The following is a 71,603-nucleotide window of genomic DNA, read 5'->3' as shown; positions in this document are numbered from 1 at the left end:
TTTTTATTGTATTTGTGTAAACTTTTGCTGTAATGTTACCGTATAAATGTAACACATGCTGGACCCCAGGTCTGAACTGAACTGAACTGAACTGAACTGAACTAAACTAAACTAAACTAAACTAAACTAAACTAAACTAAACTAAACTAAACTAAACTAAACTAAACTAAACTAAACTAAACTAAACTAAACTAAACTAAACTAAACTAAACTAAGCGTAATCTTTTTATGACTCAACGTTTTTTTTCTTAGTCACAATTCATTTAGTTTAATTTAGACTATTATTCCTATGGATATATTCTGTTCCCATCTTAATAGATACCACACAGGATTAATTTGCACTTTGATCCTGCGTTGGCCCACTGCAGGGTCACAGAGGACACATCAAGGCTCCTTTGTTACAGGGAAGGTCTCAGGGACTTCCCCGTGAATCTTTACATTTCTGCTTCTATTTTTGCAACATATTTTTCACCCTACATGTTCTCTTCCTAGTGTCCATCCTGACACATCATAACTTCTGAGTTACACCAAACGACTAACACCCTTTTTAGCTCCAGTGGCCGAATGCCAGTTTGCCTTATGACTCCAAGATTTTTGCTTTAATCGCTAATACTACTTCTGCATTACTCTAGATATGTTAATTGGATCCCAGTAAAGAGGTTAAGATGTGATATGTATGGTGGGAACATATTTTGGATGACTGTTGTCTAAATAGCGCTTATTTTGGGAAGGATCTTGATTTCTCTTCCATGTCGTTGGAGAATCATAGATTTTTCTATGCTGGTATGATTTGATTTATGAACTACTACTACTAATTACAGTGCAGTCTTTAAAAAACAACAACATATCATTACAATTAATCAATACTTACTTTGGCAGTTTTGCTCACTGCATTCAATTACCAGTTCAACTGTGTTGTGGTGATTTAGAGGAACCTTTTTTAGGGTTATTTCCCATCTCATGGTCAATTTTAGGCCAAATTGAAAATGGCAAAGAGCTTTTAAGTAATGCTTATATTGTAGCATTTTTGATAGGATGTCTTTATTAACAATAATGCACAGAAATCATACAGCCTCATAGAAAGACAGATTATATTTTACTATGTTAGAAAGTGAATTAATAACACATTTACCACATTGAAGGGAAGAGATCCTGATGTTTTCTTCAATAGCCGAATTAAGGAAATTTGATCACAAATAAACTGGGATGATATACAGTCTTATTAAGTGCATTCATGACAAGCTAGTTTATTTCAATATATCAATTTACCAATTAAAATACATTATATTGATTAATTAAACAAAATGTATGTCTTTGGGCCTTTTTTCCTATTGTTTGTGATGATTTTCCACTAACATCTAAAAAAGGCTAAGTTTAAGAATAGAAAAAGCTTAAAAACTAATTAAGTGATGCTCAGTAGTTGGAGGTTTGAAAAAAAAGAAACCAAACATGGCAGCAAGAAGTTGGGTGTAGCAGGCTCCCCATTTGTTGAGAATTTCACTCCTAATCTACCGTCTCTTTGCATTTCTTCCACAATGCTATCCCTTTTTTCTATAACATTGTCAATAAAATCCACTAGTTCTGCAAAAAATGAAATAAAATAAAAAAATAAACAGCATATAAATATATTGATGTTATGCAAAAACAAACAAAAAAACAACAACAACAACTCAACATGGAGATCAGTGTTGTTCCAAAGTGACTCAGGGTTTAAGTTTTGTTTTGTTTTGCTGAGTCTTGACTCACGCTATGGGAGCTAGCAGCTTTGGACAGGTGGCAGTTGGTTCCTGCAGGAATGTCACAAACCAATAAAACTATCCAAGCAGATTTTATGCCATTTCACATTACATAATCAATAAGAAAAATACTTTAACTTTTTTTTTCTACCTTCCAGCTTCATTCTAGAGAGAATCCATAAGAATCCCTCTAAAGGAAATCATTCTAACAAATAAAAAAGGAACTCAAAATTAATTACCCTCCAATAATTACTTGTAAATTAAATGAGTCATGTAAAAGTGATGTTGAAACACACGCAGACCTTCAGACAACACCTATTAAAGATTTAACTCTTCAACATCTTGATAAAGACTTTGTTTGAAGAGCAGTAATGACCTAGAAAGGATAATTCAAAGGCAATTAAAGAAGACAATTAAAGGTGTGTATGAGGTCACATGTGAAATGTTTTTGTTCACTACAGTTACATAAAACTATAGATCATCATCATTCTGTTTGCTTACATTTTCTTTGAAAACAAAGCACCCCTCTTGGCATGGTGCTCTGTTTACTTAGGTTCAATTGAAGGTGTCGACCTATTGAGAGATGGATGGAACAATACATGCTCTGCAACGTCGGACTGAATTCATACCAAAACAATTATTGAGCTGAATCACACAGTAATCTGGCTTTGCTGTGGCTCTGCTTTGTTTCCACTAATGGCGCTGGTCATTCACCTGGCAGTTATCACCTCATTTATCGTATTCGTGTTGTTCTGCAGCTCTCTATTGCTTCTCCTCATCAGTGACAGTTTCTGCGTAATTGTTTCGAATCAATGCTGCCTGGAGCAAACAGGACTTTCTGTATCCATTCTCACGCAGAAGTCATTCCACTTTACCGAACCTTTTTAATACCTCCCAACAAAAACGGAGAATCCAATACTAACGCCTTCTTGTTGCGTAACCTGCTGTACCTTGTGAGTCAGTCATGGTTGGGGGAAACACTTTGTTCTGAATTAAGGTCACCATTAGGGAGAAGAAATAACCCTCTCAGAGTACAATACAGCACTGTTGATCATTAAAAACCAAATCGGCTCTTCTTGAAAATTTAATATAAGGAGATTAAGAGAAAACCTGCTTTTAAAGTGTGCCTCTTGCACCTGTTCGCATTAGACGTCGAGAGTTTTTATTGTATGTCAAGTTCAACGTATTGTAGCCTTACAGTGTGGATGAGAATTTTTCTTTCTCTGACTTATTGACTCAGTTCCAAGTTATGCAACCACTCACATGCCACAATAAAGGATTAGATCAAGTTTGAGAAGAAAAGCTTTAAAATGATAAGAAGCAACAGCTCAGACAAGGATTTCTGCAGAATATTTCATATCTCGTTCTTCAGCTCAGCAGTTTAGTCTGGGTTAATTCTCTTATTTTATTATTTTTATCCATTTTTATCTATTTTTTTGTAAAATGATTTTTTTCATCCAGCTAAAGCCGTACCTCCAGCCCCTGAATGTCCCTGTCTTTTCCCACCACAGGCTTTTCCTCTCTACATTTCCTGTTTATATGACATACGCAGTTGTAGAACTGTTACGGAAGCAGGGACTTGTTTCTGTATACAATACAGGCTTTATTTGCGCGCGTCAAAAGGATCCGTTTTTGACAAGATTTTATAAATATTGTCACTCTTTTCCACCATTGTTGATTTTTTCTTTTTCAAATTATCTGTACAAGCTAAAACAGCCCGTTTTTTTCCATGTGCATCTCAAATGAGAGAGCATAATTTATGCACTTCTAAAAATCACATTTCTATTTATCAGTATGTACACAGCAGAAGTCGGAAAAGGGCTGGACTGAGGCGGCTGCGGAGGGAACAAGGAATGAGTCTGGAGGAAAAGGCGTAGCTGCTGCTTGTCAAGAGCTACTTCCACAGTTTTTGCCATAAGGTGCAATAAAACATATTTTGATAAAATATCTCCCTTGTGCACATAATAGGAACACATGCAACCATAGAAGAAAGCGACACCATAAAGATGAAGTGCAGAATAAAGCAATGTTAAAGAGCCCCTGCTGTTTATTTAAAACTGCTATTTATTTATTAGTTATTACCATATTTTTTGGTAGCAGACAGATAATAATTATTTTGCACAAAGAATTTGGTCATTTTCCTTTACTTCTCCTTCAATCTCACAAATAACCTTACTTAACAAAATTGAAGCAAGAGCGAAGCCTCTATTCTTAAAAAACAGCTGATAAGACATAACCTGCGCTCAGCTAAAAGTTATTATCTTTATAATTCACTTTTGTTTTCCTGCAAAGTTCAAACAAATGCAGTTTGATTTATTAGGGAGTTACTCCGATTCAAGATGATTACAGCTTTTACTTTTGCTTTCTTGTCTCCAACAGGAACCTGTCTTGCTGACACAAGGAATAAGTGAAAACCTTTATATAAAACTTATTCAGATAATTTTTTTCCCCACATTACATAGATCTATGAAGCTAATAATCTATAATTACATATCTAAACATTTCTGCACACTAATCTCTTCCCTGGAAACAGTCCTTTGAAGAAAAATTTGGCAGCTGTCTTTTTCTTTACAAATGGGTTAAGATTAAAATACCTTTTGTAGTAAAACCATAGAATATCTGACTCTTTGGCATCATCATGTTACACATAGGTAACATATTTACTAGTATGGATTTTCACTGGAATGCCAAATGTTTTTATGTTTCCTTAGAGTACTGTATAACTATCTTATAATGATACGCAGTCAGCCATCTTCTCTAGGCTGTGAAAAGTGATCCGGAAAGACATTTTGGAAAGAATTAAAATTTTTATGACTAGTCATAATGTCAGACATACATCTGCTATGGATTCTATAGCGTTGTTAATAGGCCACGTCAATGAAAAAATATAAGCTTTTAACTTAACCAAAAGCTAAACCAGCTATATGAATATGATCGCAGAGTGTATAGAAAACAACATTTTGTTTTGTACAGCTTTCAGACAGTGTATGAGCAGCAGCTCTGCAGGTGAAATTAACATTTCCATTCCAAAATGTGCAGCAGTGATCAAATGTAAACAGAGGGGGAGAAAAAATGGTGCAAAAATGCATTGATACGGAAGTTGAGAGCATTTCAAGACAAATATATATTGTGCAAATATGCATTATTTTTGGTTTGGTGGTATCAGTGTGTTGGAGAGTCGGTGACTTCATTTAGAGTTTTTTGGTTTTAAAACTTGTAGATAAAATTATTACATTTGGACGGAGATGTTAATTCTACACTAAACTTAGTTTGTATGAATTTAGCTTGTAAATAATTGCCAAAAATTTTGTCTAAAATAAAAAAATCCAGACACCTGTAATATAAATCTCACCAGTGGTTCTGATACACAGTTTGTCACCCATTGAACCAGACAGGGCGTGTAATCTGGTTGCTCCACACCGGGGATTATAGATGCCAGTTTTTATGGTCTATTTTGTGGTTGCATCCCCAGGTTCTCGTGAGACCGTGTGAAAACCCATACCAGGAGGAGAACTGAATTCAGCAACAATTAAGAAGGGAAGCACACCGACAATAGGAAATGGATATTGGCTCAGATTGAAGCATTGATTCAAACACAAGAGAGCATGTTGTTTTTCCAGATAAGAGCGAAATTGTTTTGTGCTGAAAATAAGGGAAAAAACCCACAAGCAGGTCTGAAAGATGTGGGTCATTTCAACAACTCTAAATGGAAAAAACAATATATCAGCAGCTCCATGGAAAAGATTGATAGCTGATATTTTTATCCAACTGCTTTGTCACTTTGAAGTGCTGCAATTTTCAGGCCAAAAACAGGATGGAAAGACACTTAGCACTGATAGAATGGAGAATGTGGTCGCTGTCATGTTTACTTCAGTCTGGTTCAGTGACTTTCATCTCTGGCAGTGCAGATGAACAGTGGTGATAGTGATGTTAGTGCTGAGAAACTGGCAGCCGAGAGAGGAATTTACTAATTTACTGGATGCAGAGGAAGAAAAAATATTTTTTTTATTGTGAGGCATCTGAAAAACAGCACAAAATTTAAGAATAATGATTTTAGGCATTTCAGATTCAATACGTCATCTTATCTTAAATATGACGTATTTAATAGTGTGTGTAATTACATGCTTTTTCTAACTGTAGGTTTTGTCCTTGACCCTCATGTAGCTGTGAAATTGTTACGTAGGTTTTGTTTATGTTTTTAAATGAAGAAAGGAAAAAAAAGTGAGTGACAACTAGCAATTTGGACATGCAGGCTCATTTGCAGGTTGCAGAGACCTCTATTCTTTTCTTTTACTTCTTTACCGTTGAGAAAATCTCCAATTGTGTGATACATAATACTAAAACCGGCAAACTGGTAATTAGGATTACTCTGCAAAATCCTGCCCTGTGCAGGCGGGGGGATGGGGGCCTAACATAGAATACAGAATGTATGCTTATGGATATATCACAATGTCCCTATTCATTAGTTTTGCTTATATCTTTTATTTAAAAAAATATTTAAAAAAAACAAAACACAAAAGGAGAGAAAAAGTGGCACTGCTTTCCAACCTTGTTAACAGTTTTCTCCTAATTTATTTAAGCAAACTCCAGCAGAGCAACTTATGCTCTTTAAATAGGCTCTATCGCTGTTTTCTGCTATAATAAGCACCTTTAGCTTATCTGTTATTTTTATGAGTGTACTATGTTATTATGACCGCTGGAGACCTGGCTGTGCAGCCTGCCACCCTCCCATGTTTTTACAGTCATATCAAACACCTGGTAACACACCAGCTCTGAGACAAAGAAATGCCTTTTTTTTATAAGAAAATTTTGTTTTAGCTGCAATCTGTTCCATTCCTTGAGGTCTTTTCCATTTCCTGTATTCTGATCTACCAACGCAGTGGAAGTAGGGGATAATTGCTGACGGCAACAACAGCTGCAGTAGAGAAATAAAATCAAAAGCTAGAAGTGATATGCTAGAGAACCATTCTAAATTAGATTTTCGTTCTTTCTTTAAAATTAGGCAAATATCAGACGGAATAGACAAAGAATCACCAAACATGCTCTCATTTTTGGTCCTTCGAACAAATTATTATGATTTGAGCATAATCATTTATTGTAGTTTTTGGTTCCATGTATTATCTTGACCAGCTTCCATTTTTATGAAGTTTGCATGGCAAAAAGTTCAGTTTTGACCTCACTGTCATTTTTTTCTTAAAATAAGTGCATTTGTTCTTGTATTGAGGAGGTAAAAGATACATTTTGCCAATGGAACAAGACAATTTACATTTGAAATAAGAAAACACAATTGTATTGTCTTATTTCAAGTGGATTTTATCCAAATATCTTATTTAAGAGTAAAAATACTCATTCCATTGGCAAATCATCCAATTTACCTACTCAAATTAAGGGTAAATACACTTAATTTAAGACATCTTTGCTTGATTCTAGATTGTTTTTGCAGTGAGAATACTTTTTAAAAAAATGCTTTTTCAAAACAGGCAGTCTGCCCTTTTGGAGGTTTCCCAGATGAGCTCTCTGTAACTGCTTCAAAGTTGATATTGCCCACTAGGCTCCTTCTTCAATTACTGCTCTGTTTTCATGCCTGTCTGGTTAGGTGGGCACACAGGAGTATTAAAGGAAACCATGTACAGGTAAATGGGGTTCTGTGGAAAAACTTCACAGATGTTTTCTGTCCAGTCTATTTGACATGGAGCTATATTGCCTGCTTTTACTCTCTAGAATAGAATAAAATAAAATAAATATAATTGACTGTCCCCAGTGGCCATTCTAGACCAAATATACCAGGGTGGGGCCATTTTTTTTGTTGTTGTCATGGGGGGGATTGAACAAAACAGTGAAACAATAGCAGGGCAATAGTTTTTCATTTCAAATAGTTGAGCCAAAGATCCATTTGCAGTTTTGGAAACCTTAGATATAGCAGATAAATACTGTAACCATATCTGAATATGACTGAAGCTAAAACACTGACAATTTTTAAAATCATTATTGAAATAAAACTATAAAGAACTGAAACAGAACTAATGGACCTATCATTTGAAGGTTCTGTGACAGCATATATCATAAGAAACTTATCTAGTATTACCTCTTTAGTAAAGAGGCCATCTCAGAGGTAGGGACCAATTGTGCAGGGGCACGGGCCCTGTTGGCCCCTGTCTAGAACCAATTATGATCAGTCAAAAGTGTTTCAGTGGCAAAGCAAAAAGGTGAATTGAAGTATACAGGTACACAAACAAAAAAGCAAGTTGAAATAACAAATACAAAAACAGCGTAATTTTAGAAAACACTTTGCTAAGCGTCAATCTGGCGCAGTCTGGTAGTGCGGAGGCTGCAGCACCGTGGATTGGAAGAAGATGAGAAGAGTAGGGAGAACAGCAGAGATGATCATTGGGGCTTTTCTTCCCTCCATAGAAGACATTTCATCCCAGCGCTGCGTGTCTCGAGCCCATAACATTATCAATGACCCCCATCCTGGTCTGTTCTCCCTGCTGCCCTCTGGGAAGAGGCTTCGACGCATTCGATGCAGGACCAGCAGGTTCGGAAACAGCTTCTAAATCATGTGACAGACTCTGCATCAAACTGACCAAATCATTTCCTTTTTTTTGCACCATGTTTTTTTTCCCCCCACAATGTTTACATCGAATCACTGCTGCACACACTTTAAGAAATAGAAATGTTATGAGAGCTGTGCAAAATGAAATTTTGCTTTGTGTACATTCTATATATAAAATGACAATAAATGTTGTTGTCTAAGTTTAAGTCAATCAATCAGAGAAGCTGAACCAGGAGATGTTTTGGAGTAAGACATTACATGCAAGCCTGGATCTCTGCTTCTGCAGAGCTGCCAGTATAAAACTATAGAAAATTTGATATATCTAAAGAGGATGAACTTCAGTGGTTTTACTAAAAAATCAAGAGAATAGATTCATTTATTCACAATAAAAAGAGAGTATTTTCAACCTTTTTACTCCATTCAAAATATTTCGTTACTGAACTGTGGCGAAACAGTTTATAATACCTAGACAGACTATAAATATCAAAACCTGCCAGCAAAACAACACTGGACTTTATGTTCTGGTACTTGCTATTTTTACTACAAACCTAAAAAACACTTTATAATAACTTTTTGGTTGCAGTGGGAAATTCTTGACAAAGAGCTTTCACAGTGTGGCCTGCAGGTATGCAGGGGGGTCTACTGCTCCAAACAAGGTAATTTTTTTAAGGATCATAACCCTGATGAACTGACTGCACAGTTAATGTTCTGATGTCGACTTTCTCACTTAAAAATGTGTTAAAACTTCTCTTTTTCCAGGTCATTAACACAAATAAAGACAAAACACTCTCTAGATTCCAAAAAAAAAAAAAAAAAGGACAGAGCAGCTCTGAGAGCATCGAGCATCCATAGCGTCAAACATTCAGCGTCTGGAGCGTCTGATTTCAAGTGCACTAGTTCCATGTTTAGCTTTGGGTGCCTTTTGAAGTTCAAAACACATTTGGTGTGAAAGCAATATAACAGCAGCTGGGAGGAAGAATCTGCGCTAGCCCACCTTTAATCACATAGGGTGTAAAGTCTTTCACTGTAGGAGCTCCTCAGTTCTGTAACATCAGAATCAGAATCAGGTTTATTGCCAAGAGGCTTTGCGCTTACAAGGAATTTGACTTGGTGTTGATCATCATATCCAATGCATCATGACTGTGATGCATTGGATATGAGGAATTGTCAAACGGAGATTTTATTTTTGTTAAAGGAATAGTACACCCAAAACATGATTAGCCTTCATTTTCTACTCACCCCCATGCTGAACAACACTCTGGAGTACTTTTTTGATATCTCAAATGCATCTGGAGATCTGGGAGGCTTCTTGCTGTCTGCTGACATTCAAATAATGGAGGTCTATGGTGCCCGAGGCAGAAAGGTCCATAAAAGTCCACAAAAAACGTGTCAATATTCCTCCATACTGCTCGTCCAATGTATTCCAAGTGTCCTGAGTGGGTAGCATCCATAATTTACTCGAAACGAAGTCATTTAGAATGTTTTTAGAGCATAAACAGTAGTGTATAGGATTTCCAAAAAGCGCGTTCACGAGTCTACGGAAACCGCAGCAGACCAAACCAGATGAAAGTGCGCATTCAGCGTCTGCTCTGCCGATAATGCAAGCGTAGAAGAAGAAATGTGCTGTTTACCTGTGCAAAGAAAGAAACAACGAAAGAAAAATGTCTGAGGACTTCATTGTTGAGGAAGAGCATGAGTTCTTTGCCGAGCCCATGGATATTTTTCCTTCCAATTTTAGACACAACTTTTCTGTTGCTTGATTCTAAAAATCCATATGAATTATATAGGGGTTTGCCGCTGTAACTTAGCCACAACTGTGAAACAGTTCAAGGGTCCGTTGCAAGGCGCAGTACGAGCGATATGTGTGAACATATACTATGAGAATATAAAGGATCCATTTCAACACGTTAAACAAGTTAAACAAGCCTGGAAAAAAAAGAACATCGGTGTCAATCATGATTCAAAGGGCCTTCATATGAATGACCCTCTCTGTGCCCAGATCTGTGGCCCTTGATCCTTCCAGCTCTCATGTGCCACGTCGTGCCACTTTTTCACTACTATGATGGCCTCATTGTTAATGCACCCAATGGAAGTAATCAAGCGTATTCTGTTTATGCCTGAACACGTTAAAAGCGCAAGCTATGCATTACCATTACTGTGGCTAATACGTGACTCCTCTGCGGATGGCTGGAGATGACTGAGATACACAGGATTCACTGTGGGGTCTCCTGTACTATAAGAAAAAAGGAAAATGAATGAAACAAGAAGGAACTAAGATCGTTACATAACTAAGACAAAGATAAGCAAATAAAACAAGTTGGATCTGGATTTATGCCATTTATCCTAAAGTCATCACCTCCATTCTTAGTTTCTCCTCTTCTTCCTTTTGCTTAAGTCAGAGTTGGTGGACCATTAAGAATTAAGCACACATTCTAGTACATGCGCTTGCTGAACAAGTCAGACGTTTAACACCATTGCTTTCCAAATTTACAGAAGACTGCATCTGAATAGAAGTGGGTGTATTGCAGGGTTGTTGTTTGGTTGTTTTACCTATTCAGCTTTTAAGCTGTGCAGTTTTTTTTTTCCCGTCCCATGTTATGGTTATGGTGTAATTAACTGGTTCCCCCTATTAAATGCCACAATGTACAAACTCAGCACATACTGTTGACTCTTTACACTCTGTGTGAACAACAGACAGGTGTGACCATTAACAACAGGATGACGGGGTTCAACACCGCTGTCCTCCGCTGACTTCCTCTCACACCCCTCCTCCAAATTCAGACACGCCCAGAGCAACAAGGCACACAATCATCAGACCTTCAGTTTGGCAGCACCAGTTCTTCTCTGCTCTGAAGAATGCAGTTTACCTTAAATAATCCCAGATAACCTTGGAGGCTAACATGTGGCCTCCATGTATATCTGTAAGGCTTGTTGATTTTAAGGATATCATTTCTAATGGCTTTCTATCTGTTAGTTCTCTTGATTATCCTATATTTTCTTCTCGTCTATCTTTCTGGTTTCTGTTCTGGGCCAGCCCATGATATAATTGGTCCTGACCCCTGTGATGGCCCCTGTACTAAAGACACAATACTAGATAAGTTTCTTATGATATGTGCTGGCACAGAACTTGCAACTGATAGGTCCATTGGTCCTATCAGTTTTTATGTTTACAGTTTTATTTCAATGATGATTTAAAGTTAATTGCAGTTTTAATTCTATTCAGATAGTGTTTTACTGTTTCTTTGCTATATCTGAGGTTTCCATAACTGCAAATGGCTCTTTGGATTACCTAATATTTCCTCTTTTTATGGCAGATTTAGGAGTGAATGCTTGAAGATGAGTGTCTCTTTTTACTAATTCATAGTTTTGTGATTTAGGAATGGTGGTAAAATCTAACAAAAATGATTTAAAAATTATTGCAGTTTTAGCTTCAGTTATGTTCAGATACTGTTTCAGTATTTATTTGCTATATCTGAGGTTACCATAACTCCAAATAGCTCTTTGGCTTACCTAATATTTCCTCTTTTTATGACACAGACTTAGGAGTGAATGCTTGAAGACGAGTGTCTCTTTTTACAAATTCATAGTTTTGTAATTTAGAATGGTGGTGAAATTTAACAAAACCAGCAAGGGTAAAAAAGTGCAACAACCAAAAGCCTGTGCAATAAAACCTGTTATTTTTTGTAGATTTAGAACAACTGTTATGTTTTTGATCTGAGGCTTTAAGTAAGGTAAGAATCTTACAAATATAAATATATGTCCTACAGGGATTTTTTAACACTAAGGATTAAAAAAGCAGGTGTCCTTCTTACAGTAGCCTTTAAAATATTTTAGCCTTTAAAAAAGGGGACATATTTTATAAGTATTATTCTTTGAAATGCCTTGTATATTTCCAAAAATATTTGAAGGTATAATTTCCTTACAACCAGCTTCCAGTGAAATTTCCCCACTTCTGTCCACACCATTAAGCCATTTAGATCCGTTTAAGAGGCTGAGTGGCAAATAAAGGCTCAAAATGAGTGATAATGGGTAATACTGGGCAATTGGTGGTAATCACAGTGCTTTTAAAGAGTATATGCGTGTAAGTAAACAGAGGGGTGGTTCTTTTCAATGCAGCTCAGCTGGACTACTCTCTCTTTCTCACAGGACAGCCTAGCAACGGGCTGTTTCTCCGTTTTTACTTGGGTTTGACCAAATAACTCAGCTGGCCCTCACATCTCCACATTGGTCACTCATCTCTTTGTTTGTTCTCTTTTCACCCTTTGCCAAACATGCCAGATCTCCATGTGTCACAGGGAGAGGAAGGAAGGGAGAGAGGGCCTGCACATGATTTCCAGGGAGGAGAAAGAAAAAAACAAAAAAAACATGCAGGCTTCCTATTTATCTGATTCACATTAAGTCATTTAAGTGTTATTTTGAGATCTTTGGTACAACCAAAGTATTTTTGTCTAAATCAGCGGGTAATGATAATTTTTTTACTCAAAAAGTAGCATGGTAAGTATCAAAATAGGGTACAGCACTGGCCAATATAGGAATCTAGTATAGTTTAAATTACTTAAACTATACTAAATATATATATATATATACTAAAAAAGCAAACTTTGGAAAAAAAAAATGAGTTTCCAAATATGCACAGATATCTCAGATCATTCAAGAAAACATGGATTGAGTTAATAACATTGAACGAAACATGATACCAAAAATTAACCCGTGCTTTATTAGGTACATTATTGAATCTAGGGCAAAATTTAAATTTACTTAATCCATTACTTAAGTAGGAGGGATGCATCATTGTCCACTGAAGACAGATTGGATTGTTATGGATGTACAGACTGCCTCTCTAATTCTTTTCATTTTTTAAAGAAGAAGTTAAAAGTTAATTGCAGGCTCTAGAGTGGAGTTAACCTGTCCACTATGGCAAATAAGCATCGGGAATGTTTTTTGCTTATTTCTAAGTTAGACCTTTAGCATTCCTCTTTACAGATCTTAAAGTGAACCTGGAACCATGTGCATGTAGCTTTTTTCACTCCCTTTTTTCACTTCTCATTGGTGGAGCACTCCTCTGAGACCTTCTCTTTCTCGAAACAACCTTTCATTTAATAAGAGAAATAGAATCCATTATAACTGAGATCTTAAAATTAAAATATAGTAAATCTAAGTATAGGTTTCAGTAGCACACCCTTAAATATATGTTTTCTTTTGGTGTTTTTTTTTGGCTAACTGCATTACTATAAATAATGCATTAAAAAACAACATAACAGTGGAAGATAGGGCAACATTTGTTACCTTGGAACACCTTGGAAATGTTTAGACCTTTAGAAAGGACCAAGTCCAAAATATGTCCCTTTTTATGAGTTTGCTGTTTAACACATTGGGCCAAGCCAAAGTTTCTAAGAGTATCAGATAGTTTTATTGCACTTCTGTCTTCAAAAGGTGCAACAGATAAATAACCCAAACACAAAATGCCCCGGGAAAACATGGTGGTGGCAGCATCATGCTATAATTCTTCATCTATATCACCAACTAGAAGATAACGCTGTTAGGAGTCCCATTTCCTTACACTTAACAATTATGCACAACTTTATGTTGGTCTACAACATTAAAACCCAACAGAATTTATTGAAGTTTTCCGTTGTTTCACCAGAAACTATTGGAAAGGAATTAAAAAACTTGCAAGGTAATGTATCTGTTAAATCTCCAGTAAACAACTGCCCATTTAGAAAATTTGACCATCCAAACTCCACTCCAATAAGCCCACGGCTGACGCAATTGTACAAGAACACAAGAGAAAGAAAGTGAGCAAATTTCTTATAATTTTGAACAACGTTTTCAAGCCATTTAACAGGTTTGAAGCGCTCATTAGTTAGCAGATGTGACGTCTGCCCCAAATGTCCAGTCAGTCAGGCCACAGCTACAGCATAAACAGCTTTCCCTCACAACACCACAAACTGGGCCTTGGCTCAGGGGTTCTGGGGCCCGAGGGTGCCTTGTTTTACCAACAGCTCCAGTGCTGCAGGACAAGGCACCGGGCTTTGTTATGCAACAGGCTGGTGAGAATGAACAAGCTTCAGCAAAGTCTCTGTGAATTCCAGTGGAAATGATGGGATGAGAGCAGCGGTAAGGTTAATCCCAGAGGGAGACCCCTTGGGACCTTTCTCTCATGGTACCCCCCTGTGTTTTCTTTCAGCCTTAAACGTTTATTTGAAACTCTACGGGAGACGTAAAAATAGGAGAGAGTCGACCGGGTTCAGAAGCAATACAGGTTAATCCCAACATGAGAGGCAGGCCAAAACTCTGGGGGTCTCACCGCATTTTCCTTCTTTGCAAACCTCTCAACCGCTAATCTTCTTCTAACTTCCTCCTCTTATTGTTTCTACTCTCCTCCCTGTCAGCGTGGCCACCCTCAGGCGCCGACCGGCAATCCCACTGTCTCTTGCTGGGTGACATCACTTGTTGGCACAGGAAAGCAGGCCTGGAATAATTAGGTTTGGATGGTTAAAGTAACTGTCTGTGTGTTTTTGCGCTTGGTGAATATGGGTTGATCTAGAAGGGAAGGGAGTGTTACTCCACCTAAAGCACGTAGACCATATAATCAACACTCATATTGACCCGTTGTCTTATTATTTCAAACTTTTTATAAAGAATTAGCCACATAAAATTGTTTCCAAGGGTTTACATTGAAGCAAGTAGATACATTGGGATATCAGTGGGTAGTTTGGGGTAAATATCGAAGACTGAATAAAGCCTAGTTTTATGTGGGGGTTGTTAGAGTGGGGACCCTGCTTTATTAACTTTCTATAGACTTTATACATGACCAACCCAGTGAAGTCCATCCGTTTACCACTCTTCCTGCGATATACACACAGCCTGCTTAGGGTGAAGGCCTTTGTTCGACCGACACGCTTTGTCAATCTCTATTTACTTTGCTTCTTTACAAAACCAAATCGGCCCTTTCAATAATAACCGTGTGATCCCCTAACCACACAAGATGCCGCTAAGACTTGAGAATCCTGAAATATTCTTTGGCCCTTTGTGCATAACCTCTTGCTATTATAAAGAGTATGTTATTTCAAGGATGATGGGGTGAATTTACTTTCCATTTCCTAACATGTGTTATCTTATCACACCTACTTTCAATTACATTCAGTGGTGAAAAGTAACAAAGTACATTTACTTGATTACAGTACTTAAAGGTATAGTCGAGGATTTTTTCAAATTTCGGAAAAGACCCACCCTCTCCATTTTAAAAAGAAAAATCCACATGCACGACCCTGTACCCACTCCGAGAGGGAATGCCTGTTAAAAACGTGCGTGTACGCTTTTTTTAAAAGTTGCTTTTTGCATTGCTCATACTAACTTACTTTCCAAAAGAAGATTTGCAATTTTTCCGCTATGTCAGTCTCACAACCGGTGTTATGCCGAGAAATACCTGCCTGCACAAATTACCTCATCTCTTGCACACTGATGAGAAAACAAAATCAAATATGAGCGAAAAGGGAACTTTTAAACATATTGTAAATGCTTTCATATTTCTTATGCATGGATACCCTAAAATTGAGAGGTGGACATATAAATTCCAATGAATATGACTTTGAGTTGTATGTAGACACCTTTTAGAGTGTAATGTAATTGGTGGCATGCCAGTATTTCTCGGCATAGGGTTAGGTGAGAATGGGGATGAGCATGTTGGACGGCCTTATGTTAACGTATCACCAGAATGATTGGCAATTAGCAGGACCACTACTTATTCTGATGATCCACCCGGAAAAAGAACATCCTTCACTAAACCTTGATGCACTATTTTTAAGTATATTTACTCTTTACTTGAGTAATTGTTTGGGGGAATACTTATAACTTTTACTTCGCTACATTCAAATGTCAAATATTGTGCTTTCTACTCCATTTTTATTTCTAGGAAGCATCTAGTTACTCTTTCCTTTTGGTTGAGCTCAGCTTTGTGATCCACTGTTGCTGTTTTTCTTTCTTAAAATGCAATTTCAACATTGAAGACAGCAGCCTTTAGGACTGAATCTGGACACCACTGTTTTAGAGATTTGGCAGACATTCTGCAAATGTGAGAAACTCAAGGCAGATATTATTTGTAGTTTCTACATTTTACTAACAGTTGTCACCATGTGGCCAAGCTGTTCAGTAGATTGAGTTCTCAAATCAGAATTGTAGTTTCTTTGTGGTAACAGATTCAACCTTAAACCTCTGTTACATAGTGAAGGTGTGACAAGAATCAATATTCTCAGGTTTTCCTTTTTGGTTTGTTTTTAAATAGGAAATAATAATCAAAACAGGTGTTCTTATTTCTTTGTGGCATTTTTATGGTGAAATTCTTTACAGGTGGTGTAGATTTTGTTGCAAAGTGGTTCTACAGGTCAGCACATCAGGAGGTTCTTGAAAGTTACAAGGGTCCTTAAAATTACTCTGAAAACTGTACAGAAATCTACTGATATTAGAGAATTGTATTTGTATTTTTGAATACTTAAGTACTTTTAAATACTTGTACTTTCGAATACTAAACTCAAAGCCACTAACCAGTGAAGGATCCAAGAGAGAGGGAAGAAGAAAGCCATCTTTAATGTAGCAATAAAGTCTCCTCCTAGATGCAAAGGTGCTATGTGTGGCAGAAAGCACAACATATTAATGCAAACACAACTTTCCATTATCATTGCTTCAGTTTTTACAGTTAAAGTAAATTGCTACATACAGAGATATCTAAGAAAACCTGTTACAGACTGCAAAAGCCTGTGGAAATTCTCAGTTATCTGGATCATAGCAACCACAAACAGGCTTAAATTGAAGGCAGCCGGACTTTCCCTAGTTTTACTGGAGATGGTTTGACACATATCCAGAAGTTTTTGTCAATTCTGTCAACTTGCACTAGAGTCCTGGTTGTAGGCTGCAAAAGATTGAAAAACTGTTAAGAGGCTCATCTTTCTGTAGAATGGTCACCCTAAATAAGCAGCTTAAGCAAAAATTAGATTGATTTGATTAAATAATATTGAAGTGCTAAAATGGTCCAGTCAAAATCCTGACCTAGATGTGATTTAGAATCTGTAACGAGTTTAAATGGTAATATTTCTTTCTGTAGAACACTTTGTAAACCATAAATTAGCTTTATTAAGCTTTACAATATGTTGCTGCTTTGTGTTGGTTTTTGGCATAAAATCTCAACCAAACCTAATAAACTAAACCTAAGTATATTGGTTTAAAGTAAATTAACTGTAAACAAGATAATGGGATAAGAATAATTAAGCAAGAAACTTAGAAAATGTTTTTATACCGGGTGCTGTATTGTCACTCAGACAACGGAGGCAGTATGACTGTGGTTTTCTGTAGCATGATGAGTGCAGCAGCTGAATTTGCTGAAGAGAATAGAGGGGTGGGCCAGTATGCTAGGGTGTTTTTGTGGGCCAACAATCATCTTTATTGAGTCTCAGGAAATCCAAATTGGAGTCGGAAGTGGCTCCAGTGGCCAGATGTGCAAAGACCAGCAGGGTCAACCCTTCCCTCATGCTTGACTGACCACAAGGACCTCGGCCTTTCCCCTACCATGCAGAGCTTAACTGAAGCAAATACAGCAAATTATGCAAGGTCATATCGACAGAAATTACATGCATCCTTTCTGTCTAGCCTGAGGTGATTCAACTTACCAAAAACAAAATAAAAAATGCACCAATACTACCAACAGCACCAACCCTTTCTTGGTTTAAGAAAACAAAACAAGTTTGAAATGTAAGCAATGACTTTTGTCTATAGACTCAAATAATGTGATTATGCAATAAAAAGGGTACCAAAAATTACAGATATGGTAAAAACCAATGACTGTCCAGTCTAGGTTTTCACATATGGTTGTCTGTTCACATATCCTGCTCCTCTTTAGCTGTCATTGCTTATCAGGCCCCCTGACCAGAGGCAGAGATCTTTGTCGGGCCATTCAGGACAACTGCACTTGATCTGTCTGCAGCTGGAAAACCAAGAGAGATCTGAGGAAGCTGGATTTGATTAGGGATACCACCACAGGCCTGCTGTCCCTACAGCCTGGAATCAGATCCAGTTGTGTGTTTATGTGTGTGTGTGTGTGCATACAGCTATTTTGTTGCTCAGCTACACACATGCTAACTTCATGCATGTGTTTAGTACCCCTGCAGAGCCACAGTGAATCTGACCTATTTTACTCAACCATGGAAGTGGCCTAGATTCAGAAGGCAAACCAAAGGGGGATCAACACTAAAAGTCCTCACTCATAGCATCAATACTTTCACATGGGATGGTTTCAATGGCTCTTTCACAACTGGACAACTGGACATCTGGACAAAAAAAAAAAAAAAAAATCTATTCCATTGATGTAGCCGCATCCGGATAATTTCTGCTTTGTAAAAAACAATATTAGCAAAGGTCAATGCAGAGATCTGATCACTGTATCTAAACAGAACAGGTTTCTGGCCTACTTAGAATTCTGGGATTGTTTGAGAGTATTGTAAACACTTCAGTATATCTTTAACATGTGTTTAAAGTAGGGGAAGTAGAAGCTAATAGCCTTCGCCTTTCAGCAACCCTTCTAGAACTTCAAAGCGAGATTAAGAAGGGGAGACGATGAAGGGCTAAAGCTGGCTGCCATGGCTGAAACCACCCCACTGATCTAAAAGCTGAGCTACAGGGTAGTTGGCACCGCAGTCTCGTGTTTATACCTTATGTCTCCATTAGGAAATGAAGTCAAATAGGTTTAGACATCAAAGAAAGGGCAAACATAACAGCAAAAGCTTAAAATTCTCCTCCCATTTTAAGGATAAGTGCTTGCAAATGTTACAAATGAGCACCTTCATTCATAAAAGGATGAACCAAAGGACACACAAACACTGAGATTCTCTATTCGATCCAGCTGGAGGACTGTTTGTTTCTTTCCAGTCTAACTAATTTTAGTGAAACCAGTGAGGGAAGCCAAGTTAAGCCCCTGCAATTCATTAGTCACTGTTTCAATGTCCTCACTGCATAAATGCTGGCATAATAGGTGTAATTGTGCAGGGTTGTTCAGGCCCTCTGTGGACTATAAAGCTTCTGTCTTTCAACAGTGGCATTTCCTCTTATTCTGCGAGGTGCACTGTACTCTGAGGAGAGAGCGACTGAACAGAAAGTTAAGTTTCCTGAGAGAGGTTTATTCTGGCTGGGTGCACCATAACATACCCCATGTCGCTTACACAATAAAATCCAGATATTTGGGGTCATAACCTGCTAATCACTACAGCCCAACATGTGATGAGGAAGGTCTGTCAGCGGCGCCTGTGAAAGGGGCTACCTGAGCCGGACTTGGAAAGAGCTGGTGACGTCGGCCAGGAGCGCTCCGGCACCTTAGATGAAAGGTCTGTGTCATTGGTCCGTAGCCCAACACCTGGGACATTTCAGCACCCTAAAGGGACTTCTAGACTCTTAGCTTTCACCTATGTGTCACTCTTGCTTCAGGGAGGAGATGCAGACATAATTTCCCATGTCTGATACCCATCTGCTCCTTCTCTCAGCTTCTCAATAGCATACTCCTCTAGGCAAGATCAAGGCCCTCTGCACCAATTACATATCATATACTCGATGATCAAACAGAAACAGAGACGTATCATGTTGTATGCACAGCTCCTGACAGTGTGCATATATATAGTGGCTTGCAAAAAGAATCCTACCCCTTGAGTCGTTTCATATTGTTGTCACTCTGCAGCCACAAACATTAAGCAGGATTGGCTTGCTTCAAAAACAATTAAAAGCTGCAAGTAAAATGTTGAAAGATCTTTACATCTTTCTAAAGCTGAAAATCTGGAATTGTGATTCACATTTGTATTCATCTCAGATGAGTCAATACTCTGCAGAACCGCCTTTCACTGTAATTACAGCTGCAAGTCTTTTAGGGCATGTCTTTTAGTCTACGGACTGAATGTTCTGGAGATTCTTCTTTGCTTGAAAAGCCCTGTTGGATAGCACCTATTGATACCAATATTGATGAAACTTCAGTCTATCCTTTTTTTAAAGGGCTGCTGTGTCTTATGTAACTTGTGAAAAAGGCAGTTATTTTAGTTTTTTTTTAATCGTGCTACTCTTTGATGTTGGCCAGACTTTAAAGAATGCATGACTAATAGTTATCTAATAGCTATCTGTAATTTCCCTCTGGGATTATTAAAACATGTCTGATTCTGATTCTGATTATTCTGCCAACAAATCCTCACACCTGACCTGCTACCTGTTGGTTCAGGATGGCAGCCATATCTTGGTAAGTTTTTGGTTGTGCCGTACTCCAGTTCAACTTAAATCTGATGATTTAAAGTCTGTTAATTAGGGAGCTTGCAACTCTTCCTTTCACTCACTGACCTATCTACTTACATCCATTGGCATATGCAATGCTATTTATTAACTAATGTTATTTTATAATCCTCTTGGGTTTCATAAACAGACAAGGTAAAAATTCTATTCGGGGGACTTTGTTGCATAGTTCACTTCTTAAAACAATAGATGCACCAGATATTATATAGTTTACAAGGGGCGTTCAATAAGTAATGCCCCTGACCCACTTCCAGATGTTTGATCCAGCTGAAATTTTGCATGTGAGGTTATTTAAATCTCTATAGATTAAGTAGCAAATTGCTGTTCTGAACTATTTGTGGTTTCTGACTGACAGGTGTTTGAACTGAGTAAAGTCCGAAATGGAGCCTGTAGAGTGTCCAGCAGTAATCCGGATTTTCTATTTGAAAGGACTCACACCACGGGAGACTTTTGATTAAATTAAAGTAACCTATGGTGATGATGCCCATTATATGACCTTGCAAAATGTTTTACAAGGTTATATTATAGGACATTGTTATTATAAGTTGCTTTCATTTGATCAAAAGTCTCCCGTAGTGTGCGTCCTTTCAAATGCAAAAACACAGACTCAACTTAGTTTGAACACCTGTAAATCAGAAACCACAATTAGCTAGGAGCTGTAATTTGCCATTTAATCTATAGAGATTTAAATAATTTCACATGCAAAATTACAGGTCGATCAAACATCTGGAAGTGGGTCAGGGGCATTACTTATTGAACGCCCCTCGTATCTCAGTAAAGGAGACTTAATAGAAAGTAACATCATATATTTCAGCTTTATCTTTGAAAAGCATTTTGAGAACAGTTTTTATCGATTGATTGATTGACTGACTTTATTGATCTCACAGTGGAGAAATGTATTCGTTACATCAGCTCAAATAATCAAAGGAGAAGAAGAATGTGCCAAAGGAAGAAAAAGGTGAATGGGATATATACAGTATATACAGTGTGTCCACATGACAGCTTTTTTTTTTTGTAGGAATATTATACAGGGCTATTGCACAGGGTGTTTACATGAGTATTTATATAGATGGATATTCATATTTATATACAGTTATTGCACCGGGTGTCAAAAATAGAGAAACAGGTTATTGCACAGGGTATCAAATAGTAATTGCACATTATACATCGCAAAACTATTGCCATTGTGGTGTCGCATTGTATAGTCTGGTTGCAGCAGGGATTAATGATCTTTGGCAGCGCTCCTTTTTACAAACAGGGTGTAAACGTTTTTCAGTAAAGGAGCTACTCAGCTCCTCTACAGTCTGGTGCAGAGGGTGGAAGGTGAAATCCAGCCTTTATCCATGATGGATGCAAGCTTGGACAGCACCCTCCTCTCAGCAAAGTCCAGAGTGCAGCCCAGGACAGAAACTGACTTTCTCACTAGTTTGTTTAATTTGCGTATTATTTTTACTTTATAAGTCATACATGAAGAATTATGGTTGCAAAGTGAGAAAATGTAAAAAATTTAAGGAGAGTAAAAAAAAATGACGACAATGCATGGTATTTAATAGATAAATATGTATAAAAACAAATATTATAATTAAAAGAGACTGCATGTGGTTTTAGTAGTAAGAGTAATTTTAAAATCTTATGTTGCATTGAAAACACATGCATCCCCTGGTCTCTAAACGCTCAAAGTTGATTAAAGTTGCAGACTGACCTTATACCACCTGACAACCCCTCAGTCCGCCCATGGGAAAACTGGGAGGGTGAGAGGGAGGGATGGGGCACTAATGAATGTGGGGGTGCGCGCCTGCGCGCTCGCGGTGAGCAGTGGGGAAGTTTCTCTGCAAGTGGAAGAGGAGAAGAGATTGCTGCGAGTAAAGCGCAATAACTTTTAGGAATGAAGGAAAAACTTTCAGCAAATTTGATAAAGTGAAGGTGACTGTATGGAGGAGATATCGGTGGTTTTATATTCGCTTTTAGACACTTCTCAGGACGTCAGGTAAGTGAAACAAACACACTAACTGGACTCAAACAGAAACGAAAATAATTTCAAAATATTCTCTTTTTTTTATTTGTATGAAAACTAATTTCGGACATGTTTTACTGTAGGGTGAAGCCACCTTATGCTGAGATAAACATCATTTCGTGCGATAGGGCGCTTATCTTTCATCATTTGGCAACATGAGGAACCTGGACGCATTTTTAAATTCCATGGAAATCTATTTAGCTCTTTAATTTCCCCCAAAACTTTCTATTTTTCAAGAAACAATTTCTTGCTCAAACTTATTTTCGGGAAGCAGGTCTCGTTCATGGTTTCTATTAGATCTCAGGAATTGATAATGACTTGGATTACTGGAGGTGGTTTTTGCTGCGCGCTCATGCGGATCTCAGTGGAACAGGTTGCAGGGGCGGTGCTACATGGGGGGCCAGGGGTGGCCATAACCACCCTTACCCAATTATTGGCTACCCCTACCATTTTTCCCCCCTCTAATACAGATGGTGGCAGCAGTAATACTCTCAAGTGGAATATTCAAAACATTTAAATTTTTTGTGGTTAATTATATATCACTATACTGACATCAAAGATAAGTACAGAATTCATGCTTTCAACTAGATTTTTTGTTATATGGGGTAAAGAGAAAATGATGTGTCTTTGCAAGACATCTAGGATTCTTCAGTGAAATCATAGATAAATAACAATTTTAATAAAAACTTATCAAATAATCAATTTATGTAGATATCAGTGCTTGTAAATATCAATTTTATGCAGAATGTTTATTGATAAAAGTAGGTAAGTAATGACAAGGAAAAGATTTACGCCCCAGAACTCAAAACTGAAAGACTTTTATACCTATATACCTTTTATCTAGAAAGCACAGATGTTTAAATATAAATGCGTCTATTTGTTAGCAAAGGTTGTATGAAAGTATAGTTTTCTTTATTTAGAAAATATGGATTTTTTGCTCGTTAATTTTCCTGTTGGATCAGTGTAGATTGACCCTGAGGTCCTGGCGCCTATCCGCTTTCGGCAACCCCTCAGTGTACATTGGTTATTGCCTGGCCACCCTTATAAAAATGTTCTGGCTACGCCTCTGACAGGTTGGCCATCAAGCACATCCCTGCAGTCTATCAAAGTTTATGACTCATAGCAGATAACACATGAAATGAAGAGATTGTATAGATTGATCAAATGAAGTGACAAGATTTCCACTAATGTTTATTCAAATCAATAATTTATCTTCTAAATGTATGAAGGGAAAGTAGGAATCTCCAGGGCTGTAGACCCTCAATCTAACATGGGTGTCTCTATGTTTTATAATTAGAAAGACAAATCTGTAATGGAGGAGTGTGTGTGCACATGCAATGAGGTGAATCTGAACAGGATGAGACAAGCTGCTCAAACAGCCCACATTTAAGAGCTCGTCTTGCCTTCATGTACTTTCCAGTTAAAAATACTAGCATATTTCTGGTGAATGTTGAGTCACTGACTGGACTCTTAGTTCCGGGGGTTGCTGTACACCAAAAACAGGATAATGAAATAGTAAATGGTGCCAGATGTTATGCCAGTCATAAACGTTTGAAGCGGGTTGCATGTTAAAACAGGTGTAAGTGTAATTTCTTGATCTTAAATTTAATCTGTTTTGTGTCCTTGCCTTTACAGATTGGACTTCGGCATACAGCAAACACTCTGGATTGTATAAAAGAAGCTTGGAGAGCAAGGCGGCAGAGCCTGCTCCTCTCTGGCAACTAAACTGCCTCTATGCACATTAACCTGAGCGTGGCCGTCAAGGATTCTCGTGCCTTTCATGGAACTGGGCTCTCAAGTTGCTCTGCTACCGCTGACGCTGTGGTAGAGACAACCATGGAGTCACCTCAGGTGTTGGCTCCCCCGCCAGGACCCCCACCTCCTCCCCCTCCTCCTCCTCCCCTGCCGCCACCTTTGTCTTCCTCGCCTTTTAGCCGGGCGAACGCCGCCCGTCAAAGTCGTCTGAGGAAGTTGAACTGGGAACGCATTCCCAAAGAGAAGGTGGAAGGCAGGAAGAGCGTGTGGAGCGGCGCGGCACCCGATGAGGATGAGTTCCCCATAGATCTGCATTCTCTAGATGAACTGTTTGGGCAAAAGGACAGCAAGCCAAGGGACAGAACTGTGACGTTGAGGCGACGGTCAGCACTGCTGCGGTGCAGATCCCCACAGGACAGCTCGGAAGAGGTCAGGCCAGTTAAATAGCAACAAATTGTTTTTGTTTGGCTGTTTTTCTTTCAATATTCTCCTTCTTACATGTATGTCCTCCATACAGATTTTCCTGCTGGATTCCAAACGCAGCATGAACATAGGGATATTTCTACGACAGTTCAAAATGTAAGATTCCTAGTGCCTTCCTAGAGCTCAATCTTCATACTAAACAATGCTGAGTATTTGTTGGGAGGCTCTTTCTTCATCGCTAACACTTAAGAAGCATGATATTAGGAAAATAAGTTTTAATGTCTTTCTGATTTGGGTTCATAGCAAACAGAAAACCCAGACTGTGAGAGGTTATCCAGCAACTAGAAAAAGAAAAAGATTGTTCCAATTATTCAAGTTTTTGTTGACAAAAAATGTTTGGTTTGCATCTGCTGCTTTGGCATTGAGTTTAGTTTAACCATAGAAGCCTGAATACATGCTACTAAAATCTTTAGCTAACCTACATTACAGTCTAGGAATTTCTTTGCAGTTTGGACATTACATACATTCACATTAAACTAGTTTGATTGGCTACATATTGTCCTGGTCTTGACTTGATGGTCTTTAAAACTGGGCCAGAATGATTATTTATTTGTTCTTTATGTCACACTTGAATGTTCTTGATCATTAAATAAAATTTTGGATCAAAGACAACCAGAAGGAATTCAAAACAGCCTTTTTAAACGATTGTTGTGATCCATTAAAAACTGAAAGCAGTCTAAACCAACCCTGTGTGGAAAAAGTACTTGTCTTCTAAACCCTAAACTGTTTGTGCAACAGTTGCCATAAAGTGTTTGCAGTTACCGTCAATGAACCACTGATTCTTCTTTGCAGAATTGTTCTAATATGATGGTCTTCTATTCCGTTTAAGTCCAGGCCAGAACATTTTATCCCAATAATACTTTTGTACTTTTGGCCAGACCAAAACTTTGTTTTTTACATTTTTTCAGAGGCCATTCAGAGGTGGACTTGCAGGTGTGCTTCAGATAATTAAACTGTGGCATAACCCCAGTGTGCGTGAGGTTAAAGTCATTAAGTGATGCATGGGTACTTTCTTTTAAGAAGTCCTCCAGTCCCTAAGGCCTCAAAGGACCACCAAGACAATTCAAATACTAGTCATTGTCTGACAATCAAACTAATTTAATAAAAAACATTTTCAGTGTAAATGAAAGGGACAATCATTTCTTTTACAGGCTGGTACATTTTAAGCCTTGTTTGACACAATAAAAAGCCACCTGAGTAATTTAAAAAGCTCTGGTAAGATTTGTGCTCTCAGATTTCCCCCAAATAAATCAACACCATTTAAAAAAAATCAGTAAGCTTAATAAGTACTTCACATGAAGTGCAGAAAACAGCCATTTGTCTGTTGTTAGCAGGTGTCAGAGGTGTAAAGCCACCTCGGTGAAGGGGATGTCTGCTGTATTGTTAGGGATTGAACACTCTAAGCAGCTGGGGCTTTAAGGAAGGGCTATGAGTAAGTGGCTCTGTTGGAGACAGAGGTGACACCTGCTGATATGGGTAAAGAACGGCTAATCTAAAATGTAGCTCCCTGCTGACAGAGAAGCAACTAGTGGCCTTTCTTAGTCCGCAATCCCTTAAAAGCTTCTTTTGGTATGTATGTATGGCTCAAAGCTGCACCTATTACCCTGAGAAGAGCTGTTTTATAACCATTTAGTCGTTTTAATACACTAACCTCTAGGAAACCCTGAACTATTGTGTTGGCAATTATGCAATGCTTGCTCACAGTCATGGAAAGTGCCAAGTTGCAATGCTGCTATGCCACCATAAGATTCTTGACTGGAGATGCTTTCTTTTCTAAACTAGATTTGTCAGGACTTGCAGGAAAAGCCTTCTTTTTGTGTGAAATGAGTCTCGTCTGCAGACAAGCATTTGTCTTATTGGGCGGCTGGTTGCCTTTTGTCATAAAGAGACGCACTGTAACAGTTTTTTTTAAACGCAATAACAGTTTAAACAAAATCCGGTTTTATGTTTTTCGTCGTCTGTCTTGGACTTAAATATAATTTAGTTTTCTTTCTTAACGGACGTCACTGCATTCAGTGTTTTGTTTTCAGAAGATTAACTGTAAGTGTTTCCATTGAAATAGTTCTTTAGAGAGTCATTTATTCTTAGGCAGCTTTGAATGAGTTTAACCACTGGTGTCTGTCAAATGAATAGTGAGCGCTGAATAAGATGAACTGATCTGAAGATAAGGATTAACATGTGCAGTACAGTCACGAGTGGGGGAATGTAACAAGAAGGTAGGAATAATGAGATTCATCTGGAATAGTGGACCCGGGTCTCACTCTGAGAAAGGAAGGCAGAGGTTAAACAAACATCTCTGTTTTAATCTTTTACCATGACACCCCAAGGTCTTTGGATGCCTCTTGAGCATGGCTTCCTTTTCTTTGTCCTCTGGTTGCTTTCTTCAATCACAGCAACCCTCTAGTTTTCTCTTTTTCTGAAATAAGGTTGTATATTTCTTTTCACAGGCCGCCCAAGGAGATCGTTGAAGATATAAGGCATGGTGTTGGAGATCGCTACGGAGCAGAGAAGCTTACAGAGCTCTGCAAACTGCTCCCCGACAGTGAGGAGGTAAAAAGGCTGATTTTTAGCGTACAGCTACGAGTGACAGTCTGCATCCTCTTCACCTTCCCCCCACTCTGCTCACTTTACTCATCTGGCTTTGGTTAGGAGGATCAAAAGTTTGCTATTACACTACTTTGTATGATGTGGTCTGTTCCTAGACAGAAATCCTGCTAAAAAGATATTGGAGCGGAATCTTAACAAGTTTAGTTTTCAGTTGTTTTCTTTTTTAACTACATACATTTTCTCTCTTACAGGAATGTCGCCTTAGGAGGTTCAGTGGAGAACGGAGCTGTCTTGGAGAGCCTGATCTTTTCATGTTACTTTTAGTGGAAGTTCCCAGGTAAAACACACAATACCCCCCAAAAATAAACAGCAACAAATTATTAGTCACTTACATATATGTGTGTTCATGTACAGAAATAAATCGCATGCCAATTTTTGTTATTTTTCTCCTGTGATTCGGCCTTGGCTTAGTCTTCCATGTCATGTTTTTTAAACAGAAGACTGATCTCTGGTGCCTTTATGTCTCCATCATCAGCCAAACATCCCCACTGATCAATCCATCTTACTCATTTCTCTTTCGCCAGTTTCCGGCTTCATCTGGATGCCATGATCCTGCAACAAGAGTTTGACCCTGCTCTGACCTCTCTGTGTGTGGCAGCCAGATGTCTGAGGGAGGCGGCTAGAGGTAATGTAACAGCAGGGAGTTGTGTATTCTGCCGCCATTAAGACACAAGACTGTATTGGCCTGCTAAGATACTTGTTTAGTCCAGTGGTTTTGTTAGGCGCCACAGTGGAAATGAGAAAATCTATTTATCATTCAGGCTAATCGTGTGATTTAGGAGAAACTTGCATTCACTGCTTTTATTTATTTTTTGGACAAAAGTTGCTTACTTATTCCATTGCCTTTATGTCTCCTGCATGCACGTTTAATTATCATTTAACACCAAAGGCACAAAATTGATTATCTTTACTCTCCTAGAACTGCTGAGCTGTCCTGAATTGCACTCCATTCTCCGATTGGTGCTGAAAGCGGGGAACTACATGAACGCTGTGAGTAGTCAGTCGATCACTCAATAATTGAGTGCTTCTAAAAAAAAAAAATGCTATATCAGTTCTTTTGTGGTTATGCTTCAGTTTTTAATGGATGACAGTTTTGCATTCAGGGTTTTGATCTGGTGTTTTTAAAGTTTTCTTCATTTCTTTTCAGGGTGGATATGCAGGGAATGCTGCTGGCTTTCGTATTTCATCACTTCTTAAATTAGCAGACACCAAAGCCAACAAGCCAGGAATGAATTTGCTGCATTTTGTTGCTATGGTATGTTCTGAATTATGATTTAGTTGAGGAACAAATGCTAGTTATACAAATAAATTAGTTGCACAGGGGTACAGTTGGCACTGTTGCTGCATGACGAGAATTAAAATCCAGTTTTCATGTATTTTTCTCGTACTATCATTTCACCCTCCATAAAAATCTATGTGAGGTTAATGGGTCACAACAAATGTGTCTGGGATGGGTGCCTGTCCTGCTAGTCTTTGTGAGGTGGACTAGTGACCTGTCCAGGGTTGACCTCCCTCCTGAAAGGGAGACATAAGTTTTCAGCCTTTAAAGGACTGTTTATTATAAACCTTCTTAGCACCATTTTTATCTTACTTTTTGGTCAAACTGGCCATGTACCAACTATAGCAGCAAGAAACCGATTGTGCTGTAGTGCAAACCCCTTGCTGAGCTTAAGGAAAGAGCTGCTTTTTTTAAACAATGGGGGAAGGGTTATGGAGACCACCAGCGAACCGAAAACCGTAAATAAAAGGAACATGGGTGCCGTGCATCACTGTAACAGACTCCTTTTTAAAAGCTGAAATTAGCTTTAGATTTATAGTTATTGGTTTATATTCCTCAAAACAAAAGCAAACAAATGAAAACACTGTTCTGGATTACCAAAAGTTCTCCGTCGGTTTCTTAGTCTTTATTTTAAAGGATGATCAGAGTGCAACAGCTCGTTTTATAGCTTTATTTTCTCCTGAATTAAGAAATACAGTTTGCAAACATATTTATTAACCATCAGGACATTTCTATCCAGTTTGTATAAATAGATACTGCTAAAATTAATGTTTGTAACTACCTTATAAAAAAAAAAAAGAAGATAAGAGGCCCCCAGTATTGGCAGTTTCTTTAAAGAGAACATGTTAGCTGTAGCGGTTGTTTGAAATTGCTTGGTTTAGTTTAAGGTTAATTTAATTGAGGAATCCTTTTGATGTAATGATTTGGCATTGCGGTTACTCACTAGCTGTGAAAAAGCAAGATCCAACCCTGGTGTTAAATTGAAATGTCTTCTAATGGAAATACTCTTGAGGTGAAGTGCAGTTTGTCATATTCTCAGTTTGTGGAGGACAAGTCTTTATTTGAATGCCTGAATCCTCCAATTACTGTCATGTTTATTGGAATCCACAATGCAAAATAGTCAAATATAAAAGTTTTTTCTCTCCTTGATAATCACGTAAAAAAGAGGACTAATAAAGGTTATTATAGAGAAATGTTTTATATCTTAATGCTACATCATTATATTTGCAAATCTAGATATGCATGTTTAAAAGGTGGCATATCGTTGGCTTGGTAAGATGCTTTTAGGTGATAAACCCCCCATATACAAGATGGGCTCTCCAAAGAAAGAGTTCCTTGGAGGACATTGTCATATGATTTATTTGCAAATGATGTGTCGCATCTTCTGAAACAATGGCTAGATAATAAATTGTGTTTGTCTCTGCAGGAAGCTGTGAAAAAAGACCAGAGTTTACTGTCTTTTCCCAGCCAACTAGGCCACGTTGGCTCCGCCTCCAGGTCAGTCTGTTCTCAAACCTTGGATCCTGTCGAATTCTAGATTAGGCGCCGATTAGTTCTGAGGGAATATTCGCACTCAGCCCTCTCAGAAATAACAATACCTCCTTGTGGTCTGATAAAGTTTGCTAAAACTTTAATCACATTCTAAGTTTGCAGCGAGTTACCACTTTCAAACTGGGTTACAGCAAGTCTGCTATTCTGAGCCAAAATCTGAACTACTTTGCTTCACTTTGCAATACTATATATACCCTAGAAAGATGAGAGGGTAATGTGCACCCAATTGTCATCCCTTTGGTTTCTGTTTTCTGTCTTAAGACATGTAGAAGTTACAATATTCCCCATTGTATATCTCTACAGACTGTGTGAAGAATCTGTTCTAGATGACCTGGCAAAGTTAAAAAGCAGAGTGGCTTCACTCAAGACAAAAATGGAGAGTGAGACGGAGATGAAACAACAGACACAATCTTTTCTAGAGGTAAATATCACAGTTTAGAGACCCGCTTTGAAACAAGCATCAGTTTAAGAGGAAGAATTTATTATTTGTGTTATCATAATTTTGCAGAGGGCTGAAGAGCGTCTGAAAGAAGCAGACGATGAGGTAGAAGGTATGAGGATGTCGAGTCAAGCATTGATGGAGTTTTTCTGTGAAGACGACAGCACTTTCAAACTGGAGGAGGCCTGCAGGGTCTTCGATTTGTTTTGTCATCGGTTCCAAAGAGCTGTTCAGGTAAGATGCTGCAGAGGTATATAGAAACCTTACTGTACCATTTATCACTTCTAAATGGTCAATATTTCTTTTTTGTCCCCCTTTAAAAACAAAAAATAAAGGAAAATGAAGAACGGGACCTAAAGGAGCAGAAACGTATAGAACGTCAACGTGAAATTGTGGAAAAGCGTCGCTCTCTTGCAGTTTGTACAGGACTGGACGTGGGCCTGAGTCTTGCCAGAGAACCTCACTGCCAAGAAAGCCAAGATGAATTGGAGAGACTTTTAGAGAAGAATCTGAGTTGCACTTGGAGTCGCCGTAGTCTTAGATCCTGTGATTCTCGCAGATTCACTCACCACCTTCAAAAGGATACTCATCTCAACAGCTCAGCTATTTTGAAGAGCTTCCCAGTTTTGGGTAGTAGCCCAACATCCGTTGGTTTTCACTCAAACAGCTCCTCAGACCATGAGAGCAGTGCTTTACTTTGCAGCTCACCAGAGAACGCTGGTGGATGTCCTTCCTTTAACCAAGAGTCTCTTCTTGAAACAGGAATCTTAACACCGAAACAGAGGATGGAAGCAGTTAAAGACTCCCGCATTGCAGTATTTAACTCCTCTCAACACGGAAAAAGCTTTACCCTGAAGCAATATGGGTCTGAGAGCATTTCTTACTCACTACGTGAACAGCTAAAGACGACAGAACTTTTACAAGAGACTGATTTTTCTCCTAAACACCTGGCTTTGAACACTACTAGTACAGACTCTGTTTCTTTGAGTGCCGTTGCATCAGCTCAATGGGTTAAAAAACAGACCTCCACGTACAAAAAGACTCTTACTGACAGTAATTGTCCTGCTCAGTGTAAATCTGGAAGTACTTCAGTTCCTGACTCTGTTAACAAAAGTGGAAAACTTTGTGACATAGATACAAAAAAGACTGCTAGCGAATTAAAATCATCCACAGAGGAAGTACCATCCCAGCCACAGACCAAGTACAGCCCAGGACCTAGACACTCCAACACGTCTGTACCTGATGGAGGTTTAACAAAAGATGGAGAAACTGGACTGGTTTTAACTCTGCTGAAGGAGGACTGGATGCCCTCTAGTCTACCAGACTTGGGTCATTCACAGCCGGAGGAGGCTTCTGATTTGCCAGCCCCTGATAAAGAAGCTGTCAGCTCATTCTCACGTGTGGGTGAAACACTGGAGTGCCACACTCTGGTAAAAGGTCTTAGGTCCTACGAGACGATATCTCACCCAACCTCACCTCTCCCACGACCCGTACCGAGCCTTTGTTCTAAGTGGAGGAAGGAGAGAGAGGTTGTCCTCAATGAGGGGACTACTTCAGTGCCTGCAGCATCAAAGGAGGAGGCTAGATCAACGAAGACCCCAGTGCGTAGTGGCATCGGGGCAAAGAGGGGGCTTGTGTCACGAACACTGCCTTCAAACGGCACAGGAATTCCCAGAGTGCGCTCCAAAACTGAGCCTTCAAACGGAGCGCCAACGCCTACTAACCCAACACTTCTAACACGTCCGTCCACTCCACGCAGGGCTCCTTCCATTGAAGCAGCTGGAACTCAGGTTGAGGTGAAACGAAGTACAAGTACACGGGAGAGAACTGCAAATGAGTCACAAGTTACAGAGAAGTCCACTTTGACTCGGAGGTATTCGGACAGGTATCCTCAAGAGAAGGGCCCTGGCAGAACCCAGTTGGCCTTTATCAGAGGGGCTACCACCCGTGTGTCCAAACGCGTGGCTCCAAACTCCGAGACCCAGCCACTGTCCCAATCACGGACTGCCACCAGCCCATCCTCTGCCACTGCTAAGACCATACGCACAGCTGTCATTTCAGCTGCCCGCAGTAAAACAGCCAAGACGACACCCTGCACAGATGCTTCGCCTGCTGACCCTAAAAACATGGCGTCTTCACGGATACCTGGTCTCAAAATGCCCAAGGCCACAGCAGCTCAGCCCCTGTGGAGATGACCGAAGGACCGCTTGTCAAATTCCTCATATCTACATGGATTTCTGGTATTCTTGAGTTGAAATTAAACCTCAGGTTAATATGAGTTAACCTTAAGTGTTTTTTTTTCTCCTTCATTTTAGGGCCTAGATTACATTTGGATAATTACGCACAGAGAGCTTTGGAGATACTTTATGTATTGTATTTCACAGTATAGCTGGGCAGTGCATTCTCTACAATCTACCTCTTTTTACACCCATTTGTGTCCTTTGCAGGCAGTAGGACAACAATAGAAGACTTCTTCTTGTAGAAATGCCTTAGAAAGACAAAGAACTATGGGAAGTTGTTTTAACCAATATTCTGGGTGGTAAGGTAGTTTACAAAAAAGTGATCTATGTTATGAAAACTTTGGCCCTATACCTAAATAATCAGTGTTTTCAACTGAACCTGGTACAATATACAAAAGTTAATTGTGTTGTTGATTGCCTCATCACAAAGCTGCACTTTAGAAATTGAAAGAGGCATGATTAGATGGTTACTTTGATTTTTTTTATATATATATATTTACAAATCTATAACTTTATTGAATTTAATTATTCACATTGAGATTTGTATTTGTAAAACAGAGAGTGAAAAGAAAAGAAACAAAATAAAGAGAATATTGTGAAAAAAATTGTGTCTTCAGTTCTCACCTTTCAAACGGTTCCTATATGATGTACACAGTGCTTTGCTACAAAATTTTAACTCGGTAGGTTTACAAGTTTTTCTCATTAAAAGTGTAAATTCCATTGTATTTAATCTGGCTTTTATATGATAGAGCTACACACATTTCTGTTGAAATAGAAATACTCTTTGTCCCTCAGTTGGGAAACCCAGGTGTGTTTAACAAAAACGAGTGTGCAGAAGGAAATGGTTAATTGGTTTACAACATTTATTATACATAAAATTTATAGTGAACCTAAATTTCAGTCAAATTGTCATAGAACCATGTTTTGGTGAAATTAAAGTGGTAATTTTGTTTTTGTTTGCAATATCATCCAAGTTCAATCAAGCTGGATGGAGAACCTGCAAACTTGTTTTCTTCTGGCCTTTGTTTTATAAAGATCTTTAACATAAATTCTTCATGAAATGCTTTAATTTTTTTGGATGCAGTGTGAAATAATTCACTACCTTTCTGAAGAAACTGTTTTGTCTGTGTTTGCATTGAGAACTTTCAATGAGCATCTCTTGACGCAGTCATCGCCAGTCCTTTTAATGTCTGTTGCCATGGAAATGCTATAGTAGTCCTTTGGAATCTCTTGGCAGAATTGTAGTGGTGTGAGAGTTGGGGTGGAGGGTGACTGTGAGTGTTGGGTCCCAGTGGGAAATCTCTTTTTATAGCCTGTAGTGACGCCAAAACTACTTGGGAAAGGCAATAAGCCGGTGCCTCTTTGTGATCTAAAGTCTGCACTTGTTGGTCAGCCTTTGGCCTTTTAACCTGCTGCAAGACTTGGAGATGACATCATTAAAAGTGTCTCCATGGATGGAGGGCAAAAATCGCTACAATAGAAAATAAATTCTTTATTTACTTTATTTAAGTTTACTTTATTGTTTCTGTTTCATTATAACATAACAATAGTGGGACCAGGTTTTATAAGGATGATTGCGGTCTAAAGCAGATTACTGTAAAAAGCAGTGATTTTATTGCGTATTAAGACAGTGAGTGTAATCATAGCATGTATAACGTTCAAGTTTGTCTTGAAATACTCACAAACATGACTTTGTAATAGAATATATGATTTTTTTTTAAGTTTTATATCTATATAAAACTTAATCCTGTGAGCAGAATGCCAAAATTATAAAATAGCTTGTATCTGTCCAGTATGATTTATTATATCAAGTTGGCAAAATTAGATTTACAAAAATGTAAGTTATGGGTTTTTGGTTTTCCAATGAGCACTTCTTCAGTGAGTATTCTAAAACTTTCTATGTAAAAGTATGTATCTAAGTATTATTAAGTTATTAATTCCTCTTGAGCCTTTTAAGGTGTAATCACATAAACATTGTTGTAATTTGAAATTTATGTGATACATTTCGTATTTGTAAGCTCGTTTGTAACATTTTTAATAATTTATAAATTGGGTAAGATAATAATTTAAAAAATCACATCAGGAAAACTGATAGTTTCAGATTCTTAAATGTACACAGCTTTAAATATTGATGAAAAGGAGAAAAGCGTTATATCGCCATCTTGAGGAAGGAAACTGCTGTAACCAATTAAAACTACATTTACCAGCCTACGCTTCTTACGTCGGCATTTACGTAATGGGCAACTCCCCGGATGCGGCTGTGATTGACTAAACCAGGCAAGAAAAGATCGAAAGCTAAGTGGCGGTAAGTCATAAACTTTTTCATATTTCACTTTCACACACAAAAAACAACTTTTGACGTATAGACTCGAATAAATTATATTTTTTAGCTCAACTTTAGACCCGTAAGCTGGCAGAAATAAGTAGTTTACGTAGTGTTTGGAAATTAATGCTCAACTTGTTTGCTAATGAGCTAGCCCGTTAGCAACAGACGCTAGTTCCCTAGCTTGGTTCCAGTCACAGGGGGAACGCCTAGTGTTAGAAGTGATAATCATAAAATATTGGGAAGTAGAAATGGTTGCGGGTAACTTTGTGCTCCTTTCTTGTCTGTCGGTGATTTACAGTTTTCTTTGCTTATTTATGGATTAAACAGCTTAAAAAGTAGCGCACCGATCTGGTTAACGGTAATTAACGCTACGTCAAAGAGCTAACGGTAGCTACGACTAGCTGAACTGCTAGTTGTTTGTAAAACTGTATTTTATTTTATTTACTTTCGCAGATTGGCAGACTAGTAAATATATAGCTTCTCTTCTCCCTGTAGGCTCTAATATCTTAACTTTGGAATGAAATCTATTAGCAGTGATGAGTTGTGTTGCTGAAATCTCTTAATGTTTATAGATTTTTATTTGTTTTCTTTCTCTTGTCAGGTGCTACAGCCCCAGTGGTCGTTAGCAGGATGCAGACCATTAAGTGTGTGGTGGTGGGTGATGGGGCAGTGGGTAAAACCTGCCTACTAATCTCTTATACCACCAACGCCTTCCCAGAAGAATACATTCCCACAGTATTTGACAATTACAGTGCTCAGATGAGCGTGGATGGCCGCTCTGTCAGCCTCAACCTGTGGGACACTGCTGGCCAGGAGGAGTATGATCGCCTCCGTACTCTCTCTTATCCACAGACCAATGTTTTTATAATTTGCTTTTCCATCGGCAGTCCTTCCTCCCACGCAAACGTCAGGCACAAATGGCACCCTGAAGTTTCCCACCATTGCCCCAGCGTTCCCATCTTGCTGGTGGGCACCAAGAAAGACCTGAGGGGGGACGAAGAGACGGTGAAGAAACTAAAGGAACAGGGTCTGGCCCCTACCACTCAGCAGCAGGGCAACGCGTTGGCCAAACAGATTGGAGCTGTCAAGTACATGGAGTGCTCTGCACTGAAGCAAGATAATGTCAGGGAGGTGTTTGCAGAGGCTGTAAGGGCAGTGTTGTATCCAGTCACGAAGAAGAATCACAAAAAGTGTGTTCTGTTGTAATAAATGCTTCTCAGATTTGGACTATAGAGGGGAATGATGGAGATCGACGGATGCAAAAGAAAGTCTGTAGAACAAAGGATGCCATCTAGTTGCTTCCAACCCACCTGTTAGCTTTCCTTATTCATCTCCTGGAGGATCTCACCAAATTGCCTTCATCACCAAAGTGACTGTCTCAAAATGAAGGCAACAGACCTTACAATTTAAACTTCTACCATTTACACCTTTTTGATTTTTACACCTTTCTTGATTTATTGCTTTTACGCTTTACCTTAAAAAAAAATAACAATGATGGTTGTCACAAGCGAAAACATCCCAAATCAACCAACCATTTCCCGTTTGACAGGAGGAAGAAGATCTGCGTTTGTTCAGGTGGAGAACTAGTGACTACCTCATATTCTCACCTAAGTTGCATCTCATTGAGTCTCAAGCAAAGTTGCCATCAAGATCCTTTGAGTTGCCTATTCATGTATGATGAACCGCCCAGTTTGAGGTCCACAACTTGATTTGAATCCTGAAATGTTTGACTTCATACAGCAAAGTGTTATGACTCCTGGACAAATGCCATAGCCTCTCAGCAAAAAGCAGAGATTTACGGTTAAAACCCCAGTAGTTCCTCTTCAACTCGTTCTGGTGTCAGAGTTGTCTGGCAAGTTGCACTTCTCGCCTCTTGCTCTGCTCTCTTACTATCCAGAGAGTTAGAGCTAATGGCTCTTTGCAGATAAGATGGAGTGATTTAAGAGCTGTAAATTATATGGCTGATTCCCTAATGGAAGAGTGAACATGATTTTACCAAATAATTACATTCTGGTACAGGATTCCTCAAGTCAACATAGCCAGGAAGTCAGACCGCAGCTGAGCTTTCTTTTGTCTTACATCTAAATTTCTCAGGCGTACTATCGAGTGCCATTAGAGACATGTCTAAGATTTCCTCTTTTTGCGGTGAGGTTAAGGAGAGTGTAATTCTTATTGTGAATTTACTCTGTAAATGATTTTCTTAAAATGTTTTTAACCTACATGTGCAGTTATTGCCAAAGTTGAATATATTTTTTGTAATAGCTCGTTTATTTGATCAGTTAATGTTTGTGCTATTTTTAATCACATATGATAAAACTAGAGCACCATAATGTTTCCCTTTTCAACCACATGATTGTTTAGGGTCCACTGAGAAAGACCACTGTAAAATCTATTAATTGTAGCAGGCAATACCATAATAAGTTAACTGGTTCACATCAGGCGATGTATATGCTGTCCTGTCCTGTCCTGTTTTTTTTTTTTTTTTTCTTGGTAACATCATTGCAACCTTCCAACGCCACCATAATGTTTTACTTAAATTTGATTGGGTGCCTTATCTAAACCAAAGACATATTTGTCTAACCCAAAGGTTCACATTGTACTTCTGCAAGGGCTACTAAGTTTCAGCACAAGTCTAAATATCCCAGATTTATTTTTGTAATTTCTTAACAGCTTTGTGCCTCAAATCTTTCCAGTAAATACTGTCTCCTTGCAGCATTTTTTATTTTTTTGAGGTAAGACACAGGTGCTAGGCTGTCTTGCACAGCAAGTCTTGTGCGCATTTGCAAAACGGGGTTCACATCTCTTAACAGATTGTGGTTTACATCCCTGCATTGCATAGTGCAGTTGGGGCAAAGCATAAGCACAGCTTTTGCTTAAAGTTAACTAGGGCTGCGTTGGTGTAGCTGTACCACATCTGAAGATTTTTATATATTTTTCTAAAGTATTTTTATAACTCTTTGCTTGTTTGTGCTTACAACTAGCTGCAACAATAGCAACCCTTATATGTAGTTATTTTTATTTACTCTGCTATCCGGGGTGTTCAATACTTCAACCTCGATCGTGGTCTGTGCAGAGTCTAGAATAAACGAAGAGCAATACAAGGAAATGTTTTGTGTGACATTGATGCGCTTTGAGATCTACTAAAAGTGTGAAATTTTCTAAAAGGGCCTGATTAAGACTGAATGTGTGTGTGTGAGTGCACAATATTTAAACCTATCTGTGGAAAACCTTTTTTTAATCTTTAATCATGTCCCAAATTTACTCAGATAGTGCTATTAAAGTGGAGCATACACCTGTGGGCTCTCTGTATCTGTGTCCTGGAGCAATATGCTGCCGTGTGCGTGGTACTACGCTTTTACACTGGGAACTTGATTTGTAGAAATCTGTAATTGTTTTATAAATAACAAAAACATATTTGTATAAATGAACTAACAGTGAGATGATTTTAAATTATGCCTAATAAAATGGTGCCTAAAACCAGTAAGCTTTCTTTGTTTCTGACCCAGTGAGCCCTTTAATTTGGTTCCTTATTTATTGTAAAGAAGGCATATGTTTCCCCTGACTGGTAGTAGTGAGGAAATAGCAGGGTGTACTCATACTGCAATGCAGAGAAATGCAGAGTCATTTCAACACACAGCTATGTATAAATCACTTTACACCACATACTGTTCCTGTAGCATGCGTTTAGAGTTAATGTTATATTTATTCAGTTACCACATCTGAGGCGAGATGAAAACTGCTCAGCTTAAAGTTCATATACCAAAAAATAAAAACTATTAAAGTTCATGCTAATTTGCCACCCAAATTCAACAATCGCACGTATTGAAGCGTTTTATCTCAGAGGCTTAAAAAGTCTGCATGCTGTTGCCTACTTGGAAATATTTCTTTGACCTTCATGGGTGGAGGCGCTGACAGCTGATAAGTGTGTTGAACTCGGCCAAAAGCTCATTACTACATCACTAGCAAGATTCGGAGAGCGTTTCCTTTTGTGGTCTGTATCTGAAAGCTGTATAACGAGGACAGCAAAGACTTTATGTTTACAGCTTTGTAGAATTTGTGCCATTGTCTTGCTTTAGTGGGAAAAAAAACACCTTTAAAAAAAAAATTGCCTGAATGAGAAGTTACAGCTGCAGTAACTTTCACTGCTTCTTAAACAGTTTCACTTTATATGGATGCCCGTTTCCGCCACTCTGTAAAAAAAAAAAAAAAAAAAACTATCTCAATATAATGAGATAGTAACTCAATATAATGAGATAGTATCTCATTATATTGAGTTACTATCTCATTATATTGAGTTACTATCTCATTATAATGAGATACTATCTCATTATATTGAGTTACTATCTCATTATAATGAGATACTATCTCATTATATTGAGTTACTATCTCATTATATTGAGATAGTTTTTTTTTTTTTTTTTTTTAACCAATTTTAAAGTTAAAATTGAGTATTTTTGGTCAATAGCTCCCAGGTCATGTGACCTATTGATGCAAAATCAGTGTGAAATTGTTCTACTAGTCTCTGTAGATGGGGCACACTCATTTGTTTTGCATTTTAACTCTTTTTTATTTTTTTTACCAATTTTTTTAGTTAAAATTGAGTATTTTTCGTCAATAGCTCCCAGGTCATGTGACCTATTGACCCAAAATCAGTGTGAAATGGTTCTACTAGTCTCTGTAGATGGGATACACTCATTTATGTTTCATTTTAACTCTTTTTTTATTTTTTTACCAATTTTTTAAGTTAAAATTGAGTATTTTTGGTCAATAGCTCCCAGGTCATGTGACCTATTGACCCAAAATCAGTGTGAATTGTTGGGTCCCCCCTTACATGGGCCCACCACCCGTGAGAGGGGCCATAAGGGTCGTATGCAATGTGTGTTGGCCGGGGGAGGGGACCCTGGTGGTCCGTTCTTTGGCTGCAGAAGCTGGCTCTTGGGATGTGGAATGTCACCTCGCTGGTGGGAAGGGACCGGAGCTAGTGTGTGAGGCTGAGAGGTTCCGGCTAGAAATAGTCTGTCTCACCTGACGTATGGTTCTGGTTCTGGAACCAGTCTCCTATAGAGGGGCTGGACATACTTCCACTCTGGAGTTGCCCACAGTGACAGGCGCTTGGCAGGAGTGGGCATACTTGTTGCCCCCCATCTCGGTGCCTGTACGTTGGGGTTAATCCCGGTGAACGAGAGGGCTCCGCCTAAGGGTGGGGGGACGGGTTCTGACTGTTGTCTGTGCTAACGGGCCAAACAACAGTTCAGATTACCCACCCTTCTTGGAGTCCTTAGAGGGAGAACTGGAGGGTGCTCCTCCTGGGGACTCCCTTGTTCTGCTGGGAGACTTCAACGCTCACGTGGGCAATGACAGTGAGACCTGGAGGGGCATGGTTGGGAGGAATGGTCGCCCCGATCTGAACTCGAGTGGTGTTCTGTTGTTGGACTTCTGTGCTCGTCATGGATTGTCCATAACGAACACCATGTTCAAGCATAAGGGTGTCCATATGTGGTAAAAAATAAAAAAAGAGTTAAAATGCAAAACAAATGAGTGTGCCCCATCTACAGAGACTAGTAGAACAATTTCACACTGATTTTGGGTCAATAGGTCACATGACCTGGGAGCTATTGACCAAAAATACTCAATTTTAACTTAAAAAATTGGTTAAAAAAAATAAAAAAAAAGAATTAAAATGAAAAACAAATGAGTGTGTCCCATCTACAGAGACTAGTAGAACAATTTCACTCTGATTTTGGGTCAATAGGTCACATGACCTGGGAGCTATTGACCAAAAATACTAAATTTTAACTAAAAAAATTGCTAAAAAATAAAAAAAAGAATTAAAATGAAAATCAAATGAGTGTGCCCCATCTACAGAGACTAGTAGAACAATTTCCAAGTGATTTTGCATCAATAGGTCACATGATCTGGGAGCTATTGACCAAAAATACTCAATTTTAACTTAAAAAATTGCTAAAAAATAAAAAAAGAGTTAAAATGAAAAACAAATGAGTGTGCCCCATCTACAGAGACTAGTAAAACAATTTCACACTGATTTTGCATCAATAGGTCACATGACCTGGGAGCTATTGACCAAAAATACTCAATTTTAACTTAAAAAATTGGTAAAAAAAAAAAAAAACTATCTCATTATAATGAGATAGTATCTCATTATAATGAGATAGTATCTCATTATAATGAGATAGTATCTCATTATATTGAGATACTATCTCATTATATTGAGTTACTATCTCATTATATTGAGTTACTATCTCATTATATTGAGTTACTATCTCATTATATTGAGTTACTATCTCATTATAATGAGATAGTATCTCATTATATTGAGATACTATCTCATTATAAGGAGATAGTATCTCATTATATTGAGTTACTATCTCATTATAATGAGATAGTATCTCATTATATTGAGTTACTATCTCATTATATTGAGTTACTATCTCATTATATTGAGTTACTATCTCATTATAATGAGATAGTATCTCATTATATTGAGATACTATCTGATTTTAATGAGATAGTATCTCATTATATTGAGATAGTTTTTTTTTTTTTTTTTTTTACAGAGTGGCGGAAACGGGCTTCCATAACTTTATAATCACAATCTTACTGACTGTATTACCAGTTAAATGATAAAGATCAGGGATCTCCAACTCCAGTCCTTGAGAGCTACTGGCTTGTAGTTTATGGTCTAGGTTAATTTTGAATTGGAAGGAAGAACACAGGATATATATACATATGTAATTAGCCTCCCTTTTCGATGATCCCAACAGCGACGGTGGAAGCATCAAGCTGTGGGGATTTTTCTTCATCCTATAGATTCTGGAAACAGCTTCAAGCTAGTTCTGTTATAATGGTTCACTTACATTTCAGACCCCAAATGTGCAAATATGAAAGCAGCTGTTCAGACGCTGCATCCAGCAGCGATGCACTTTAGCCCAATACTTTACACAGAGGTTGGATTTTTTTCTTTAACAAGATAATAGGAAAACAACCCTTTTTTTGCAGTGTATTAGTAATGGTAGGCAAAAACTGCAATAAAGTCACTGAAGGTGTCAGACATTTTCTGCCTCTAAGCTACTGTGTAGATATCTGTCCTAAGACCGATCCTCCTTTTTTTGTGTGAATTATTTGAACAAGTTATGTTTGATGCTTTGTGCATGAGGAGTAACTTGATCCTTTCTCTAGGCTTAGAAAGATTCACAATTCCAGTTTGAAATAATAGTTACTTCAGGGTGTAACAGATGGAACCTTCAAACAAAATGAGCAGCTCACGGTTTGCTGTATTCACAGTCTGCCAAAAATGGATGTCCTACTACATAAGAGTCCTAAATGAAAGCAGTGAATCTAACATGGATGGAGCACCTTCCTCATACAGACTGAGGCTCTAACAGGCAGCCTTCCTTAGTCTGCTCACCACACCACTGTCATATGAGCTATAGAAACTGAAAACCACAAAGAACAGAGCCATGGTTATGTGAGACTTACAGCTAGCTGTCTGAGTAAAAGTAGATTAACGTCATTCTGACTACTGAAACCAGCGTCAGCGCTGAGAAGAGACTTCTTCACAGTCACTGTCTGAGGAATTCCTGTCCTGCTACTTTGAATGACATGGATCCCTGTTTTGCCTTTTTGCTATTTTTGCTCCAGGAACTATTCTTTAAACGGATTAGTGCTTCGGCGCAGCGCTTTTTGTAATCCTTTTTTAGCAGGTTGTGATGATGCTCAAACATCAAAGCTGTGTTTTTGTTGTTTTTTTTTTCCAAACCTATAGAACAAAACAAAAATCCAATTTCTGAGAGAACGACGAATTAAAGATGGATCTAAGTGGCCGAAGTACTCTCTGAGTTAGAATCAAAGCATTGCAACTTTAAGCAATAAGTAATTAATAAAAATAAATTCCAAGCAAAAATTATCCTTCATTTGAAAGTAAAATAAAATAACAAAACCTGAATGATCAGACATTTTCTTTAATTTATATTCTAAGTATTTAGAACTGAAGACGTACTTTAAAATGTTAATCCTAAAAGTTCTGATAACTGCAGATTCACACTATGTCGCTTCGTTCACAACCCATCCAGGCCTTGAAGCTTCAAAGTTACTGGCATCAATCCGTCTTCTTTCCTCAGATCATATAAATCACCGCCTGCCAAACAAAAGCAAGGATTTCCTGTTCAACTTTATGTCAGTAGCAAGGCTTCGTTTCTCTGAGCTCAGTCCTGGTCCTCAAGTGACTCTGAGCTGCATGTTTTAGATTTCTCCTCGCTGCCACACACCTGACCTAAATGGAGGATTAAAAGACGTCTGCAGCCGTTAAAGGCTGCAAAGGCAGTCATGAAATTATTTGAAAAAAGTGTGCTGCAACAGAGAGACATCTGAAACATGCAGGGTGGTAATACTTGAGGAGCAGCTTAGTGAGCTACTGTTCTAGCTTAGTGACATACAGTAGTTCTGAATTCCTTTTTTTATTGTTTGTGTTATTAATCTTACAGCATAGGTGCTTTTTAAGCTAAAGCGGGTAATTGGTTGAAAAAAATAGGGTTCTGTTGAACTTTGTTCTTTTCTACCTGCTTTTTCAGTCTGCCAAGTTTTTATCCCAGTTGAGCGTAGCATAAACAATACATTTCCATTGTTCAAAAGAGAATGATCCCATGGGGAAGTCATATCCTCCTTGCAGATTCTTCTGCACCAGGGGGACAAAATGTGCTTTTTTTTTGTCAGCTAGAGAACAAAAATGTAAACTTCTTTGTTCAGCAGTTTTTTGTTCCCAGAGAAGAGGGTTAAACAAGGACATCCAGGGCCTCACTGCAACATCAGACGTCAGGTTGCATCTTCCTACTGAAAAAAAATAAAATCTTTAAATTTAAAGTCTCAGGTGTATGTTCTGTGGACTCTGTCTATAAAAAAATATGATATATATTAAATACAAAGGCTTTAATTCTTCTCTGTCTATGAAATTATCCGTTTACTACGGTCCCATCCTGCCAATGCAGGTTAGACCACTGCTTGATTTCAGAAATAAGGCTTAGATTTAGCCACTATACATTCCTCTGAGTTTATGATCAGTTTGGGGAGTGTTGGCTTAGTGGTTAGAACAGTGCATTTGTGCTCTGAGAAGGTTGCAAGTAACCGGTTTGATCCCCACAGCCTCCACTCTTGGTTCCTGAGCAAAACCCTTAACACACAGTGCTCCCCGGGCGCCACACAGTGGCAGCCTAATGCTCCCCACGGGGACGGGTTAAATGCAGAGAGTGAATTTCCCCATTGTGGGACAATAAAGGGATTAACTTTTTCTTCTTTTTTTTTTTTTTTTTTTTTTTACATTTTGTTGCTACAGATTTGTTATTTGTACAACCATGTGGGAAATATTTAATTCAACGGCACCAGAGATGCTCTACTGCCTTTGACTCAGGTAACTGTAGAGGCCATAGAGGGAAGGTGAGCAGAGGTACTCAGATAGGCTGTGCCATTAGTACCATCCTGAGGGGCCGAGAATATGGACCGCCATCACATTTCTGCCTAAATGATTAAATTATACAAGGAAGAATACATTCTATAAGAATCCTGCTGCTGAGATCAACCCTCCTTGGATCATTCACCATTTATTTTTCGAACAAAAAATCCAGATGCCTTTATGCAACTGTTGAATGAGTGTGTTTGTGTTAAAAGTCAAATAGCTGTTACTAATAAAGTGGTCGTTCAGCAGAGATGTCAAGTAACAAAGTGCAAATACTTCATTACTTTACTTAAGTAGAAATTTTGGCTATCTACACTTTACTGGAGTAATTATTAGATTAGATTAGATTCAACTTTATTGTCATTGTGCAGGTACAAGGCAACAAAATGCATTTTAGGTCTAACCAGAAGTGCAATAGCAGCAAGTGCAGGATAAATAATGGTTCTATAAATACAGGACATGGGTTCTACTGAAATTATAGAGATAAATTATTTTACTATTTAACTTTTTACTTTTGCTCCTTATATTTTTTGCAGTTATCTCTACTTTCTACTCCTTATTTTAAAAATACATTTGTTAGTTTTGTTTCATTTAAGCCCCTTTTTATTATGGGCTGTTGGTATTTAAAAAAACAAAAAGAAAAAACAGTCAACATAATTTCTTTCATCCACACAATAAAGTTTTATGTGGTTGGACTCGGTACTGCATCAACTTGTTTTTCTTTTCCTTTTGTTTTTCAACCTTCTTTATTGTCATTACACTGTCTAAAGTACAGAGGAACGAAATGAACTCTCTGCATTTAACCCATCCCCTTGGGGAGCTGTAGGCTGCCATTGTGCGGCACCCGGGGAGCAGGGTGGGCTTAAGGATCTTCGCTCAGGGACCCAGAGTGGCAGTGGGGCTTGAACTCAGAACCTCAGGACTCCCCTGTTCAACACATACCAAAATAAATAGTTATTTAAGATGATACAATGTTACAATTGTCACTTTTGCCATTAGTTACAAAACTAAGAAAATTAAGAATAAGGAAGTTATCATCCAGAATTGTGGAAAAATATTTGCTTAGTGCAGTAAAGCGTCTTTCCTTATCATTTTCCCACATGACATATACTTTAAGTACTTTAAAAATGTTACTTGTATGCTTTTACTTTAGTTATAAGCTTAAGTTGATTCTCTAGCTTCTACAGAAGTGTTTTTAAACAGTAAGATTTATACTTCTACCTTGGAAATAATCATTAATACTTTTGACACCTCTGGTGTTCACGGTATCTTAGATGAAAATTAAAACTTTTAAAAGTGTTTGATCAGAACAAATATGGAAAAAACAAGTTGTCAGTTTATAAGAAGCACCATAATGACACTCAAAAAAACAATATTTCTTGCAAATCTATTTAACAGTAAATTCTCATGTAGAAGTTTAAATGTGTGTTATTAAGAGTAAAACAAAAATGCTGTGTTAAGGCTGTGCTAATTTTATAATTTTTAGAAGGTCTGTTTTTTTATTTCCAGGAGAAAACTGATGCCCTCTACAGATGCAACAATGCCATAGCAGTCCTCCTAAAACTTGCCCTTGCAGGCAAGTTTGATCAAAGTGGGACTTCCTGGGATTAGGAAACCTTTTACAAGTTTCCTCTTGCATCACTTCCTGGCAGTAATTTCTACATAAAGGACAGTTCTCCTACTAAAGCAGGTATTGGCAAGAGAAAAAGGATTGAAAACCAAGAGCTGGTAAGTCAAAAAAGTCCTTCAAAACTTCCCTGTTAATAAAAAGGATTCTGTTTAAACTTCAAGGGAAAACAAATAGCAGTTTTTGGGTTAATGTTGGACTTAGAACTGAACTTTAAAACAATGGTGATGTAGGTTTATAGTGCAAAATAAACAGTGTTGATTTACTCATGGTTTATAGGAACAATGCCCCCATATACTAACCTCTTACATGTATGTGTTTGAAAGACTGTATTTTAAGTAAATTGCTTTTTCTTTACCTCTTGTTTACAGGAGCTGCTTGCCCAGAAGAATGCAGACCATTAAGTGTGTGTTGGTGGGTGATGGGGGCGTTGGTAAAACCTTTCTTCTCGTTGCTTATGCGACCAGCGTTTTTAAGGGAAAGTACCTTTCTGCACAGTTTGACAACTACACTGGTGACATAAGTGTGGATGGCCACACTGTCACCCTTAAACTGCTGGACACGGCAGGCCGTGAGGGGTATGAGCTCCTGCGTACCCTCTCCTATCCTCAAGCAGATATTTTCATTGTCTGCTTCTCTATTGGCAGCCCTTCCTCTTATGATAACATCAGGCTGAAGTGGAAACCTGAAGTGTCCCAACATTGCCCCAAAGTGCCAATCCTTCTGCTGGGCACCAAGAAGGACCTGAGGGGGGATGAAGAAACCGTGAAGATGTTAAAAGAGCAGGGTATGACCGTTTGTACCTATCAGCAGGGGGACATCCTGGCCAAGCAGATCAGAGCTGTTAAATACATGGAGTGTTCTGCTCTGCAGCAGGAAAACATCAGGGAGGTGTTTGAGGAAGCTGCCAGAGCCGTGTTGTTTCCGCAGAGTAAAAGAAATTGTAACAAGTGTGTGCTTCTGTAATAAATAGCTGCCTGATTTAGAAAAAAATATAAAAAAAAACAAAAAGGTGGTCAATCAACAGGTGAAAAGATGTCACTCCTCTTCTTAATCCGGAGGGATTGCAGCAAAAGGACTATTTAAAAATAAAAGCAACACAGTAAATCATCTTAATTTGTTTTTGGCTATTTAAATTAATAATACTGTACTATATATTTGACTTCTTTTTTCTGTATGTGGTATAACACCTAGCTTTTCGGATTTTGTTGTTCTCACTAATATGGGATTTATGTGGCTTTTTTTTTGACATAACAGTTTTTCTTGGACTTTAAACTTAACCTCTTAGCTCTTGTATACGTTTTACAAAAGAAATGGTGCTAGAAATTCCCCTTCAACTCGTTTACAAACTGCAACCAAAAACGTCAGTGTGGTTTACTAGAGTCATAAGTGATATGCTAACATCGTACAACGTAACAGTGTACAGAGAGATGGGAAGTTTTTATTTCTTTTTTTGTTGTAAATCTACAAATTTTAGCTTTTAGATCCTATCCAGATCCGTCTGACATCACTGCTGCCAAGCAAACATCAATGATGCGTATTCCATAATTAGATATAGTGACTTAATATCACAATGTTTTTTTTCTTATCACTGCTGCTTACCTTATCAAGGCTACACTTTAAAAAATGAAATTATCTAGAGAGCTGTTTGTAAATTAAATTTATTTTTGTTTATACTTGTGTATACAAAATGACAAAATAAATCTGTCTAAGTTTTATTCATGTATTTTGTACAATTTGCTTTATAAAACAAGCCAAAGTTCAATCAGATTGGATGGAGAGTCTGATCTTCCCATTCAGATTTACTTTGTGAGGACTGTGATCCTGTCAGTCCATCAAAGAGAGTTTGATCTAAACTGGTCTCAATTATGACCTGAAACTTGTGGATGTGTCCCTTGCTGTTCAAAAAGTCTATTTAAACTCTACTCAAATTGCTAAAACCCCTAATTAGCATACAGCCTGGTTCGTTAGATTCAGATAATAAACTAATCTTTCAGATTAGCATAGCTGGAAGTTGCTTCCCTGTTCCCTAAAAAAATGCATTTATCTTCCATCACGGTTTGTGGTTGGAAAATGGGCTTTATAAGATTAAAGTGTTATTGTTTTATCATGCACTATAGTTGAACTGTATTGTAAGGGAATCTGGAAATACTGGAACAATTTAGTCATGCTGAAGGTAAAAAGAATGAGTCACAACTTGATGTAGGATTTTAATCTACTGTATATCCTTTGGGAAATGTTTATGATTTGTTGAATTTGTACTTTTCAATTGCAGCATGTGGACACTAGATGGAAACAGCCCTCTAGCTCAGCCTCATGTGGTCCTGAATGAGAGGCATTTTTCAAAGCCTGTTATACATTTTTCCCTCATCTATAGACTTAATAGTCGAGTCAATGGTCTGTACCTTTTTAAGAGCCATTATTCAGCTAGGCAGACACCCACAAGTTGAATCCATTTGAGGCGCTTAAAAAGTCAGCATTCTGCTGCTTACTCAGAAATATTTCTTTGACCTTTATGGGTGGAGGCTCTGACAAATGACAGATGTGTTGAACTCTGCCAAGTGCTCATACAGTAATATGCTGTGGTGAGATTCAGGGTGCATATCCTGTGCGGTCTCTCTCTGAGCGGCGTACAATGAGGACAGCGCTGACAGTATGTTTACAGCTTGTAGAATTTGTCTGTTAGTGGGAAATAAATTGTTTTAGTGAACCCTGCCAAGTATTTGTTGTGAAAGCCTCCACTGTGGGCTGACTGAACTGAATAGAAAGTGAAAGGCTGAGACCTGCAATGTACTTAACAGTGTACTAATTTGTAATTCTGCTTTAAATGAGTTTTTGTCAATCTGCTCTGTTGTTCCCCCAGAAATGGTGCTGCAATGCAACCATAGAGGAGGAACTATCCAAGCAGTCATGCATTGCAGGAAGAAAAAAGAGCTACAGGAGCCAGATTGTTGTGGGATTTGTGTTTTTGTGCCATTCAGATTTGTTTAGACCAACAGGCTCAAAAGGGATCACTGGGTACTGCAAGTTGGAGCATTGATTGTCAAATGTACCGGTTGTAGGTTGTTTCATGACAATATTTGTGTTTCCTCTGCAATGTGCTGGATTCCTCATTCATTAATTTACATTTTGAAAGTGAGACTTTCCCCATATACTCCGACCTTTATGTCCAACATGACCTCTACATTAACGACACATTTGAACTCCTAATGATTTCTGTCTCTTTTAGTCAGTTGCGCTGCAAAGCCTCTAGTTCTAGAAAATGTGCAGCTGCTACTGTAAATTTAAATGGTAATGTTCTGAAAAATACATGACTTTTAGCTTATAATGTTAATAGTGATGTGAATGTCTTTTTTAATTTAAGCTGGTGAGCGATAGAGTCAGCTGAATGAATGAGACAATTTACATTTAGAACAATGAAAAACAACTTCTTTATCTTATTTCAAGTGCGCAATTTTTCATTATTTTAGTTTAAGGGTAAAAATAATCCTTCCATTAGCAGATCAACTTATTTACCTGCTCAAATTAAGGGCTAAATTAGATACACTGACTTTTAAGATGTATTTTTCTTGTTTTTTAAAATAATTTTTGCAGTATTTAGAATGGAATAGAAGAATAGACAATTCCTTTATTGTCCTGCAATGGGGAAATTGTGGTTTTGCAGCATCATTACATTAAAAGTGTTAAGAAAATAAAATAAATGTCAGAGTTAAAAAAATAAACAAAATAAATTACTGTACTTTACAGTGTTTTAACAAACATAAATACTGTACAGTCATCCGAAGAATAAATAATCCGTGTAAAAGCTGTGAGACATTTCTACAGTAGTGGATATGGGAAAATAGCAACACCAGAGATGTGCAAAAAAAGACAGCAGCACATTATTTAAGTGATCAAAACAAACTTCACAAATCAGCATGAATGTAACAACGTATTGAGGATATTGGTAACAGTGATGCTTATAGAGCCTTACAGCTGCTGGGAGGAAGGATCTGTGATAATGCTCCCTGGTGCAATAAAGGTGCAGCAGTCTGTCACTGAAGGAGCTCTCCAGTCCAGAAACAGCTTCATGCATGTGGTGGGAGACATTATCTTACAGAGATGTTATGACACCTAAAGAGGGATGGGAAGGGGGCTAAGCTACATCCAAGTGCTGAGAAAATTAGGCTATTACGAGATCTGAAGATCCAGCTAATTAGGGAAACCAAAATCTGTTGACAGTCATATTTGTTTCGTAAGTACAACAGGATGCTTTAGCCAGAGGTGGATCCTGGGATGATCAAATCCAAAGGTTAGTACTTTGGTCAACTGACTGGGTGGGGTGATAAATTCACCTAGAACTGCAAGCTGGATTGCCACAAGATCTCAGTTTTCAGTCTCACAGAAAATCCATCTTGAAAAACTCCCGCTAATCACTCCATTTCTTAACAAGCAGTGAGTCGAACCAATGACATGCCAGCAGTGTTTTTTGGAGTGACGACAGTCAGAAGGGCCTTGCAGGGGCATTACAAACATGGCTACACAGGAGGAATCAGCTGTCGATACCACAATCGACAATAGCGACAATTTCTCATTTAAAAAAGGAGCGAAGAGAAGCACTTTGTGCATTTGTAGATGGGAAAGATGTCTGAGCTTTTGTTCTGACACGATTTATCAGCTTACTCCGCTAGTTGTTAAAACACTCCAGAAGCTGCAGACAAATCCTACTGTGATGCTACGATTGGCTGAAAGCGTATTATGGAAGGTGAGTACTAGCTGGCATGACGTCCCTCTTTTCACGGACAGATTGATAACATAGAACTCAACCCATTTCTACACATATCAATCAGGCTACTGCAAGTTTTGTAAAAAAAATGGCTTAAAAGAGGAATTAAAAGCCCTTTGATTTTGTGTTGGCAAAGGTTGCAAACTGTTATATGGTCAAGTGTTGACGGGATGCTTTAACATTTAGTTAAGTCCAGATCAAGCTAGTGGACAACCTTCAGGATTCAGTGGTGACTTGCCAAACAAACTCAGAGCCATATAATCATAAATCATTCATAGGTGATTAGATAAGGAGCATGATGATGGGGACATTGCAGAAAGGATTCGGCCTAGATGTGATGATGGTGTTTAGAGTATAAGATTTGACACCCAAACAACCATAGCAATTTAAATGTATTCATATTGTCACAATTCAGCTGATCCTAGTTATCAAACAATGCAGTCAAGGTTAGTTTAATAATTAAAATGGCTTTAAAGTTGTTTGTCAAATGAACTTTAATGCATGAAAGCTTTGTCTGTTTAAGAAAAAATAAGTTACCTGAAAGTCAATCATGCCATCGACTTGGTCTTCTTATCATATTCCAGAAATGTACGTTAGTTATGCAGGCTTGTGATCTTAGCAGACTTTTAGGGCGGTTTTGGACCTGACAACCGACCATATTAAAACAAATCACAGACATGACATCCACATTCAAACCAACTTCCTTCCCACCTCACATAAATAATCACAGTTTAGTCATTTTTGCTGCTGCTTGTTTTCCTTTAAAGCAAAACCCCACTGCTCGGAGAACACAGAACAAATATCACACACTGCACTACTCCACGCTGACACAAATCTTTTGACTAACACTAGACGGATTAGTTTGTTGTTTACGGTTCACTTTGAGGGATGTAAATGTAGATGTTTTCACACAGAGTGGCATTGCAGCCTTTGCCTTTGAATGTCGGAGCTAGAGGTGAAATTCACAGAACTGTGCGGATGAGGGTACGCTGCATAGTCTTTCTGTGAATCATCTGCGTGGAGCGCGTGGGAGTGATGGCCTCCATTGGGACCTTGCTCTCAGCTCTTTCTCCCCTCCTCTTCTCCTCACTCGCACTGCCTGTTTGATAATGCTCTGGATAAAGCAAGAAGGGCCGGGCAGCACTCACTCAGTATAGAAACCACGGAGAGTCTTCTTCTCCTTTACTGTAAGATGAAACAGCTCCAATCTAATAGACAGCCTGCAGCCAGAGTGAGTCAGAGAAAGCTGAAGTTTGGCATTCCAATCAAACCGTTCCAGCCCAGAGAGAGGGAAAATGAGACTGCAAAGGAACAGTGAGGGGAGAGAAGGCTGATGGCTGTTTTTGTAACAAAACAGGGACTGCAAGCAAAGGAGAAAGTGTTATTCAAGGAGAATGATGGAAAGATAATAAATAGGCTGAAGGAGAGACTGGGAAAAGGGGCTTGGAGGACTGGACTGAATGTTACTTCTGGCATAGGGGTTAGGATTGAAGGTCAAAAAGCATGACAAAGAAAAAAAAACTGCAACTCCCTTTTTCACTTTGGAAAATGTCTTGAAAAATGGAAGGTCACTAAATATTATTTTAGTGTGGTAAATGAAAAAAATCTAGTTAGTAAAACCAAAAATGTCATAGTTAATGAAAATAAAGTCAAAGGCTGGACTGATACCTTAATTCCCTATATATCAAAAATCACTTGTTCTCTGGTAAAATTTAAGTAAAATGAGACTCAAATGGTAAATGGGCTGTAATTATATAGCACTTTTTCAAGTCAGGAGACTTGACCAAAATGCTTTACACTACATTCAGTTATTTACCCATACACACACACGGTGGCAAGCTACATTGTAGCCACAGCTGCCCTAGGGCTCACTGAAAGAAGCGGGGCTGCCGTAAACTGGCGCCACAGGGCCCTCTGACCACCATCAGTAGACAATGCAGGGGAAGTGTCTGCCCAAGAACACAACGACACTGAAAGTCGGAGCTGGGGCTTGAACCGTCAATCCTTTGATTGCAGGGCAAACTCCTACACCCAACGCCACTGTCGCCCCAAAGGTCAAAGAGTTTTAGTCTATTTGGCCACAAGACACTTTGTTAGTATTAAGGCAACCCTGTTTCCTTCCATCATTGGTTACTTTAAAGTCATATATTGTATTTGTTAAAATATTCTAAATTAAAGAGAGCAGTTTGTCACATTGCTGCTATCATCAACTCTTTAAGCATAAACATATGCTATGTTGGGCTAAAAATGATAGGTTTAATGAAAAACAATAATTACATAATGCATAGATGACTGTATCTTAATGTCTTTCAGTTTGATATGTTTAAAGGAGAAATATAGCTAAATTTGTGCTTTTCTGTTCTTATTAGTAAAACTGTAAATGACACCAAACCAAGAAAATACATCAGTCTAAATAGAAATTATGGGGGGGGGGGTCCTGGGCTTATATTTGGAACATTGTCCAAAAAGAGTCCTTATCCTTAAATTATGTAGCCTATATCTAAAATAAAATATAATTTTATATTGGACGCAAAATAGCACAATCCTTTTGCCCATTTCCCCCCAAAACTAAAAGGATGAAGGTATTACCCTGTATAAATGAACAGAACGTAAGATAAGTGTTTTAAATAAGACTATAAGGGAGTACAATATGTTTATGAGGTGCCTTCACAGATCTACTAAATCGTAAAGTACTGCACAGAAAACCAATAAAACATGAAACAGCTTTTTTTTTTAAACAAGATAGAATGGCAATCAATAAAATTTTGTAGTTTGTGTTAAAAATAAGCAATTTAAAATAAAACTTTTTAGTTAGCTGCTTCTTAAAAGAGTCCACAGACTCGACTAATGATAGCTGCAGACATACAGTAGACTGTTCCACAACGTTGGTGCCATTGACTGAAAGGCTCGATCCCCCTTTGCATCTGATGTGTGGAACTACTAACAGAATAAAAATTTCTGAAAAGAGTAAATGAGCAACGTTATATTTTTTCAAGATTAAATAAGTAATCGGAGCCCTTTGAAAGAATTTTTATGTGGATTTTGAATTTTACTGGTAGACAGTGTCAAGAAATATAAAATGGTGATTTGATGTGATTTCACTTTCTGGAACAAGTTTGGCTGCAGCCTTTTGTGTAGTTTGGAGGCTTGAGAGTGAAGATTCATTCAACCTGGTAAATAGAATAATACAGTAATAAGTAAAATGTTTACATATGAATCAAGGCCCAGAATACAAATGGAAATTAAACCTAAATTTAGGATATTGGACTTTGTTCAAAACAGTCAGGTTCTTGCTCCATTATGTCTGACTCCAAAGTGCAGGACTCACCATGATTATTGTCTCTTTTTTTAAGTAAAAAATGAGGTACAGTAATTGCTTGACGCCAATCACATATCTTGGATAAACAGTTGACAAAGGTAGACAGCCTGCCCAGCGGATGAAACTCAAAAGATACAGTGAGGAAAATACGTACGTATTTGAACTCTATTTTGGAAGCTCTCCAACTTATAGAGGTCTGAAATTGTGATCGTAGGTGTATGTCCACTGTGAGAGACATAATCTAAAAAAAAAAAAATCCGGAAATCACAATGTATGATTTTTTAACTATTTATTTCTATAATACAGCTGCAGATAAGTATTTGAACACATCAGAAAATGTATGTCAATATATGGTACAGTAGCCTTTGCTTGCAATTACAGAGGTCAAATGTTTCCTGTAGTTTTTTTTTTTTTACCAGGTTTGCACACACTGCAGGAAGGATTTTGGCCCACTCCTCCACACAGATCTGACAACATGACTTTTTCCTATGACTCCTCCGGATCATCCAAATTGTTATTGGCAAACTTAAGATGGTTCCTTAACATATGCTGATTTTAGCAGGGGAGCCCTCCTTGCCATGCATGATTTCAAACCATGGCGTCTTAGTGTATTACCAACAGCAACCAGAATTTTCTCATTCTGGGGCAATAAAATTATTATTTTCTATTCCAGCCTTGGAAACGGTGGTCCCAGGTCTTTTCAGGTCATTGACCAGCTGATCCTGTGTAGTTCAGGGCTGATTTCTCACCCTTTCTTAGGATTATTGAGACCCTACGAGGTGACATCTAGCATGGAGCCCCAGTCGAAGGGAGACTGATAGTCATGTTTAGCTTCTTCAATTTTCTAATGATTGTTCCAACAGTGGACATTTTTTCACCAAGCTGTTTGGCGTAGTCCTTTCCAGCCTTGTGGAGGTGTACAATTCTGTCTCTAGTGTCTTTTGACAGCTCTAAGGTCTTGGCCATGTTAGCAGTTGGATTCTTACTGATTGTATGGGGTGGACAGGTGTCTTTATGCAGCTAACGACTTCAAACAGCTGCATCTAATTTAGGATAATAAATGGAGTGGAGGCGGACATTTTGAAGGCAGACTAACAGGTCTTTGATGGTCAGAATTCTAGCTGATAGACAGGTGTGTTCAAATACTTGTTTGCAGCTTATATATTATGTCTCTCACAGTGGATATGCACTTATGACGACAATTTGGACCCCTCTGTGATTTCTAAGTAGGAGAACTTGCAAAATAGCAATATGCCATCCACATTAAAAAAGAAAAAAGAAATATCATCAAAACGTTTAAAAAAATGGCAACTAAAGGAAGAATATATCAAAGGCAAACAAGAGAGCACCCAAAACTGACTCCTGTTGAACCTCACGCGTTAGAGAGGCATTTCTTTAAGTGTACTTATTCTACAAAACAAACAAAAAAAAAAAATGTCCCATGATGAAGAAGAGGGAAAGCATTCAAGCACAAAGCCAGAGATACATGCAAAGGTAAAGAGTTCAAGGTACAAGACATTAAATCATAGAAAACAAGCATTTAAATAGGAAAACATTTTTTGGTTTTTAGTCATAAACTGAGTTTGGTTAGAAGATGTCTCACTGTGGTAATTTCACAAACAACATAAGATGTCAAAACAATGTTGCTAAAATTACAGTAATTTTTGTCTGAGTCTGCCATCTTAAAAGCTGACTTCAATCAAGAATGGAGTCTGCAGCATTTTTATCTTGTTTCAGGAAAAATAGCATCATGTCGACTTCATACATTATGATGCAGATTTATTTGTTTTTAGGAGTCATTATGATAAGCTTTGAAGATAAACAGATTATACCTGATATCTCCTCCCCTGCTACGATCTGTTTGATCTCCCGCGACTGGAAGGAGATACTTAATCAATATGCTGTGTAGATGAGAAACACTATATTGTTTGATTACACATCTATGTATACTAAAAATACACATTGAAACCAGGTATTTACACACACAACTAAAAAACCTGTATATTTGCTAAATAACACAATTGTGAGCAATAAATGTTTTTTATTTTATTTTTTTTCCATTATATTTTCAATCTTTCTTTAGAGCCATTACAAAAAAAAAATAGAGCTCAATACTATTTCTGACATTTTGAATTGAAAAAGCTTCCTGGATGGGAAGCAAAACGTCTTTAAACTTGCAAACAAAGTCCAGTGGATTGTTCTTGTTTTTTTCCTTTTTTGGAATGACTATGACCTGGATGAGTGAGAATCTCCACCAGCATATTCTTTAAATCCAGAATTTTAGACACAAATGTTTGTATAGTAATTCTTTAAGACACAAATTTCAAGCAGAAACACCATTCAAACAAAAAGCCACTCAGAGAAGAAGAAGCCATTATTCCAAGTGCAACATAAAAAGCTAGAAAATGCACTTAGAGAAAATTACAGGTCAGTTTTAGTTTCGTATCCTGTGGTTTGATTAAGCTGAAAGTGTTTCCCCACAATTTTCAGATTAAGATGGAGGAAAAAGGAAGAGGGTTGTTTGTATAAAAAGGAAAAATCTCCTTCAGAAGACATCAGACATAAGGTTGAACCTTGGGGATAAATGGGTCCCAAACAAACCTTAACTTAGCATTCTACATTTTTCAAAAATTCAATTAAAGACATATATAGTATTTTGGAGGTTCTGTCATAGGGTGATTATCTTAGAAAATATGTGGACAAAGCTAAAAAGGTATGTGTCAGCAGGCGCATGACAAACCTGACTCAGTGACATCAGCCCTGTCAGGAGAAATCGACCAAAATTCCTGCAAACTGTTGTTAAAAGCTTACAGAAAGAAACCCCGGATTTCCCACTGGAGTCGCACAATTTTAAAAGAACATTTTTGCAAATATTTATACAATTTATGTTAATGTCTTACTTTAGAGTTAAAAAAATCTCTAAAATATTAAAGCATCCAGCAAATCTAACCAATCCTGGCGTTCACCACCTTTAAGAAATATAAAAGGACTCTATTGAGGTTCTAAATATGACACCTCATTAAAAACCTTTTAATTCTCAACCCTCAGATTTAGCTGTTCTCCAAGTTTGTTAAGACTCACTGTGAGATTTATACGTAAAAATCTTTTCATTTCCTTTGATCCATTGCAAGTAAAAATAAATAAATAATATTTGATCCAAGGAGAGCTTTCTTTTTGGACTTTAGCATTGTTCAAAAATATATATTAATTACATGCCTGAGAACAAAGGATACCCTGAGTGTGGACATGCAAGTGTTGAGCTATTCTGAGAGAGAGAAAAAAGATGCGGAGAGCAGAGGGAGGAAAAGAACAGACTCTCTGGTGCTGAAGTATTAATTATGTTGGTTAGCAGCTCGGAGGTTGGAAACTGGGGCCTTTGCATCACAAAACTAACAGCTTGAGCACTTCTGAGAAAACAAACTACAGAATGAAAAGCAGATTGATTGGATTGTCTGGTGTGATGCTGCTGCCCATTGTTGATGTACAATCTCTGGATCCACAGGAGTTTGTTCGCACGCCGTCTTCCTCTCATGTTTCACTCATGTTTCAGGGAGGGACCAGATGGCTTAAGGTGCTTGAAAAAGTCAACTCTTACATACACAACCACTGTAGAGAGAAGAGGGTGAGGTGCAAAAAAGATGAGAAGTGCAAAGATAAGATAATGAGGAGATGGATTTGAAGTTTGTGATCTGTTTTTTAAAAGGGATTGCATGATGCAGACAGAGTTTCTATTTGCTTTAAAACAAGCTACGGCTTTTTTCCTGCTACGTTTGAGCTGTCGTATCCTTCAAATAACGACGTAGCATTAAACCAAAACATCTTTAAATCTAAACTCCTCTTAAACATTCGTCTCCCTTGTTTCCGTCTCCTGCGCTGCTCTGTTATGTTTTCTGGTGTGCATCAGTGTCAGCTAAACAAGGGATCGGCTGGCATGAAACCTTCCAGCCGTGGAACCTTTTCCACGGCTGTCAACTCAGGCAGCAAACAAAAGGTCACTAGGGCTGTTGCTGACGAAAACATAACAGATATAAAGCAAAGCATACCTCAGGAGGGGAACTTCACCAACACATTGTACCCATTTAGGGTCCGGCTGGTGCCTCTTTATGGATGCATCTCCTATAACAGACTGTGGCTTTTATATTTTTTGTGTTTTTTACTTCTCTTTAGGACAGAACATCCCGTCCTGCTTGAGAAACATACCGCTTTCCTGCAGCTCCGTGCCTGCTTTGATCTCAGCCACCTCATCTTCTTGGAGCAGGTTTTACCGTTCTGCTCATATCAAAGTAGATTGTGCAGCTTAACCAGCTGGAAAATGATCCTGAGAGGTGCAGGGAAAATTTTTTTTGTAGTAAGAAGCAGACTCTTTTCACTACTTAACCATGCTCCCTCAAATCCACATTCCAGTTTCTTTTCTTCATTTGTCTCAGTTAATGAGGATGACTGTGTTACGGCTAAGCCAGAGTCAGACCAGACTGTCTCTTGTTCTGTGTGAGAAAAAGGGGAGCAGGTCAGACATGTGCATAAGTGTCTGTTTGTGTTTGACCTGTTTATGGGCCACTAAGACATAATTGGGAGTTGCTGAGCCTGTCCACGTCATTGGCACAGAAACTGTTATACTTGGCCCTCAAAATGTAAACTTCACTCTCCAACTTCCGTTGAGGATGGAAGGAAAATTCTAACAAGAAAAAGGGGGTAATGAAATATTTTTAGGAGGCTGTTGCCTGTCAAGAAGTAATAGTCTGACATTAGTCTTAGAAAGCGTAAGGCCTTCACCTGTGACAGTCGTTAGTATCTGTCTCGGCTGCTGTTACAGGAGGCTTGTGAGAACTAAATCAGACACAACAGCTCCCTGGGGAGGCTGCTGTTCAAGGAGAGAGCAAGGAGAAGCTGTTTCGCCTCTTCTGTTTTTCCTTTTTCTTCTCCCTCAATGCATCATTATTTTTATGTTTCTTTCTCTCTAAGCCTTAGAGAAATTAAGGCGTTTATGCCTCTCTCTGTGCACAGCCTTTTTTTTTTTCACATTTGAATGGAAGGTTTCCTTTAGAGATCTGTGAGGAACATGGACAGCTGGATGAGCCGTGCAACTTTTAGAGAAATGCTGAAAGTCTGCAGTTTTGGCTTTTGCCCTCAAGGTCACGTGGCTTGAGGGGAAGCTACTAAATTAAATGTTTGGCAACTGTGTTCCCCTTACTGATGTTTCTGTAATCAGAAAAAGAATGGAGACAAAGTCTTACGTCTTGAATAGAAAGAGACATTGTCACTTCTGAGTGTGCTGATAAAACTGCCTCCAGAAATAACATAAATAGATCATTACAATCAGAACTTTTACTAATCAAATCAAAGCTGTTCTGGTTAGTTTAAAATAAGGTGAAAAGCAAAAATTTGCTTTCCAATTATAACGGCACTTTATCTCTTCATTAATAATTGAGGATACATACATATTCAATGTTTTTTTTTTATTTAGAGGTACATATTTACATTATTTGACATTTTCTAAAATTGTACGCCAGTTACTCACTCTGGTTGCATCTTTTAAGCTTTATTTTTTGTTCATCTTAGTAATGAATATCAGGCAACAGATATCATTGACGTTGATTTTTAGGGGATATCTTTTCTGTCCTTCAGTCTTGATTTAGTCCAGAAATAGTTGTTGAAAATTGGGTAATTTGTTGGTCTGATTTTGTCCCAATTTAGTCCAATTAAAGACTCCACTTCACCTTTCACTTTTCAACCAAATGTAGTCGCCCTTTGGATGTAAATCGTGTCTTCTTTTCAACCAGTTTTTGCTCGGTGGCGTAGCCTTGCTGTGTATATTTATCATGACCAGTGTTGTATAGTAATGAAGTAAAAATACTTCACTACTGTACTTAAGTATATTTTGGAGTACTTTATACTTTTCAAGAGTATACATTTTTTTGAGAACTTTCACTTTTACTTCACTACATTTACAAACTTAATTGCATACTTTTACTCCAATACATTTTCAATATTTGGTTTATTTACTGAGTAAAAAAATAAAAAATAAAACGAGCGATAGAAATGCAAGTGTTTTGACCCCACCTACTGACTACAAAGTCAGGTCTTGCCTGGGCCTTTTCATCAACACCAATAGGATACGCCTGTTTCGCAAATCTAGTCTAAATTTATCCTACACTTGGTTGTGTATATTATTTTAAGTGAATTTAACCTCAAAGTTTACCAAAATGTAAAAAAAATGTCATTCAAACTGCACTACTTTTTACTTATACTTTTCACTACATTACTTGAGTACATCTATTTTTACAGTAATTCTTATACTTAAGTACAAGCCATTTCAGATTCTTTAAGACTTTTACTCAAGTAACATTTCAGGCAGTGACTTGGACTTATACCAAAGTCATATTTTAGAGAGGTAATTATACTTTTACTTGACTCTGAGATTTCAGTACTTTATACAACACTGATCATGACATCCTTATGTGATTGAGATTACGTCATTGCACAAGCGTAGTATTGGTAAACAAGCCAAAGTAATGGAAGTGAGCAAGTGTGGAACGCCCAACTATTTGCTTAAAAAAAAAGATATGTTCCAGATCAGGTGTAATTAGGTGGAAGATATTTGATTCCAGGAAGGATAAAAGTATCGCTGGGAAAACAGTTTGACCGTTGGAGTTCACTAAAGCTGGAGCTTAAGTTCAGGAGGCATTATGATGTAGCTGCTAATGCTTTTGCTAATAGTACTATTGGTGTTAGCAATGCTTTTAGGCCCTATCCTCAGAGCTGATGATTTTCCCGAAGGCATTACAGCACTGTCAGTCAGTAGCTGTGTCAAAGTCCACCAACTGGCTCTCTGGTAATTCATTAGTACTGCTGATAGGTGCCACTTCGTCTGTTTATGTCAGCTCATCTGACCCATTGCTGGGGTTCTATTTAGGCTCAAAAAGGACCATCAGAACACTATCAGGACAGATGCTTGGAGTATATAGCCTATTTTATCATAATCAACTGGAATTTGCTTTTTTGGTTCAGACAATATGCAACTATGTTCCTTTAATGTAAAATGTGTGCCCCACTTTGTAGCTTTTAGAAGATATAAATTGCATATTCCATGATCATTGAACTTTGAAAAACAAACGGTTTAAATAAACCCCTAACTACTGTAAATGTTTAGCCCATGCCTTTTATGAGTTTATGTAAACCAACTGCAACACTGCACAGCTATCCAACCCGTCAGATCTCTGAATGTGTGATAAAATACATCTGAGTCCTTATCTTGCAGCTTAACTGATATTGTCAGCAAGTTGTTTATATATAGGGAAAAAAACACTGATAAAACAGATTTAATCTCACTGAAGTGAGACGGGGGAAGTTATGTGAAGTGCTCTCACCACTGAGTCTAAGTTTGAACAAAAAGTGTTTAATAACAAAAAATGAAAAAACATTTAGTTTGTTTTTTTATAAAATGATAAAATTATTTTTTTTTGTCTGATTTGCATTTTGTAAAGTTACCAATGAGAAACATTAGTCTTCCTGAATCCCTTGAAATCTAAATCTATACATCTGGTGACAAAAACCCAATCATCACTTTCTTTATCTGAAATTAATCTGTTTTGATGTTTTATGATGCAGTTCTTATAAATACAGGCTAAACCCTTTATAAAAAAAAAAAAAAATTCAAATGAAGCTTTTCACTTCTCATAAAGGATCCTCTTTTGATGTACAGGCCAATCAACTCGATTGGTTGAGATAAGCCTTTAGTCGTCTGTATTTGTGATCCTGTCTTGGTTGTCTGCCGGAGCACGGAGCCGTATGTAAACTGTGTTTGTCTCAGAGCTTAAATCGATGCTTTGCTTTTATAACATCTGATGTAGCGAGACGGACAGCTTTTTGGTGACCATGGAAACAGGAAATGAGCCCAATTAAAGGCCATGGTAATCTGCAGGCTGACATGTCGCCACCCGCATCACGAGGAGCGTAACTGACAGAGGAGTGGGAAAAAGAGGGGAGACAGACACAAAGATGTGAGATAGCAATTCACATGTTGACAGTCAAGCTTTTTCATAACAGGAACAACATTATTATCTCTGATGTAAATTGTTAAACTCATGTCTTAATGTGCTCTTTATCCTTTTTGCTAGGATCTATGGTAGTTTGGCAGGAGGAAGAGGCCTCCTCTTAATGTGCCTCTTGTCAGCTTAGAAGCTTGGTTTAAACTCTGATAGTTGTGGGCTCAAGCTGTGTACAGTGATTGAACCCCCTCCTTACCCCAACCCCCTCTGCGTCTCATGCACTAATCAGTAATAAAGCACACCTCCTCCTCTGGAGAGAGTTTGACCCCCGCCTGCTCACTGTAAGCAGTCCGTTAATGAAGGTCAATGTGGCGACACGCAGCCAATCAACCGCACAGCGTTTATGACTCAGAGATGCTCAATCTTGCTGCATCGGCAACTATAGGCTGCTTAAAACACATGAAAATACACCATAGAAAGGTCTGCTGAGCTCTGAACCAGAAATGCTCTTTCTGCATCTTTCCCCCGACACCCACGGTTATAAGGTCAGCCACGTTTTCATCCTCACAGCGCCCCCTCGATGCCCTTTGGGCTTGTTGTTTTCCCCCTCACAAGTTTTGGTTTCACAGCTCAAGAAAGAAGACAACTTTATCTGCGTGGTGCAGAGCACAGCAGTGAATGAGTAAGATTGGCTTTGAATAAAACATCCAGCTAGCTTCTCTGATGCCTACAGTGCTGAGCAGGGGTGTCAGCTTGAAAAGTTAAAGGAGACCAAGAGGAGAATCTATTTAGTCTTTTTGAGTCATTTATTAACTCTGTTAGGAAGCGACATAATCTTCTCTAATTATACGGATCATGATGAGAATTTTTTTCTCTTTCCAGATTAGAGTGGACTAAAAATGACAGATAATAGGAGATATGAACAAATATATGTTTTGCCATGTTCAAATTGACATTTAAAAAAAATCAAAATAGTTAAAATCAGAATGCTCATGTCTAATTAAAAACTAAGTGGTAACACTTTTTCTAGTTTGCGCAATCTTTAAAGAAACAAGAAACTCTGACCCAGTTAGGTAATTTTTTTTACCAATGAGTCATGCCAAGCTTTTTTCTGTTTGCCGCAGGTGTTCATAGATTTTGCAGGTTTTCCAGGTGATGCATGTTTTTAAAGGCTTGTGAACCCCATTAACACCTAACGCTTGAGGCTTTTGAAGAAATAATGCAGGAATATCAGGAAAAGTTTAAATAAGAAGAAACAAGATGATTGAGAGGGAAAACGCAAGGAAAATGTCCTCTTGTTACCAAACTTTCCTGACCCTTAAAATAGTATCATAATGGCCTCATGACTCAAACCTTTCAATGAAATACAAAACTTTCTAAGAAACCATTGTAATAAAAACAGTTTCAATGACAAATTTATTTGGTTTTCTCTATTTCTAAGTGAAACTTTAAACACGAATGAATCATTTTTATTGTTTAGTTTAATTTCTGAAGAGGATCTTAAGTCTGCCTCATTGACTCCAGCTTTGGGAAGCGATTCTCAGGACTTTCTGTTTCTATCCTATTGCTCTGCAGTATAAATGTGATGCATGTTGGGCAGATAGACACTGGAGTGCTGCTGCTGCATTTGCATTGTTTAACAGAGTAACAGCACTTGTAAAAATATGAGTAAATCTTTAATTGACAGCAAGATGCAACATTAGAAGTTTTTTGTTGTTTTAACAAGCAAGTTTTATGGATTTTGAAAAGCTTTGATAATCAAAGTTAATGAAACTGTTCATATTTACTCAAGTTTAAGCAAAGAAAGTCAAACGGTAAGAAAATATCAAACATCTCAGCCTCGAGACTACAAAGAAAACATTTCAGAACATATTTTCTTCAGTACTCAACTGGATTTATAGTTGGATTTTGGCTCGGTTGTTTTAACACATAAAAATGTTTTCATTGAAGTCATCCCACTTCGGCTCAGGTCTGTTGTCTTCCTGGAGGGTAAAAGTCTCCCACAGTCCCAACCCTCCAGCAGGTTTTCTTATTTGTTCCTGCTAAAGAAAAGCCTTCCCACCCATGATGCTGCCAACTCAGTGTTTGACTGAAGATGATACCCTACAGGTGCACTGTTTTCTTTTGCAGAGAGGGCTGAATCCAAATGCATAGCATGACTCTTCTCAGGTTTCACAAAAATCTTAAAAAGCCATCTCACATTTTTATTCCCTTTCTAAATTGTGTGATATTTAACACTGACCAACCTCATAAAATCTCATTAAAATACCTAAAATTAAAATATGTGGTAAATTAAAATATGGTGTGAATACTTTTGTGAGGCACCGTAATTCCACCACATTATTTGTTTTAAAATGGCTGCTTGAAAAGTGCTCATGATTGACCAAGATCTTCATCCCTATTGTGTTAGAAACAAAGCGTATCACAGACCTTTCATTAAGCCTTGGAAAATGGTGCCAACTTGTCAATAGCAGTCCAGATTTTCCCTGTTCAATCTTTTTTTAAATGCTGCAAATATGAAGACAAGTGCTTAGTGCAATTGTATTTTTTTTCCCATTAGTGTGTTTCAGTTAACCTGCAGCGCCAGTCATGATCTCCATGTGTTTCCCATCACTAACAGAGATGTCTGTAATTATACGCTCTGCAGTGATTCTCTTCAATACCAAAACAGATTTGTGATTCAGCGGCCCACGCATCCTCTGCACAAACACATGCAATGCATTCACAAACACACTGACAATCTGCGTGCAGGCACCCAGACAGCAATGCCCACACCTCCCTAGTAATCAACTCTGATGGAGCATAATTAATATCCAATTCAACCAGCAGCAGCTCTTGCTTTGCGCAGTGGATTTAAAACAGATGTGAGGGACTTTGCATGTAAAAGGCTTGTGCACACTGATAGTTAGGATTTAAGAGAAGAAAACCCCAAAATCTCCGGTCTGAAGTGTCAGAATGACTGACATAACATGGTCGTCTGGTGAAATTAAAAGAACAAAAAAAAAAAAAAACGTGAACAAATTACCCTTGGTGGTTTTTATTAGGATGAGTTGGGTCTTTAGTATGCATGCGGCCTCCGGAGTGGGAACACAGCAGATTTCAATCTGAAGCTTTGCCTCAGGCCCCTTGAGAACATCCCAGTGAAAAACTATCTGATTCAGTCCTCTTGCTGGTTCTCAATCAATAACAGGGACGGGGATCCTGGCTTCTCTCCATTTCCCCGTTAAATCAGGCGTACCATGCAGGGAGGAGAGACAACCCCTTCATCCTTTATCTCACCGCAAAGACAAGCTGAGGGGACGCCTGAAGGCAAAATGTGTGCTCTGCACTCTGCACCCTGACTGCCTCAGAGATAAACTATGTGTTTGTAATCTGCAGTGGATTTATGTGCAGGCCGGTGTCAGTGACCAAAGTGGATGAATATAAAGATAAACTGCATGAGTCTGAAGGACGACAAGCTAAGGGAGCCATCGCTCTAAAAGATCCTCTGACTTTTTAACAGTCGCTGACGTTAATTTTATTGTTTAAATTATTATTCCATCATGATCGCAGCAGAAAATGCAGCATAACTCTATCAGATAGTAACTTCATCAGCAAAATTCATCTATGGACATTCTAGCAGTGTAGCTTTAGGATTGGAGAGTTTCATATAGACATTTATGATGCATGGAGGATGAATCCTCTTTTTCGAGGCTCAGTTAAATTTCCTCTTGTGGGGGGTTGATAGAGTTGTGGATATCTATCTTTCTCGTGGCAGGAGCTCAGGGGTGCATAAGCCTCTATCAAGTTAGAAATTTGAACAGATGTCAGAAAAATCAAAGCAACTCATAAAGTTGAATGATTAAAAGAGTAAATTACATAGTTTGCTTATTTCTCTCATATTGAGTTTTTTGGTCAAATTTAAGCAAAATACTTGATTCAATAAAAAATTTACATTTTCAGCAAATTAACTAATCATATCACTGAAGTAATGTCGTTTAAAAAAGGCTTTCAGTTTAGGCATTAAGCACATGAATTTCCTCAGACCCTACAGAAAGCTTGGCTATAGAGTCAACTTTCACTGCAACATCATTCTGTTGCCATTAAAAAGTCAACCCTTATCTGTAATATTTTAATATATGAAATGTGTAGATAGATTATATGCAATCCACTATATGTGTAAAAACACCTTACAGGTTTTCTGCAGTATGTTGACCTGGGATTTTATGTTTAATCCTGTTCAAAAGAACACTGTGATGATCTGTGTTTTACTCCTGATATTCTTTTTTTATTGTCATTATACTGTCACTTTTCCAAAGAAACAAGATTAACTCTTTGCATTTAACCCATCACCTTGGGGAACAATGGGCTTCAACTGTGCAGCACCCAGGGAGCAGTGTGGGTTAAGGGTCTTTTGCCGAGGAACGCAGAGTGTCGGTCTGTGGGAGAGGGGCTCGAACTCAGAACCTCAGGATTCCAAGCTCTATGCCCTAACCACTAGGCTGACACTAGTTCCAATGGACTTTGGAACAGCAACAGACCCAAAGCATCACAGATCCACTACCATACGTTACCACAAGGTGCTTAAAACCTTGTATTGCAGGACTCAACTGGAGTTTTTTGTTTACGAAAAAAAGCTCACTTTTAGTCATTTGAACAAAAAATTTTATGTTTAACAAAGATCATAGATGTTTATCAAAGCAGAAGAAGAAAGAAAGTATCGTTGTTTGTCTTCCAAACAACATCTGAATAGTGTATAATAGTGTTAATGCAGACTTGGTGAGTGAAAGATGCCACACTGCGCTGCTAAATGGTAGCTAACTGCAGTTTTGGGTGATTTTTTTAACAACCTAACCATTCTGCTGACAGGCTATTGTCTCGGTGCCAGTTGATTCAGACATTTTTACCCTGACTTTGGAGAAAGGCAAATTGGAGCAAGTATTTCATGGCAGAGAAAAGCCAGCAAACAATTACCTTACCTCATCCACATGTTTTGTAGCTTCTTTACATCCTAAAGGTGTTTAATAGACATTGACCTCTGTGTTTTGAAAGCATATATTTCAAACTGGTTTGTTCTTTGTTATTGTTAGGAGCTGTCCAATGTTGCCCCATGGTGATTTTTAAAGAATAGTTTATTTTTTTTAAATGTAAGAATATCAAATAATTCCAATTTAAACCTAGATTTCTCTCAGTGTTGAGCTGCTCTTTGAAATGATGGATTCGTTTGAAAGATTTGTACACATACGTCAAAAACTAGGAACTATGCTGAATTGAATGAAGAATCTTATTTGAAAATTAGCTGTACATTTAAATACAGAAACAAAGCAATGCAGTGTGATGGTGGACTGTTTTAATGGGCCGTTTATTGCTTTTTAAGCTGGTTAGAAACGTGTCTCTTTTTTCACTTAGAATGACAATCTGATAATGAGATTTTTTTTTCCAGACAGGTCATGGCTCACAGTAAAGTGAGAACTTTCACCCAAACCCTTTGTGGCTGAACTGCTGCTGTATGTGATAAATGAAAACAGAAAACTCAGACAGGACTAGCTGATTGCTAAATCAAACTGCCAAGTAAAAGACCTGGAGGTCGTGCACCAAATATAATCTTAATTTGTTCGTTACTGAGACTGTTGACCAACTGACTGGAAAACTAAGGACTTTACCAAAAGCTAATTAGCTTGGGTCTAGAGAAAGTCGTTGATTAGAACATGCATTAGAACAGTTTATATTAGCATTTAGCTCTGTGAAGCTGTGCAGACGTGCTTTCATAATCTGAGACAGTTTACCGGATTGTTTGTCTTTTTCATGTAATTTCAGTTTACTCCATGTTAGTCGGACATTTTCTGAACCAATCCGCATTAAGCACACATAGGTAAAAGCACATCCATCGAATTCAGGAAGTAGGAGTAATTTACATCCATTTCTGTGTTGGTCTCACTGTTTCCTTGGAGTCTTCAACACAGCAGGTGGAAAAATGATTAAAGAGATAAAGAGACATGTTTTCAAACCGGACACTATTGGCACTGAAATGATTCTGGCACTCCAGAGAACTTTAGGAAACACATCCTAATAGGATTGGTGTTTCTAAATCAAAAAAAGCGATTTGGGGTTATTCAGTACAAAACAACAAAGATAGATTTCCTCTATTTAAGTTCTTCACAAAATGATAAAAAGCTCTAAATTGAAATTAAGAATGTACAAAATCTGAATTTGAATGTAATCTATGATTATGGGGAATAGTTTATTGTTGTGATGAAAGCAAACTCTTGTTTTTACTAAATTATATGATGCTATTTTCACTCACTGGTAAAACGATCTAGAAATAAGTAAAAATATGTTAAATTAAGTGTATTTACCCGTAATATGAGAAGGTAAATGAGATGATATTCCAATGGAATTAGTATTTTTACTCTTAAAAAAGGATAATTAGATAATATGCACTTGAAATAAAACAATGCAAGTGTGTTTTGTTATTTTAAATGTAAATTCCATTGGCAAAATGTTTCTTTTACCTCCTCAAATTAAGAACAAATTCACTTATTTTAAGAAAAAATGACTGATCTAGATTTAGATTTTTTCCCGTGCTTTGACTTCTGCATGGTAATCATTTGCCAAAATTTTTTGTAATTAGAAAAAATAAATGTTTTCTAAGATATACAATGAATAACCAGGATTCTAAACAAAAAAGGTTTTCTATTTGTAAAGCCAGTAGCCAAGTAGGTTGCTTTTGTCCGTTTTCTTCTCCTGCATTAAAATTACCACCAACCTTTCTGCAGAATTTGATATTTTTGTTGCGTACTCAGAAGGCAAATAATTCAGGTCTTTCTGAAAGTATTGTGATGTGAAAAAACAAAAACTACAAACTGTTGCCTAAAGCTCTTTCTTTGTAAGCAGACTACATCATCTTTGACTACAAATGTTAAACTCAACATATGGTCAGGTTCTAGAGTCCTGCTAATGACCATAAAATTTGATTCACTATTTTCTTGCAGAGCTAGTTTAAAGGTAGATTTGTTTTTCAACATATTTTAAGACATGCAAAGTGCTGCTCTTCTAAAATTTGGCAAAATGCAAATTGATGCTATACCAATTTGGTGATATAGGTATAGTATATTAGTATACTATATAAGTTTGGTTAAAAAAAAGGTGGCATTTCTTTTAAGCTTAAAATGCCTCATCTTGACCTGGAATTTGGGTCTTTTTTTACCTCAGCTATATGTGAAAACATAAAAACAAAGATACACTATATTTCACCATGCATTCAGCAGGTTTCACTTGGAAAGACTTCTATAGTTTAAACTCAGCTTCTCAGGACTCATTCAATATATCTATCTGCCTTAACACCTGCTTTTACTGCCCTTTTCTTTCCTCATTGCCTTGCAGGAGAGATGGATGGCTAAGATAAAGAAGGAGGAGACCCTCTAAGACGGCTTGATAGGGAGCGGGAGTGAGCCATCACTCTTGTAATAAAGTGCTGGAACAGAAGCTAGAGTGAGAGGGAAATATGGAGGATTTCCACAAGTAATAAAACAAGATCAGTCTATTAGAGGTCAAACCGGCAGATAGAGATGAGAGGTAAGACAGGATGAGGAACTGCATAAACGCTATCATGTTGGAGAGAAGTAGAAATATCTAGTAAAAGAGGATTTAATAAAAGATCAAGGTCAGGTTTTGTGGGTGTTTCTGTGTGACTACAGGTGCTGGTCATAAAATTAGAATATCATGAAAAAGTAGATTGATTTCAGTAATTCCATTTAAAAAGTGAAACTTGTATATTATATTCATACATTACATACAAACTCATATATTTCAGATGTTTATTTTGTTTAATTTTGATGATTACAAATGACAACAAATGAAAATCTCAAATTCATCATATCAGAAAATTAGAATATTACTGAAGACCAATAAAAACAAAGGATTTATAGAAATGTTGGCCAACTGAAAAGTATGAACATGAAAAGTATGAGCATGTACAGCACTCAGTATTTAGTTGGGCCTCCTTTGGCCTGTATTACTGCAGCAATGCGGCGTGGCATGGAGTCGATCAGTCTGTGGCACTGCTCAGGTGTTATGATAGCCCAGGTTGCTCTAATAGTGGCTTTTAGCTCTTCTGAATTGTTGGGTCTGGTGTATTGCATCTTCTTCTTCACAATACCCCATAGATTTTCTATGGGGTTAAGGTCAGGAGAGTTTGCTGGCCAATTAAGAACAGGGATACCATGGTCCTTCAACCAGGTACTGGTAGCTTTGGCACTGTGTGCAGGTGCCAAGTCCTGTTGGAAAATGAAATCTGCATCTCCAAAAAGTTGGTCAGCTGCAGGAAGCATGAAGTGCTCTAAAACTTCCTGGTATGTGGCTGCGTTGACCCTGGACCTCAGAAAACACAATGGACCAACACCAGCAGATGACATGGCACCCCAAACCATCACTGACTGTGGAAACTTTACACTGGACTTCAAGCAACGTGGATGAAGTGCCTCTCTTCTTTTCCTCCAGACTCTGGGACTTTGATTTCCAAAGGAAATGCAAAATTTACTTTCATCAGAGAACATGACTTTGGACCACTCACCAGCAGTCCAGTCCTGTTTCTCTTTAGCCCAGGCAAGACGCTTCTGACGCTGTCTGTGGTTCAAGAGTGGCTTGACACAAGGAATGCGACAGCAGAAACCCATGTCTTTCATACGTCTGTGTGTGGTGGTTCTTGAAGCACTCACTCCAGCTGCAGTCCACTCTTTGTGAATCTCCCCCACATTTTTGAATGGGTTTTGTTTCACAATCCTCTCCAGGGTGCGGTTATCTCTCTTGCTTGTACACTTTTTTCGACCACATCTTTTCCTTCCCTTCGCCTCTCTATTAATGTGCTTGGACACTGAGCTCTGTGAACAGCCAGCCTCTTTAGCGATGACCTTTTGTGTCTTGCCTTCCTTGTGCAAGGTGTCGATGGTCGTCTTTTGGACAACTGTCAAGTCAGCAGTCTTCCCCATGATTGTGTAGCCTATAGAACTAGACTGAAAGACCATTTAAAGGCTTTTGCAGGTGGTTTGAGTTAATTAGCTGATTAGAGTGTGGCACCAGGGGCCATCAATTTTGAACCTTTTCACAATATTCTAATTTTCTGATATGATGAATTTGAGATTTTCATTTGTTGTCATTTGTAATCA

At 38.0% G+C, this 71,603-nt stretch overlaps 3 protein-coding genes across 4 annotated transcripts; all 3 read left to right on the top strand.

The window, feature by feature from the left end:
- Positions 1-22,407: 22,407 nt before the first annotated feature.
- Positions 22,408-33,587, top strand: fhdc2 (FH2 domain containing 2). The gene is made up of 12 exons (XM_038299076.1): positions 22,408-22,588; positions 24,251-24,799; positions 24,888-24,949; positions 27,301-27,403; positions 27,652-27,737; positions 27,985-28,085; positions 28,380-28,450; positions 28,608-28,715; positions 30,166-30,236; positions 30,594-30,711; positions 30,799-30,963; positions 31,065-33,587. The coding sequence occupies exons 2-12, from the start codon at positions 24,350-24,352 to the stop codon at positions 32,922-32,924; spliced, it is 3,195 nt and encodes a 1,064-aa protein (XP_038155004.1). The 5' UTR covers positions 22,408-22,588; positions 24,251-24,349; the 3' UTR covers positions 32,925-33,587.
- A 1,619-nt stretch (positions 33,588-35,206) lies between these two features.
- On the top strand, positions 35,207-38,775 carry LOC119792459 (rho-related GTP-binding protein RhoG-like). Its single transcript, XM_038299077.1, has 2 exons — positions 35,207-35,274; positions 35,897-38,775. Exon 2 carries the CDS (start codon positions 35,926-35,928, stop codon positions 36,499-36,501), a length of 576 nt encoding a protein of 191 aa, XP_038155005.1. The 5' UTR covers positions 35,207-35,274; positions 35,897-35,925; the 3' UTR covers positions 36,502-38,775.
- Positions 38,776-46,766: 7,991 nt separating this feature from the next.
- LOC119792516 (rho-related GTP-binding protein RhoG-like) lies at positions 46,767-47,545 on the top strand. Of its 2 annotated transcripts, XM_038299180.1 has the most exons (2): positions 46,767-46,966; positions 47,036-47,545. In XM_038299180.1, the coding sequence occupies exons 1-2, from the start codon at positions 46,779-46,781 to the stop codon at positions 47,352-47,354; spliced, it is 507 nt and encodes a 168-aa protein (XP_038155108.1). In that variant the 5' UTR covers positions 46,767-46,778; the 3' UTR covers positions 47,355-47,545. The 2 variants fall into 2 exon arrangements, with proteins under 2 accessions (XP_038155108.1, XP_038155107.1); XM_038299179.1 differs by having other exon boundaries at positions 46,767-47,545.
- Positions 47,546-71,603: the final 24,058 nt, after the last annotated feature.

Source organism: Cyprinodon tularosa, unplaced genomic scaffold (assembly GCF_016077235.1).
Source record: "Cyprinodon tularosa strain WSP-4 unplaced genomic scaffold, ASM1607723v1 ctg42, whole genome shotgun sequence".
NCBI classification, from domain to species: Eukaryota; Metazoa; Chordata; class Actinopteri; order Cyprinodontiformes; family Cyprinodontidae; genus Cyprinodon; species Cyprinodon tularosa.
The sequence above is the reverse complement of the archived record's forward strand: the minus strand, read 5'-3'. Positions and strand labels throughout refer to the sequence as shown.

What these genes read in the sequence shown, in the direction of transcription:
- LOC119792516 (XM_038299179.1), top strand. Translation starts at nt 46,779, where the DNA reads ATGCAGACCATTAAGTGTGTGTTGGTGGGTGATGGGGGCGTTGGTAAA.
- LOC119792459 (XM_038299077.1), top strand. Translation starts at nt 35,926, where the DNA reads ATGCAGACCATTAAGTGTGTGGTGGTGGGTGATGGGGCAGTGGGTAAA.
- fhdc2 (XM_038299076.1), top strand. Translation starts at nt 24,350, where the DNA reads ATGCACATTAACCTGAGCGTGGCCGTCAAGGATTCTCGTGCCTTTCAT. An exon ending in TCTGAGGGAGGCGGCTAGAG is followed by an intron (nt 28,086 to 28,379) that starts GTAATGTAACAG and finishes TTACTCTCCTAG; the next exon opens with AACTGCTGAGCTGTCCTGAA. An exon ending in TGCTGCATTTTGTTGCTATG is followed by an intron (nt 28,716 to 30,165) that starts GTATGTTCTGAA and finishes TTGTCTCTGCAG; the next exon opens with GAAGCTGTGAAAAAAGACCA.